Source organism: Triticum urartu, chromosome 3, assembly GCF_003073215.2.
Source record: "Triticum urartu cultivar G1812 chromosome 3, Tu2.1, whole genome shotgun sequence".
NCBI classification, from domain to species: Eukaryota; Viridiplantae; Streptophyta; class Magnoliopsida; order Poales; family Poaceae; genus Triticum; species Triticum urartu.
In genome coordinates this window covers 483379369-483451457 of record NC_053024.1, presented here as the reverse complement: position 1 = coordinate 483451457, position 72089 = coordinate 483379369, and the positions used below count along the sequence as shown (strand labels likewise).

General features: G+C 44.0%; 1 protein-coding gene across 1 annotated transcript; it reads left to right on the top strand.

The window, feature by feature from the left end:
* Positions 1-51933: 51933 nt before the first annotated feature.
* LOC125544483 lies at positions 51934-57874 on the top strand. The gene is made up of 5 exons (XM_048708196.1): positions 51934-52199; positions 52272-52397; positions 53320-54842; positions 55034-55059; positions 56742-57874. The coding sequence occupies exons 3-5, from the start codon at positions 53351-53353 to the stop codon at positions 57471-57473; spliced, it is 2250 nt and encodes a 749-aa protein (XP_048564153.1). The 5' UTR covers positions 51934-52199; positions 52272-52397; positions 53320-53350; the 3' UTR covers positions 57474-57874.
* The last annotated feature ends 14215 nt before the right edge of the window (positions 57875-72089 follow it).

Sequence of the window (72089 nt, the reverse complement as noted above, 5' to 3'; positions counted from 1 at the left end):
GCACTAAGCCCCAGGCCACATCATAAGTGACATGGCTTGCTCGTGCGCGCATCTGTCCCATTCTCTTCATTACCTTGACATAGTTAATTATACTATTGCAGTCCGGCCCGCGACCTTATCCAGCGATCCTCATCTGGAGGTTCGTTGGCTCCGTCGGAGATGGCGAGCATGTCGCCACCGCCTGCTTATTCCCCCGGGGCCAGGGATGACACCGAAGTGTTATCCCGGAGGACTGCTCTGAACCGAGGAGGAACCCAGGACGTTGTCCAGGAGGCGCCACAAGGCGATATCTCCATTGCCGGACACATGGAGGAGCCGATCCCCATGGAGACTGGCGAAGAGGGCCGCATCCAGTTCGGCCCTCAACCGAATATGATTCCGGAGGCCCATGTGGCTTCGGAGCCGGGCGAGCAGCCCCCTTTGAAGGAGGGGGGGTGTTGCTTCCACCAACACTGGAGCTCCACTTATCGAAGACGCGGCCGACGAGTCGTCGAAGGAGGAGGACGTGGCGGCGGGCTCGACGCCAACCAGGGGAAGAGGGCGAGTCCTGCGGCGGGCTGACTCCGGCGAGCCGGTTCGACCTGGCAGGGCTACGCGGCCTCAATTGACCCTGGAGGGGTCTGGGCGCCACACAAGGGCCACGGCAGCCAAGAGGCTGACGAAGGCCGCTGAGAAGAAGAAGACAACAGCCCTTCCTCATCTAGGCGCGCACAAACCCCATCGTCTTCACCTCCTCCGGCAGATGTCGACTCGGATGTTGACGCAGAGGTCACTTTTGATCTCGGGCCTCTCAGCCCGAAGAGGAAGAGGAAAGTGGCGGAGGAAGACAAGATAGATGATGAGTAAGTACTCCGTCCCTTACTGCCATTTCCATTCCCCGGAATCAAATCACTTATCTTGATCTGTTTTTGCTTTTGCAGGGATGCAGAGACGTTGGCCCAGAGGGCAAAGAGGGCGAAGGCCTCGGCGAGCAGTCAGCCCCCGGCTGGGGCTTCAACGACGCCACTGGTGATGTCGAGTAGCCCGGACAGCAGCCCCCGTCACAGCCCCCAGCGTAAGTTCGTCACCCTCCTCTTACTCGACATGTGGTAGGCGTTCGGTGCTATGGTGTTGACCTTGCCGGGTTTGCAGGAGGGGAGCGGCAGCAGGAGGAGCCGTAGAGGGCTACCCCCAACACACCACCCCCATCGACTACACCGCCGTGAGGGGTGTCCCCGGCAAGGGCATCAAGCACGGAGCCCACACCCATGGAGGAAGAGGGGAACTTGGGCGCTAGTGACTCTGCCACAGCGCCGGATGCTGGCGGGGATGGGACTTCTGCTTCACAGCCTGGCACTGGTGAGTCGCCTGTCCTCCGTCTCTGTTTTTCCCTTATCCTTTTTCTTGGCTTCCATGCTCCCATTACTACCCAGGCCCTCCTTCAACAGGTATGGAGGACGTGGATACCGTTGCTGGGAACATTGCTGAGGAGGCCGCCAAGGACGCTGCCGAGGTCGCCGCTGATGAGGCCGCCAAGGATGCTGCCGAGGACACCGTGGCGGGGGCCGCCAAGGCAACCAGCGAGTATTCTGCCGAGGGCGCCAACGGTGGGCCTGCTGGGGAAGCCGGCAAGGCCACCGCCGAGGAAGAGGCGGTTGATGATCAGCCTCCCTCCTCCTCAACCTCGGGCCCCGGCAGGTATCTGAAGGTGGGCAACGATCTTTTCGTCCACCTCCCAGGGGCGTCAAGTTCCCGGGCGCCTGCCGAAGGGGAAGTTTTTGACGGCGAGGTGCTTGCCGCCACCGGGCTTGAGGTTGTCGATGAGCCGGGCGTTGGCGGTGATGGTTCTCCAGAAGAGCAGCTTTTCCGCGCTATGGGGGCCAACTTCCGAAAACTCCAGGAGCTCTACCGTGTCCGTCTAGACAAGGTTAAGTCTAGGACGGCAACGGTGGACCAGGCGGAGGTGGATTTCAAGGCGCGCGTTGCTGAGACGCAGACCTGGTTCCACCAGACTCGCGAGGAGCAGAGGGCCTTTCAGGAGGAATTGGCCAAGCGCAATGTCAAGCTCACCATGAAGATGGCTGACATCGAGAAGGCCCAAGAACAGGCGGTGAACTTGGCTGCCGCGGCCGAGGCCGTCCGGAACCAGCATCAAGCCGCACTGGATTCCCAGGAAGAGGACCTCACCGCGCGTGAGGCGAAGCTTGCCGTAGCACTCCGTGGCAAGGATGAGGAGCTCGAGGCCCTTGTCGCGCGGCGGACTCGCGAGCTGGAGCAGAGGCACAAGGAGGCACTCGATGCCCAGGCTCTGGCCCATGTCGGCAAAGTAAGGGAGTTGGAGGTGGTGCAGGACGAGCTGAAGGAGCAGGCCCTCAAGCTATCCAACGAGAAGAGCACGCTCAACAGCGCCTTGGTGGAGGCGCAAGGAGCGGTCATCAACAGGGCTGGGGAGCTCTCCGAAGCGCAAAACTCCGTCAGAGATCTCAAGCTGAAGCTGGAGGATCTCGAGAAGACGTTGTCGGAGAGCAGGGCTCGGGAGGAGACCTTGACTAGGATCCTGGAGGAGGAGAAGCAGCTGCGGGCGAACGAGGCCGCCTCCCACCAGGATTATGTGGTGGGCGAGAACAGATGGATCAGCCGTATGGAGGAGGTCGCCGGCAGGGTCACCTCGCAGTTGGCCACCATGGGGATGCCAAACATGAGGTACGCCCCTGAGCGAAGCGGGACCGTCAACACCAAGATGACCCTGTTCTTCGAAGGCGTCCTCAGAGCCTTGGCTTATCTTCACTCCAACCGAGTGGCCACGTTGGCCGGGGAAGCCCGGCGAATTTGCCGGGGGGTCATGACCAAGGTCCTCACCAAGATGGCGTACTGGAATCCCGACCTCGACTTTGGTGCCGTGATGGATAGCTTGTCGGAGGGTGTTGACCTCACGGTGCTCAAGGAGCGCATCAAGCCCGTCATCAGCATCATCGACGAAATCAAGAGGGTGGAAGGCCAGCGCCGGGATTAGGCATCCCGTTCTTCACTGCCGCTGCAGGTTCACGACCAAGACAAATTTCATCTTTAGTTAGAACCGCAGCAATGATGTGATGTAATATAACTTTGCAGTACTTTTAATTTCATGCACGTTATTTCCCCGTTCAATTCCTCTTTGTATGCGCGCCCTACGCCGATTGGGTAGGCTCGTCGGCGCGGAAGCCCCTAGCGGCATTTTGGGGACGGATCCCCATGGGCCTGCTGGGTATGCGTGCTGCCAGACGGGCCACCTTTCTGTTCCGAATGCGGTCGCTTGAACTGTCGAGCTTGACTCGAGTCAGAATCGAGAGTGTTGTTGGTCGCGGAAGGCTACTCTGCCATTCTCGACGCAGCCGCCTGAGCTGTTGAGCAGACTCAAAACAGGGCAAGGGCGTTGCCGATAGTGGGAGAGCCCCCTGGCGTGCAGGTTTCTCATACAAAGGCGTGACATCTCTGGGGGGAATAACCTCATATAAAAAGGATAGAACAAATAAGGGTTCAGTGCAACTTAGCTTCTGTTTGTAGTCGCTCGAGCGCTGATCTTCCGGTCTCCTTTCTTCTCCAAGAGCCACAAAGACGAAGGAGTGCTTGGCTGATTGCTAGAGCCGATTCTCACAACTGTGCCCCCTACCTGGCGCGCTAGAGATGTCGGTGCGGAACGACATCTATGGGATCACAAGGATCCCTACTACGGTTAGCGGGGCGCGGGGTCGTGAGAAGAGCGGATCAAGTAGGTAGCACACGGTTCGTTTATCCAGGTTCGGGCCGCGAGGATGCGTAAAACCCTACTCCTGCTTTGGTGGATTGTATATCTGTGTTCTTGAGCTAGCTATGGGGCGTGAGGAGCTCCAAAAAGCCGAATCCTTCTCCTGGTCGCCTCGGGCCTCCTTTTCTAGGAAAAGGGGTTGCCACAGTGGCACACAGGAGGTGGAAAGGGAACAGTGATGCGAGGTTATCCCTCGCATTACATGACAAGGCGCATTTAATGCGTCTTGCTTAGGTGTCCTTGCTTTATCGGGGACGGGGGAGAGATCTGCCTCGTCCGTCGTCACCGCTCCTTCTTGTGTCGACACGTGCCCTGGCCAGCGACGCCTGCGACGCCACGTAGGTAGGCAGGCAACTGAGGTGGCGCAGTGGTGGGTCTTCACGAAGATCTGTATGCCGCCACGCAGGTGCCTGCCCAGCTGGTTGGGTCGGCCGCTGCATGCATGCGGTGGTGGAGGTTTAGTCGGTGTGGGCCTGATGGCGGCCCTGCGGGCGTCCTCGGCAAGGGCCTTGCCGGGGCCCCGGCAAGGGTCTTGCCAAGGCGCCTGCTGTCATCCCCGGCAAGGCGCTTGCCGGGGGCCTTGTGGTCTTCCTCGGCTGGGATCCCGCCAAGGGTTGTCGTCTCCTTAGTGCGTATCTGATCTTGAATGTCTTCATGAAGATCTGCATGCCGCCACGGGGGTGTCTCCCGAATCCTTGCCCTTTGGGGGCAATGGACTCAAGGGTGACTCGCTCCGTAGGCGCGGGACGAGTCGCCGCGGCAAGGGTCTTGCCGGGGCTGCTAGAACTGTCTCCCGGCAAGGATCTTGCCGGGGGAGTCCGCTTCGTCCCCTTTGCTCTTCGTGGTCTTGGCCTTGGCGTCGTAGTTCTCTCGAGCTTCGTTCTTACCCTGGCTCACCTCCCTTGCCTTGGTTGGTGTGGTGGTGCCCGCGGCTCGGACTGCCCGTGCACAGTTATAGGGGTACAAAAAGTGTACCCCTCTTTTTGTACACCGGCATAATGTATCCTTTCTAGACTAACCCCTCCGGTTTATATAGACACCAGGGGGATCTAGGGTTTACATAGAGTCGGTTACATAAGAAGGAATCTTCATATTTGGTCGCCAAGCTTGCCTTCCACGCCAAGGAGAGTACAATCCGTACACTGGTACAGTCTTCGGTCTTCATATCTTCACAGCCTATCAGTCCGGCCCATGGATAACAGGCCGGACGCCCGAGGACCCCTTAGTCCAGGACTCCCTCAGTCTCATCCCACGGGTTCCTCCATGCCTTCCTCCTCGTCTGCTCCTTGTGGACGTCTTTCCTTGTTCTTGGGCAAGGCTCGGCCTGCTATCATGAAGGCAATCACTTTCAACTGTCAGAAAAACCATGATGTTCAGAAGATCCTCATCATCTCCAAGAATCAGCTCAAGCAGCGCCTTCGCGACCGTGGGAGTCCCGTGAGTGATGATGATCCGATTCCCGCGGCTCCATCCTCTTCCACCTTCGGTTTCCCGTCTCATGACGAGTTCCCCAAGTTCTTTGATGATAATGATGACATCCGCCAGGAGTGACAGAGTTCTTGTAGTTCTTTGCCCCTTTTTTACTTGTTGCTGTCAAAGGGGGAGAAGTAGTATATTAGTGTGATCATGCCATATGTTGGCTATTTGTGTTAGCTATTATTCAAACTTTTTATGTATGCTACATATGGTACTTGATCGTTTGAGACTATGTAGTTATCTTATGGCTATGAAATATTGTTATGGTTGTTTCACATGTGTTAATCATCTCATGCTCACAATGAGGGGGAGATAAAGCAAATAGGAACATATATTGTATTATTTTTTGTTTTTCTCTCATGATTTACAATGCTAAATTTATTCATTGCATCTATGATACTACATGTATGATTTTCATTAACAAACAAAAAGGGGGAGATTGAAAGTGCAATCATGCCCTTACATCATGTTTTGATGTTGATGACAATATACATGTAGGGGACTAACAATGTTCGTCAAGTGAATCTTAGGTGTTAGTCCCCGGTTCATCTAAAGTGTGTGGATCGTGAGCAGACAAAGTGGATTGTACTCAAGGAAGACATGTCAAAATGAATACATATTTTTTTTCTTTAGTATAGGCTCCCGCACTATTAAGAGGGGATCGATAGGGTTAGTAAAAGACTTTCTCTTTCCACAAATCTCCTTCCCAAAATTCATTAAGATCTATCACTATACTCTTTGGCTCATTCTGCCTATGGCCATGCCGGATGTCCGGGCTGCCAGCCAGATGGCCGGCCCGCACGCCGGATATCTGGACCTTGCTATCCAGAGAACAACATATGGAGGTGTTCTCTTCCGGATGTCCGGGCTGCCTGCCGAATGTCCGGGTCACCTGCCGGATATCCAGCCCGCATGCCGGATATATGGTTCCTGCTATCCAAAATACAATATATAGTGGTGTTTCCTTCCGGATGTCCGGCCCTCCATGCCGGATGTCCAGGCTCTCCATACACCCCGGATTTCTGGGCCTCCATGCCGGATGCCCGGCCCAAGCTATCCAGAGAGCGTCTTCAGTTGCGTGGGCCAGCCGGATGTCCGACCACCTTGCCAGATGTTTGGGCCTTCCAGTATCGCCGGATGTCTAGGCTGCGCCCCGGACATCCAGGCCCTCTGTTTTGTTCTCTGCTTTATGCCTCTGTCTACACATACTGCACTAGGCCGGATGTCTGGGCCCTGTCCCGGATGTCCGGCCTACCCTGTCACTTACACTACAACGGCCATATTTTCTCTCACACTATATATAGCCCTCTTCCCCTGCGGGAGAGGGTTGACCATTCACTTTGAACAAACCCTAGAACACATTTCACTCTCTCTCTCACTCTTCCACACCAAATCTTAGATCCCTAAGGGATTTGATAGCATTTGAGAGAAGTTGTCCGACCAAGTGATAGATCCACTCTTTCCCCTTCTTTGCACCAAAGGAATTCGTGATTTGAGCAAGTCTAGAGCTTTTCCCCATCGTTCTTGTTACTCTTGGAGGTTGGAGACTCCTAGGCGGTAGGAGTCTTTAGGAGAAGAATTGACCATTGTGATTACCCTCGGAAAAGTTTGTGAGGGTTTGGAGACTGATGACCCACAAGTATAGGGGATCTATCGTAGTCCTTTCGATAAGTAAGAGTGTCGAAGCCAACGAGAAGCGGGAGGAAATGATAAGCGGTTTTCCACAAGGTATTCTCTGCAAGCACTGAAATTATAGGTAATAGATAGTTTTGTGATAAGATAATTTGTAACGAGCAACAAGTAACAAAAGTAAATCAAGTGCAGCAAGGTGGCCCAATCCTTTTTGTAGCAAAGGACAAGCCTGGATAAACTCTTATATAGAAGAAAGCGCTCCCGAGGACACATGGGAATTATTGTCAAGCTAGTTTCCATCACGTTCATATGATTCGCGTTCGGTACTTTGATAATTTGATATGTGGGTGAACCGGTGCTTGGGTGCTGTCCTTACTTGGACAAGCATCCCACTTATGATTAACTCCTATTGCAAGCATCCGCAACTACAAAAGAAGCATTAAGGTAACCTAACCATAGCATGAAACATATGGATCCAAATCATCCCCTTACGAAGCAACGCATAAACTAGGGTTCAAGCTTCTGTCACTCTAGCAACCCATCATCTACTTATTACTTCACAATGCCTTTCTCTAGGCCCAAATAATGGTGAAGTGTCATGTAGTCGACGTTCACATAACACCACTAGAGGAGAGACAACATACATCTCATCAAAATATCGAACGAATACCAATTTCACATGACTACTAATAGCAAGACTTCTCTCATGTCATCAGGAACAAACGTAACTACTCACAAAGCATATTCATGTTCATAATCAGAGGGGTATTAATATGCATATAGGATCTGAACATATGATCTTCCACCAAATAAACCGACTAGCATCAACTACAAGGAGTAATCAACACTACTAGCAACCTACAGGTACCAATCCCAGACTTAGAGACAAGAATTGGATACAAGAGATGAACTAGGGTTTGAGAAGAGATGCTGCTGGTGAAGATGTTGATGGAGATTGGCCCCCTCCCGATGAGAGGAGCGTTGGTGATGATGATGGCGATGATTTCCCCCTCCCGGAGGGAAGTGTCCCCGGCAGAACAGCTCCGCCGGAGCCCTAGATTGGTTCTGCCAAGGTTCCGCCTCGTGGCGGTGGAGTCTCATCCCGAAAGCTTGCTTATGATTTTTTTTTCTCGGACAAAAGACTTCATATAGCAGAAGATGGGCATTGGAGGGCCACCAGGGGGCCCACGAGGCAGGGGGCGCGCCCAGGGGGGTAGGGTGCGCCCCCCACCCTCGTGGCTGGTGAGTGGCCCCCCTCTGGTACTTCTTGCGCTCAGTATTTTTTATATATTCTGAAAATAACTTCCGTGAAGTTTCAGGACTTTTGGAGCTGTGCAGAATAGGTCTCTAATATTTGCTCCTTTTCCAGCCCAGAATCCGAGCTACCGGCATTCTCCCTCTTTATGTAAACCTTGTAAAATAAGAGAGAATAGGCATAAGTATTGTGACATAATGTGTAGTAACAGCCCATAATGTAATAAATATCGATATAAAAGCATGATGCAAAATGGACGTATCAACTCCCCCAAGCTTAGACCTCGCTTGTCCTCAAGCGAAAGCCGAAATCGAAAAATATGTCCACATGTTTAGAGATAGAGGTGTCGATAAAAATAAAATACGGACATGAGGGCATCATGATCATTCTTAGAATAGCAGCTTATATAATTATTTTCATATGATCTCTTATGCTAGAGTAACAATTCAATCACAATTTCAAGTGTGAATCATCAACTTCATTGAAAAACTAACAAACTATAATCTCAGTCATTGAAGCAATTGCAATTTATCATAACATAGGAAAGAGTCAATATAAGAGCTTTTTAGCAAGTCCACATACTCAACTATCATATAGTCTTTCACAATTGCTAACACTCACGCAATACTTATGGGTATGGAGTTTTAATCGGACACAGAGAAAGATAGGGGCTTATAGTTTTGCCTCCCAACATTTTACCTCAAGGGTAATGTCAACAATAATAGCTCATGAAAACTCACATCCAATTAGCCATATATACCAGAATCTTTCCAACATATTGTGCTTGCCAAAAGATAAAATGTAAAAAGGAAAGGTGAAGATCACCATGACTCTTATGTAAGGTGGGAGATAAAAGTAAAAGATAGGCCCTTCGCAGAGGGAAGCAGAGGTTGTCATGCGCTTTTATGGTTGGATGCACAAAATCTTAATGCAAAAGAACGTCACTTTATATTGCCACTTGTGATATGGACCTTTATTATGCAGTCTGTCGCTTTTATTTCTTCCACATCACAAGATCGTACAAAGCTTATTTTCTCCCACACTAATAAGTCATACATATTTAGAGAGCAATTTTTATTGCTTGCACCGATGACAACTTACTTGAAGGATCTTACTCAATCCATAGGTAGATATGGTGGACTCTCATGGCAAAAATGGGTTTAAGGGTATTTGGAAGCACAATTAGTATCTCTACTTGGTGCAAAGAATTTGGCTAGCATGAGGGGAAAGGCAAGCTCAATCATGTTGGATGATCCATGACAATATAATTTATCACAGATGTAAGAAAACATAACGCATTACGTTGTCTTCCTTGTCCAACGTCAACTCTTTAGCATGTCATATTTTAATGAGTGCTCACAATCATAAAAGATGTCCAAGATAGTGTATTTATATGTGAAGACCTCTCTTTCTTTATTACTTCCTATTAATTGCAATGACGACCAAAACTATGTTTGTCAACTCTCAACAACTTTTAATCATCATACTCTTTATATGTGAGCTCATTACTCTCCATAAGATCCATATGATCTCTTTTATTTCTTTTATTCTTTCTCTTTTCTTTTATTCACTCAAGATCATGGCAAAATAATCAAGCCCTTGACTCAACACTAATCTTTATTATATAGCTCACGGACTCGATTACATAGAGGAATCATAAAGCAAAACTCAAAACTAGATCATACCAAAAACTTTATTCTACTAGATCAAGATGTTACTAAAAGGATCGAACTAAGAAAAACGATAAAGATAGGAGTGTGATGGTGATACGATACCGGGGCACTCCCCCAAGCTTGGCAGTTGCCAAGGGGAGTGCCCATACCCGATGCTCAGTTCTTATTTGTTGGTGAAGAAGGTGATGGTTTTGTTGATGGCATAGGCTTCTTCCTTAATTTGCGCTTGAGGACAGAATTTTGGTCCCTTAGGTCATCGATCTCCTGCTCCAGGCTCAGTATCTTTTTGCATAGTTACTGCTTGTTTTCCTGCAAGAGGCGAAAAGGGATAAAATCGATTTTAGGTTTCTTTACTCTATCCGGGAGGCTTGACTTTTTGAACTCCACATGCATGTCCCCAGGTTGAGGTAATGGGACTTCATCTTCTTCTGAGCTCGTCTCCTCCCTTCCCTTGGGTTCATAGTCCTCTTCTTCTTCCGTAGTCCAACCACAATGCTCCACATCCCCATAGACCTTAGGATCTGCAAGGTAATCAGCCACATAGCTTTCTCCTTCCGAATCCTGGGACGACATATCTTGATAACCCACAAGTATAGGGGATCGCAATAGTTTCCGATAAGTAAGAGTGTCGAATCCAACGAGGAGCTAAAGGTAGAACAAATATTCCCTCAAGTTCTATCGACCATCGATACAACTCTACGCACGCTTGACGTTCGCTTTACCTAGAACAAGTATGAAACTAGAAGTACTTTGTAGGTGTTGTTGGATAGGTTTGCAAGATACTAAAGAGTACGTAAAGAAACAATAAAGTAAATATAGCGAGTGTGGAAAAGAGGTGGTAGGAGTTGTGTAACATCCCAAAATTCTAAATTTTGGAATGTTATAAACAAATAGATAGATTTGATTGATTGTCTGAAAGTGAGTGAATTAGAAACTTTTTGAAAAAGTTAAATGAGAGGGAATAAAAGGACTTTCCCAAACTTTCATATTTGCTTTCTGATCTCCATGAATTCAAATTCTTTTCAAATACAAAACCCTGAGCGAAGATGATATGACTTCTTCCATTTAAAATAAATGAAAGGGTATTTGAAAATAATTGAATTTCATTTGGGAAATTTTCAATTCATAAACTTCATGCACTCAATGATTTTCACGAGAGAAGATAAAATGACTTCTTCAAATTATGAAATATGAGTTGGGAGTTTCAAAGGATCAATTTCAAGTCCTTTTGGAATTAATTTTCAATTTGGATTTATTTGAGTTTTATTCAAATTATTTTTCTCCAAAAATAAAATATATGGAAATTAGGGTAACATGATTCCCTACATTAGAAAATTGGAGGAAAAAATTTGAAATCATTTTGGTATTTTTAAAATGATTTTTGTTGAATTTTAATAACAGAGCAGAAGTACTCTTTGAATTATTAGAATTTGTGTGTATTTTATTTAATGCTAGAAAAATGTCCATGTCGTAGAAAATCTTTTTCTAAAAATTTTGATATATTATATGCCTATATAATATTTTTCTTTTATTTTTCTTTTATGATTATGTTTATCTGGAAAATGTTAAAAAAAATACTTCTAGACCGACCGAACCGGGCCGGCCCATCCAGCCAGGCCACGGCCCAGCCGGCCACGCCGCTGCCAGCACGCCGCCGCGCCGCCATGGGAGGTCGTGCCCGCCCCGGCCTCCTCCTACCCCTTCCCCAAGCCGCGCCTCCCCTCCCCACCTATAAAGGGCGCCGCCCCGGACCCCGCCTCCCTCTCCTCCCCGCCTCTCGCCGCCGCATCTCGCCGCCGCCGCGCTGCATCACCGCCGCAGCCGCCCCTCGCCTGCGCCGTCTCGCCTCGCTGCCGCCTCTGCTGCCTCGCCGCGCGCCGCCTCGCCTCTGCTGCTCGCCGTCGGAGCCCCGTGCCGCCTCGCCGGAGCTCGCCGGTCCGATCTGCCGCTGCCGCCGACCACTGCCGGTTTTCGGCGAAAAAACCGATCGAACAGGTAAGAACCGCCCGGTCCGATTTTTTTTAGGTTTTCGTTTTAGTAGTCGGTTTTTCTTTTAAAACCCTGATTAGTATATTTAGAGAACGCTCGCTGGTTTAGCCTCTGGAGCGAACGAGTTCATAGTTTAGGGTTCAGGAGTGAACGTTCGTAAATTAGTATTTTTCTTTTTCTGTTATTTTCGGCCAGGGACCTATATGTGAGGATTTTCTCTACAGTTTAGTCCCTGAACTTCAAACAATCATTACTTTTCGCTCGTTTATCGGAATCAGGCGATTCAAGCGCCTGGAGTTTCGTCTCGAAACCCTCTTTCTGAGTAATCAACTTAAACAAGTTTTTGCTACTGTAAAATTTGCCCTAGATCCAGATTACTAGAACGAAGTTGTTTTCTTTCGCCGTTTGATTTCTTTTGCTTCGTTCGATTTGATTCTTTTTGCCAACCGGAGTTCTTAAGTTGAACCTTCTGGTTAGATCTTCTATTTGAGTTTTACCTGTGCATTAGATGAGTACTTATTGTATGCTTGTTGTTTGTCTGCGATAGAATACCCGGAGTGCGTCGCTTGTTACTTCGAATCTCTAGGTTACGCGGATCATCAGCAAGGCAAGTTCACACTTTGATCATACCCTTTTCTACAACCCAGTTTTATTGCATTAGATCAATCCTCACACATTGCATGAATAGGATCTAATTAAATTGTGGGATGGGAAGTAGATGAGGTAGTACCTATTACCTGTTTATTATCAAACCTTTGGGAGTTACTTCTACGTTTGCTTATTATGCCATGCTATGCTAGTAGACGTGGATTGGGTGAGTGAAATCCATGACAAATGTGAGATTGTTAATTAATGGTTTATCTAAGGTGGCAACCTAACACACATCTGGGTGGATTGAGGCACCTGGGATTTCCAGGACTTGCCTGTTTTTCTTTGGACCGCCACCCAGACTCAAAGGGATCATGAGATTATTCATACTAGAAACTTCCGTGTGCAGCCACAAGCCATTATGGGCTCTGGCATAGTTGACTAAGTTGTGCGAACTCTTACAGTGGTAGACTAGCAGATGTAGGGGTTGTAGGTGGTACGGTCTACCCGATCGTAAGGTGCTAGCGCTTCTGAAAGACTATGTCTCGGTCATCCGTCTTCTCAGACACCCTGTAGTGCGAGAAACCAAACGGAGGCGATCGAGTCTTGTGGGGAAAAGTGCGCAAACCTCTGCAGAGTGTATAAACTAATCATGATTAGCCGTGTCCCCGGTTATGGACATCTTGAGTATCTAGTTCTTGGATTATCCTGTTGATCTCATCACGTTACTTTGAATGAATATTGTTGGGTTTAATGATGTTACTTAATTGGGATTGAGAATGCTGTCAACCATTCTCAATGTTCAACAACCACCATGATAGTTAATTAAAAAGTATTCCTTTGCAGTAGGGAAAAATTGGCTTTTCGCAAAAACATTATAACCATAGAGCTTTTCCACCGGCCATATATGCATATAGTGATAGCCATTATTCATCATTCTCTATGGTGTGAATTTGCCAATACATTCAATGTACTGACCCGTTTCGGGCTGCAACGTCTCATGTTGCAGGTTTCTTACGACGAGTAAGTGATACGTTAGGGTTACGATTTCTACACTCAACTTTGCCGTTGGTGTTGATGGGAATCCACAACCCTGTTGCTTCCGCTATATGGATTGAGGTAATAGTATTTACGTTACTTTATACATGTGATTTACCTCTGTTATAAATCCTTCGAGTACTGTGTGTGTCAGCATACCGATCCAGGGATGACACTTAAGCACAGAGACTTGATCCATTCGGGTCAGGTCGCTACAAGTTGCGAAATTGCCCCTAAGCAATTGACTACTTTACTAGACTGATAGCAAGTATTATGTGGGAGAGGCCACTGCTAGCATGTCATCCCTGACTTGGAATTCTATGCACTTATGATTGGAACTATTAGCAAGCATCCGCAACTACTAATGTTCATTAAGGTAAAACCCAACCATGGCATTAAGATATATTGGTCCCCCTTCAATCTCGTATGCATCAATTTCTATGCTAGGTTGAAGCTTCTGTCACTCTTGCCCTCCAATACATAGTCCTATCAACATACAACTAACCCTAGGGTGTGATCCACGCGCGTAATCATATGATGGGCACCAAAGGACAGCAACATAACCACAAGCAAAATAAATCAATCATAGCAATTCATCAACCACCAATAGGACAACAAAAATCTACTCAGACATCATAGGATGGCAACACATCATTGGATAATAATATGAAGCGTAAAGCACCATGTTCAAGTTGAGGGTACAGCGGGTTGCGGGAGAGTGGATCGCTGTAGATAGAGGGGCAAAGGTGATGGAGATGTTGGTGAAGATGGGGGAGGTGTTGGTGTAGATCGCGGTGATGATGATGGCCCCCGGTGGCACTCCGGTGCCACCGGAAGCGAGGGGGAGAGAGCCCCCCTCCTTCTTCTTCTTCCTTGACCTCCTCCCTAGATGGGAGAAGGGTTTCCCCTCTGGTCCATGGCCACCATGGCACGGGAGGGGCGAGAGCCCCTCCGAGATTGGATCTGTCTCTCTATCTCTCTCTGTTTCTGCGTTCTCAGATTCTTCCCTTTCACCGTTTCTTATATTCCCGGAGATCCGTAACTCCGATTGGGCTGAAATTTTAACACGATCTCTATTCGGAAATTAGCTTTCTTGCGGAGAAAGAAGGGCACCAACCGCCTTACGGGTGGCCCACGAGGGTTAGGGGCGTGCCTGGGGGGCAGGCGTGCCCTCCTGCCTCATGGCCACCTCGGGCACCGTCTCGTGTGGATTTTTCTTCCAAAAAATCATATATATTCCAAAAAAATCTCCGTCAGTTTTTATTCCATTTGGACTCCGTTTGATATGGATATTCTGCGAAACAAAAAACATGCAACAAACAGGAACTAGCACTGGGCACTGGATCAATATGTTAGTCCCAAAAATAGTATAAAAAGTTGCCAAAAGTATATGAAAGTTGTGGAATATTGGCATGGAACAATCAAAAATTATAGATACGACGGAGACGTATCAGCATCCCCAAGCTTAATTCATGCTCTTCCTCGAGTAGGTAAATGATAAAAAAGATAATTTTTGATGTGGAATGCTACCTAGCATAATCTTGATCATATGTCTAATCATGGCATGAATATTAAGACACGAGTGATTCAAAGCAATAGTCTATCATTTGACATAAAAACAATAATACTTCAAGCCTACTAATAAAGCAATCATGTATTTTCAAAATAACATGGCCAAAGAAAGTTATCCCTACAAAATCATATAGTCTGGCTATGCTCCATCTTCACCACACAAAATATTCAAATCATGCACAACCCCGATGACAAGCCAAGCAATTGTTTCATACTTTTGACGTTCTCAAACCTTTTCAACTTTCACGCAATACATGAGCGTGAGCCATGGTCATAGGACTATAGGTGGAATAGAATGGTGGTTGTGGAGAAGACAAAAAGTAGAAGATAGTCTCACATCAACTAGGCGTATCAACGGGCTATGGAGATGCCCATCAATAGATATCAATGTGAGTGAGTAGGGATTGCCATGCAACGGATGCACTAGAGCTATAAGTATATGAAAGCTCTAACTGAAACTAAGTGGGTGTGCATCCAACTTGCTTGCTCATGAAGACCTAGGGCATTTGAGGAAGCCCATCGTTGGAATATACAAGCCAAGTTCTATAATGAAAATTCCCACTAGTATATGAAAGTGATAACTCAAGAGACTCTCTATATGAAGAACATGGTGCTACTTTGAAGCACAAGTGTGGAAAAAGGATAGTAACATTGCCCCTTCTCTCTTTTTCTCTCATTTTTTGTTGTTGTTTTTTTTCTTTTCTTTTCTTTTCTTTTTTTGTAGGCTTCTTTGGCCTCTCTCTCCTTTTTTTTGGCTTCTTTGGCCACTTTTATTTTGATAACCTCACATGGGACAATGCTCTAATAATGATGATCATCACACTTTTATTTACTTACAAGTCAATATTACAACTCGATATCTAGAACAAAGATACGACTCTATATGAATGCCTCTAGCGGTGTACCGGGATGTGCAATGATCTAGTGTAGCAATGACATCAAAAAACGGACAAGCCATGAAAACATCATGCTAGCTATCTTACGATCATGAAAAGCAATATGACAATGAATGCTCAAGTCATGTATATGATGATGATGAAAGTTGCATGGCAATATATCTCGGAATGGCTATGGAAATGGCATGATAGGTAGGTATGGTGGCTGTTTTGAGGAAGGTATATGGTGGGTTTATGGTACCGGCGAAAGTTGCGCGGTACTAGAGAGGCTAGCAATGGTGGAAGGGTGAGAGTGCGTATAATCCATGGACTCAACATTAGTCATAAAGAACTCATATACTTATTGCAAAAATCTATTAGTCATCGAAACAAAGTACTATGTGCATGCTCCTAGGGGGATAGATTGGTAGGAAAAGACCATCGCTCGTCCCCGACCGCCACTCATAAGGAAGACAATCAATAAATACCTCATGCTCCAACTTCGTTACATAACGGTTCACCATACGTGCATGCTACGGGAATCACAAACCTCAACACAAGTATTTCTACAATCCACAACTACCCACTAGCATGACTCTAATATCACCATCTTTATATCGCAAAACTATTGCAAGGAATCAAACATATCATATTCAGTGATCTACAAGTTTTATGTAGGATTTTATGACTAACCATGTGAATGACCAGTTCCTGTCATCTCTCTAAATAGATATAAGTGAAGCAAGAGAGCTTAATTCTTTCTACAAAAGATATGCCCATTCTCTAACAAATATAAGTGAAGCAAAAGAGCATTCTACAAATGGCGGTTGTCTATGTAAAGAGAAACAGGCAATCCAAACTTCAAATGATATAAGTGAAGCACATGAAGCATTCTATAAAGCCATACTCAAAAGATATAAGTGAAGTACATAGAGCATTCTATAAATCAACCGAGGACTATCTCATACCAGCATGGTGCATAAAAGAAAAAAATGAAAACTAAATGCAAAATATGCTCCAAGATTGCACATATCGCATGAACGAAACAAATCCGAAAACATACCGATACTTGTTGAAGAAAGAGGGGATGCCTTCCGGGGCATCCCCAAGCTTAGACGCTTGAGTCTCCTTGAATATTTACTTGGGGTGCCTCGGGCATCCCCAAGCTTGAGCTCTTGCCTCTCTTCCTTCTTCTCACATCGAGACCTTCTCGATCATCGAACACTTCATCCACACAAAACTTCAACAGAAACCTCGGTAAGATCCGTTAGTATAATAAAGCAAATCACTACTCTAAGTACTGTTGCAAACCAATTCATATTTTGTTTTTGCATTATTTCTACTGTAATATAACTTTTTCATGGCTTAATCCACTGATATAATTTGGTAGTTTCATCAAAACAAGCAAACTATGCATCAAAAACAGAATCTGTCTAAAATAGAACAGTCTGTAATAATCTGAACATTCACCATACTTATGATACTTGAAAAAATCTACCAAAATTAGAAAAAATAAAAAATTTGTATCGGAAGACAGTACAAAAAGATTCAGAACCATTTGATGTTCCAGCTAAAAATGTAAAATCGCGCACTACAGCCAAAGTTTCTGTCCTGCACCGTACAAACCATCAAGCAAATGTAAACATCCTAAAGGCAAATCTTGGCACATTATTTTTATTTCTAAACTTTATAAAAGCACACAACAGAAATAAATGACTCTCTAAAACTTCCGGGTTGTCTCCCTGGCAGCGCTTTCTTTAAAGCCATTAAGCTAGGCATATAGTGCTCAAGTAATGGATCCACCCGGATCCCAAGGTATATCAAAGCCAATTTTAATTAACAATGATTTGTAATTTAGTGGTGAGCACAAGGTAACATATATCATATAATGACGAAGTCTAACTCTCTTCCTATGCATTGGCATGTCATAAAAGAACAATTCATGCACACATAGTAAAGGCCAATGCATAGTATAAACAGTTTCTTGCAATTTTATCGTATTGGAAACATAGAGAGGTGGAGATATAGTTCCTCTCTCATAATAATTGCAAGTAGGAGCAGCAAGCACATGCATATTATATTCATCAAAATCATCATGTGTAGTAGTAAAACTCAACCCATCAATGTAATCCTTAATAAGGGCAAACTTCTCCGATATAGTGTAGTTGGGAGAATTCAAAAAGATAATAGGACTATCATGCGTGGGTGCAATAGCAACAATTTCATGTTTAACATAAGGAACTATAGCAAGTTCATCTCCATAAGCATAATTCATATTGGCATCTTGGCCACAAGCATCATCAAAAAGGGATATTTCAAGAGAATCAACGGGATCATAACAATCATCATAGCAATCATCCTTCGGTAAGCACGAAGGTCAATTAAACAATGTATGAGTTGAAGAGTTACTCTCATTAGAAGGTGGGCACGGGTAGCTAATCCGCTCTTCCTCCTTTTGTTCTTCGCTCTCCTCATCATCTTTTTCATCCAATGAGCTCACAGTTTCATCAATTTCTTCTTCCATAGACTCCTGCAAAATATTAGTCTCTTCTTGGACAGCGGAGTAGTACTCAATATATGGTTCAACATAGGCATTAGAAGCATAATTATCATAGCAATATTTAAGTATGGCAAAATTTTCATATTTCTAAAGAGTAGCATCATACTTTTCAATCAAAGAAGCAATTTCGTAAGCACCCTTAAAAGCAACAAATTCTTCAATTTGTTGAACATCATAGTAACTATAAACACCCTTAGCATAAGAGGATACGGTTCCATTATCACTAAACAAACATTGGTAGGGAAGGTGTTTCTTAGGGTCTTCAGAACAACAAGTATAATCATATATTTCACATAAATTCCAAGCATAGCATTGCAAACGATGAATTTTATCCAGTAAAGTTTTCCCTTTTTCAGATATTCGGTGTCGCACAAAACAAGCATGCTCATATAAAGTTTTGCCCTCAACTAAGCTAGTTGGGGTTTCAGGACGAGCACATAGGGATCGAAGATGATCCAAGTAATAAGCTTCAGCAGTGTGATAGATTTTGAGTTGTTCTTCAACCATTGGTTTAGTGGGTACAACTAATTTTTTTGGTATTTTGTGTTTCCTACCCATAACTAAAGATAGAAAACAACTAAGAACAACAAATAAAAATTACTTAGTGATAAAGCAAACAAGCACACATGAGAATATTCACCCCACGCTATTGCTCCCCGGCAACGGCGCCAGAAAAAGGTCTTGATAACCCACAAGTATAGGGGATCGCAACAGTTTTTGATAAGTAAGAGTGTCGAACCCAACGAGGAGCTAAAGGTAGAACAAATATTCCCTCAAGTTCTATCGACCACCGAACAACTCTACGCACGCTTGACGTTCGCTTTACCTAGAACAAGTATGAAACTAGAAGTACTTTGTAGGTGTTGTCGGATAGGTTTGCAAGATACTAAAGAGCACGTAAATAAAAAGTATGGGCTGTTTAGATAAAGAAACAATAAAGTAAATATATCGAGTGTGGAAAAGAGGTGGTAGGAGTTGCAAAATTGCCCCTAAGCAATTGAGTACTTTACTAGACTGATAGCAAGTATTATGTGGGAGAGGCCACTGCTAGCATGTCATCCCTGACTTGGAATTCTATGCACTTATGATTGGAACTATTAGCAAGCATCCGCAACTACTAATGTTCATTAAGGTAAAACCCAACCATAGCATTAAGATATATTGGTCCCCCTTCAATCCCGTATGCATCAATTTCTATGCTAGGTTGAAGTTTCTGTCACTCTTGCCCTCCAATACATAGTCCTATCAACATACAACTAACCCTAGGATGTGATCCACGCGCGCAATCATATGATGGGCACCAAAGGACAGCAACATAACCACAAGCAAATTAAATCAATCATAGCAATTCATCAACCACCGATAGGACAACAAAAATCTACTCAGACATCATATGATGGCAACACATCATTGGATAATAATATGAAGCATAAAGCACCATGTTCAAGTAGAGGGTACAACGGGTTGCGGGAGAGTGGACCGCTGTAGATAGAGGGGGGAAGGTGATGGAGATGTTGGTGAAGATGGCGGAGGTGTTGGTGTAGATCGCGGTGATGATGATGGCCCCCTGTGGCACTCCGGTGCCACCGGAAGCGAGGGGGAGAGCCCCCCTCCTTCTTATTCTTCCTTGACCTCCTCCCTAGATGGGAGAAGGGTTTCCCCTCTAGTCCATGGCCTCCATGGAACGGGAGGGGCGAGAGCCCCTCCGAGATTGGATCTGTCTCTCTGTCTCTCTGTCTCTCTCTGTTTTTGCGTTCTCAGATTCTTCCCTTTCACCGTTTCTTATATTCCCGGAGATCCGTAACTCCGATTGGGATGAAATTTTAACACGATCTCTATCCGGAAATTAGTTTTCTTGCGGTGAAAGAAGGGCACTAACCGCCTTACGGGTGGCCCACGAGGGACAGGGGCGCGCCTGGGGGCAGGCGCGCCCTCCTGCCTCGTGGCCACCTCGGGCACCGTCTCGTGTGGATTTTTCTTCCCAAAAATCATATATATTCCAAAAAAATCTCCGCCTGTTTTTATTCCGTTTGGACTCCGTTTGATATGGATATTATGCGAAACAAAAAACATGCAACAAACAGGAACTGGCACTGGGCACTGGATCAATATGTTAGTCCCAAAATAGTATAAAAAGTTGCCAAAAGTATATGAAAGTTGTAGAATATTGGCATGGAACAATCAAAAATTATAGATACGACGGAGACGTATCAACATGTTGCTCTAATCTGCAGCAGGACAGCTCAAAACAAAGACAGGAGATATTTGCGTGATACGGAGGTCAAAACCTTCAGGAGATTAAATAATGAATTTTTACCGACCAAAATACGTAACGTGCAAGAAAACAGAGCCCGGAGAGCCCATGAGGTGCCCACGAGGCAGGGGGTGCGCCCAGGGGGTAGGGCGCGCCCTCCACCCTCGTGGAGCCCTCGTGTCCTTCCCGGACTGCTTCTTATTTTTGTATTTTTCTAAATATTCCAAAACGGAGAAAAAATGTCATTAGGACTGTTCTGGAGTCGGTTTACTTACCGTACCACATACCTATTCCTTTTCGGAGTCTGAAACGTTCCAGAAAGTATCCCTTATGTATTCCTCCGGGGTTACGATTTCAATAACATTGGTTTCAACCTTTATAGGATTATCTGAGATATAATGTTTGATTCTTTGACCGTTCACCACCTTCGGATTTGTGCCTTCGAAGTTGTTGATTTTTATGGCACCAGAACGATAGACCTCCTCGATAACGTAAGGACCTTCCCATTTAGAGAGGATTTTTCCTGCAAAAAATCTTAAACGAGAGTTGTATAGCAATACATAATCACCTACATTAAACTCACGCTTTTGTATCCTTTTGTCATGCCATCTTTTAACTTTTTCTTTAAACAATTTGGCATTCTCATAGGCCTGGGTTCTCCATTCATCAAGTGAGCTAATGTCAAATAACCTTTTCTCATCGGCAAGTTTGAAATCATAATTGAGCTCTTTAATAGCCCAATAAGCCTTATGTTCTAGTTCGAGAGGTAAGTGACATGCTTTTCCATAAACCATTTTATACGGAGACATACCCGTAGGATTTTTATATGCAGTTCTATAGGCCCATAATGCATCATCAAGTTTCTTGGACCAATTCTTTTTAGATCTATTAACAGTCTTTTGCAAAATTAATTTGAGTTCTCTATTACTCAATTCTACTTGACCACTAGACTGTGGGTGATAAGGAGATGCATTCTATGATTAACATCATACTTAGCAAGCATTTTACGGAAAGCACCATGAATAAAATGTGAACCACCATCAGTCATTAAATACCTAGGGACTCCAAACCTCGGAAAAATAACTTCTTTAAGCATCTTAATAGAGGTGTTATGATCAGCACTAGTAGTTGGAATAGCTTCTACCCACTTAGTAAGTAATCAACCGCAACTAAAATATGTGTATATCCATTAGAGGCAGGAAACGGTCCCATATAATCAAAACCCCAAACATCAAATGGTTCAATAACAAGTGAATAATTCATAGGCATTTCTTGACGTCTACTAATATTACTAATTCTTTGACATTCATCACAAGATAAGACAAACTTACGGGCATCCTTGAAGAGAGTAGGCCAATAAAAATCGGATTGCAATACCTTATGTGCAGTTCTATCTCCAGCATGGTGTCCTCCATAAGCTTCGGAGTGACACTTGCATAGGATCTGTTCCTGTTCATGCTCAGGTACACAACATCTAATAATACCATCTACTCCTTCTTTATAAAGATGTGGGTCATCCCAAAATTAATGTCTCAAATCATAGAACTTTTTCTTTTGCTGGTATGTGAAACTAGGTGGTATAAATTTAGCAGCAATATAATTAGCATAATCAGCATACCATGGAGCAGTACGAGAAGCGTTTATGACATTTAATTGTTCATCAGGAAAGCTATCATCAATAGGTAGTGGGTCATCAAGAACATTTTCTAACCTAGACAAGTTATCTGCAACGGGGTTCTCAGCTCCCTTTCTATCAATAATATGCAAATCAAATTCTTGTAGCAAGAGAACCCATCTAATAAGTCTAGGTTTAGCATCTTTCTTTTCCATAAGATATTTAATAGCAGCATGATTAGTGTGAATAGTTACTTTAGAATCAACAATATAAGGTTTGAACTTATCACAAGCAAATACAACTGCTAAAAATTTGTTTTCAGTAGTGGCATAATTTCTCTGGGCATTGTCTAGAGCTTTGCTAGCATATTGAATAACATTTAATTTCCTATCAACTCTTTGCCCTAGAACAGCACCTACAGCATAATCACTAGCATCACACATAATTTCAAAAGGTAAATTCCAATCAAGTGGCTGAACAATAGGTGCAGAGATTAATGCTTTCTTAAGTTTTCAAATGCTTCTACACAATCATCATCAAAGATGAATGGTATATCTTTTTGTAATAAATTAGTCAGAGGCCGAGAAATTTTTGAGAAGTCCTTAATGAACCTCCTATAAAAGCCGGCATGACCAAGGAAACTTCTTATACCTTTGATGTCCTTGGGACACGGCATATTTTCAATAGCATCAACTTTAGCTTTATCAACTTCAATGCCCCTTTCAGAAATTTTATGCCCCAAGACAATACCTTCATTAACCATAAAGTGGCACTTCTCCCAATTCAAGACAAGGTTACTTTCTTCACATCTCTGCAAAACTCGATCAAGGTTGCTTAAGCAATTATCAAAAGAGGATTCATAAACTGAGAAATCGTCCATGAAAAGCTCACAAATCTTTTCACAAAAGTCAGAGAATATAGCCATCATACATCTTTGAAAGGTAGCAGGTGCATTATATAAACCAAAAGGCATACGTCTATAAGAAAAAGTACCGAAAGGGCAAGTAAAAGTGGTCTTTGATTGATCATCAGCTGACACATGTATTTGAGAGAAATTAGAATAACCATCTAGAAAGCAAAAATGTGTATGTTTGGACAATCTTTCTAGCATTTGATCAATAAAAGGTAAGGGGTAATGATCTTTTTTAGTAGCCTTATTTAATTTGCGGAAATAAATTACCATCCTATAACCTGTAATAATTCTTTGCGGAATCAATTCATCTTTATCATTAGGAACGATAGTAATACCTCCCTTCTTAGGAACACAATGGACAGGACTTACACACTGACTATCAGCAACGGGATAAATTATACCTGCCTCAAGGAGCTTTAGTATTTCTTTTCTTGTCACTTCTTTCATCTTAGGATTAAGCCGTCGTTGGTGATCAATAACTAGTTTGGCATCTTTCTCCAAATTTATTTTGTGTTGACATAGAGTGGGACTAATGCCCTTAAGATCATCAAGAGTATATCCAATAGCAGCACGGTGCTTCTTCAGAGTTTTCAATAATTGTTCTTTCTTCCTCCTTCTCTGAAAGGTTAGCACTAATAATGACAGGATATATCTTCTTTTCATCAAGATAATTATATTTAAGAGTATCAGGCAATGGTTTAAGCTCAAACATGGGATCACCCTTAGGTGGAGGAGGATCCCCTAAGATTTCAACAGGCAAGTTGTGTTTCAGAATAGGTCCCTGTTTAAAGAACACTTCATCTATTTTCCTTCTTTCATTCATAAACATATCATTTTCATGGTCTAGCAAATATTGTTCTAAAGGATCACTAGGAGGTACGGCAATAGAAGCAAGACCAATAATTTCATCTTTACTAGGCAATTCCGCTTCATGGTGTTGTCTACGAAATTTAGAAAAGTTGAACTCATGAGACATATCACCTAAACCAATAGTAACAACATCCTTTTCGCAGTCTATCCTAGCATTAACAGTGTTTAAGAAGGGTCTACCAAATATAATGGGACAAAAGCTATCTTGTGGGGAACCAAGAATAAGAAAATCAGTAGGATATTTAGTTTTCCCACACAAGACTTCAACATCTCTAACAATCTCAATTGGTAAAATAGTATCTCTATTGGCAAGTTTAATTGTGACATCAATATCTTCTAACTCAGCAGGTGCAATATCATGCATAATTTCTTTGTATAAGTCAATAGGTATTGCACTAGCACTAGCACCCATATCACACAAGCCATGATAACAATGATCTCCTATTTTAACAGAAATAACAGGCATGCCTACCACAGGTCTATGTTTATCTTTAGCACAAGGTTTAGCAATTCTAGCAGTTTCATCACAGAAATAAATAACATGCCCATCAATATTACCAGCCAAGAGATCCTTAACAATAGCAATATTAGGTTCAACTTTAACTTGCTCAGGAGGTGTATAGGTTCTAATATTGCTTTTACGAACCACAGTTGAATCTTTATCATGATCTTTTATCCTAACAGGAAAAGGTGGTTTCTCAATATAAACAGTAGGAACAATAGGATCATTATAAGTGATAGTCTTTTCTTCAACTTTAATAGGTGCAGCTACTTTTACTTCTATGGGAGGATGATATTTAAACCACTTCTCCTTAGGGAGATCAACATGAGCAGCAAAAGATTCACAAAAAGAAGCTACTATCTCAGAGTCAAGTCCATATTTAGTGCTAAATTTACGGAAAACATCGGTATCCATAAAAGACTTAACACAATCAAACTTAGGTGTCATACCTGACTCCTTACCTTCGTCGAGATCCCAATCTTCAGAGTTGCGTTTAATTCTTCCCGATAAATCCCATTTGAATTCAATAGTCTTCATCATAAAATAGCCAGGACAAGAAGTATTGAGCATGGTGCGATTGTTGTCAGAAAGCCGAGCATATTTTTTTTGGATTATCATTTCTCTTGAGAGATCATGATTGGGACATGAATATAACATTGATTTAAGCCTCCCCCAAGCTTGAGCGATGATTTCTCCTTCGCGAGGCCAAAAATTATATATATAATTACGATCACGATGAACAAGATGCATAGGATAAAACTTCTGATGAAATTCCAATTTTAATCGTTTGTAGTTCCATGATCCCATATCATCATATAGCCTATACCATGTCAATGCATCTCCCTTCAAAGATAAAGGGAAGACCTTCTTCTTGATAACATCATCGGGCATACCTACAAGCTTAAATAATCCACAAACTTCATCCACATATATTAGGTGCTCATCAGGATGTAATGTTCCATCTCCTGCAAAAGGATTAGCTAGCAGTTTTTCTATCATACCCGAAGGAATTTCAAAGTAGACATTTTCATTTTCAGTAGGTTCAGTAGGTTGAGGAGCAACTCTTTGCTCTACTGGCCGGGGTGAAGATACCCCGAACAAGCCCCTCAGGGGATTACTTTCCATAGTAACAAGTGACAGTAAATTTCAGCACACTATATAAATTTGTCCTTACCAAATTCCACCTACCAAAGGCGCTTCACTCCCCGTCAACGGCGCCAGAAAAGAGTCTTGATGACCCACAAATATAGGGGATCTATCGTAGTCCTTTCGATAAGTAAGAGTGTCGAACCCAACGAGGAGTAGAAGGATATGATAAGCGGTTTTTAGCAAGGTATTCTCTGCAAGCACTTAAATTATAGGTAATATATAGTTTTGTGATAAGATAATTTGTAACGAGCAACAAGTAACAAAAGTAAATAAAGTGCAGCAAGGTGGCCCAATCCTTTTTGTAGCAAAGGACAAGCCTGGACAAACTCTTATATAGAAGAAAGCGCTCCCGAGGACACATGGGAATTATCGTCAAGCTAGTTTTCATCACGTTCATATGATTCACGTTCGGTACTTTGATAATTTGATATGTGGGTGGACCGGTGCTTGGGTGCTGTCCTTACTTGGGAAAGCATCCCACTTATGATTAACTCCTATTGCAAGCATCCACAACTACAAAAGAACTATTAAGGTAAACCTAACCATAGCATGAAACATATGGATCCAAATCAGCCCCTTACGAAGCAACGCATAAACTAGGGTTGAGGCTTCTGTCACTCTAGCAACCCATCATCTACTTATTACTTCCCAATGCCTTCCTCTAGGCCCAAATAATGGTGAAGTGTCATGTAGTCGATGTTCACATAACACCACTAGAGGAGAGACAACATACATCTCATCAAAATATCGAACGAATACCAAATTCACATGACTACTAATAGCAAGACTTCTCCCATGTCATCAGGAACAAACGTAACTACTCACAAAGCATATTCATGTTCATAATTAGAGGGGTATTAATATGCATATAGGATCTGAACATATGATCTTCCACCAAATAAACCGACTAGCATCAACTACAAGGAGTAATCAACACTACTAGCAACCTACAGGTACCAATCCCAGACTTAGAGACAAGAATTGGATACAAGAGATGAACTAGGGTTTGAGAGGAGATGGTGCTGGTGAAGATGTTGATGGAGATTGGCCCCCTCCCGATGAGAGGAGCGTTGGTGATGACGATGGCAATGATTTCCCCCTCCCGGAGGGAAGTGTCCCCGGCAGAACAGCTCCGCCGGAGCCCTAGATTGGTTCCGCCAAGGTTCCGCCTCGTGGCGGCGAAGTCTCGTCCCGAAAGCTTGCTTATGATTTTTTCTCGGACGAAATACTTCATATAGCAGAAGATGGGCATCGGAGGGCCACCAGGGGGCCCACGAGGCAGGGGGCACGCCCAGGGGATAGGGCGCGCCCCCCACCCTCGTGGCTGGTGAGTGGCCCCCCTCTGGTACTTCTTGCGCTCAGTATTTTTTATATATTTTGAAAATAACTTTTCAGGACTTTTGGAGCTGTGCAGAATAGGTCTCTAATATTTGCTCCTTTTCCAGCCCAGAATCCGAGCTACCGGCATTCTCCCTCTTTATGTAAACCTTGTAAAATAAGAGAGAATAGGCATAAGTATTGTGACATAATGTGTAGTAACAGCCCATAATGCAATAAATATCGATATAAAAGCATGATGCAAAATGGACGTATCAGAGACCACCCCAAGGTCTACCACTAGTGGTTGAGAAACGCCTTCGTGGTGTTGTCTCAAAGGGAGAATAGGGTGAGCCTTTGTGGCGTTGGTGTGCCTTCGTGATAACATCCACCTCTCTAATGGTGATGTAGCTTCCCTCCAAGGAAGTGAACATCGGCATACATCCTCGTCTCCCGGAGTTGCGGTTATTCCTAACTCTAAGTCTCTACTTGTGGTTACTTGTCTCTTAGCACTTACTTATATCATATTGTGTTTGCTTACTCACATGTTTATGTTACTTGTTTATCTTGCTTAGCTCTTCGCATCATACTTGCAATTGTTGGGCTCACTTTCATATTTCGCATTATTGCCTAAAATTGTTTAGTAATAATTAAAATTTGTAATTGTACCTATTCACCCCCCTCTAGGTCCATCTTGATCCTTTCAAAAGGAAAGAGGGGAAGAGAGAAAGAAAGGGGAGCAATTCGGCCTCCCCTTCCTTCTCTCCTCCCTCCTCCTTCCTTCCCCCTCCGGATGAATATGGAAAGGGGGGAGGCGGAATTGGGAGGTGCCCAAGTAGGATTCCTCCTACTTGGGGCACCCCCTGGCTGCCTCTCCTCCCCTCCAACCTATATATATGAAGGGGGGCACTGCTAGAACACACACCAACAATTGCTAGCCGTGTGTGGCACCCCCTCTACAGTTTACGCCTTCGGTCATATTCACGTAGTGCTTAGGCGAAGCCCTGCGTGGATCACTTCACCATCACCGTCACCATGCCGTCGTGCTGACGAAACTCGCCCTCGACACTTTGCTGGATCAAGAGTTCAAGGGACGTCATCGAGCTGAACGTGTGCAGAACTCAGAGGTGTCGTACGTTCGGTGCTTGATCGGTCGGAACGAAAAGAAGTTCGACTACATCAACCGCGTTGTCAAACGCTTCCGCTTTCAGTCTACGAGGGTACGTGGACACACTCTCCCCCTCTCGTTGCTATGCATCTTCTAGATAGATCTTGCGTGAGCGTAGGATTTTTTTAAAATTGCATGCTATGTTCCCAACATATTTATTAAATATTATGAAGCATTTGGGGGTAGTTATAAACGCTAAAGTTTTTTATGTCACCGGAAAAAGGAAATTGGCTTGGGGTTTATATCAATCATGGCTTCATTGGTGTGGGGTTCCAAAGGTGCCCTTAGAGAAACGCTAATAATATAGCGAGTAACTCGCGAGAGTGGCATTTCGGCACCTAGGAGCATATGCTCATGGTTCTTAAAATGTGTTTTAAACGTATTTTAAAATGTTGCAAAATTTCGGAAAAATGTTTTCAGCGTATATCTCGACATTCTACATACTCACAAAGTTGTTTCGTGAAAAAGGGATAAATTTTGTGTCGCGTGTGAAAAAAGATAAAATTTGGTGTTAAAAAGGGATTTTCACTAGACATTATTTTGTCTTTTTTACACAAACCACAAAAGTTGACGGTTTTCTGTGAAACTTGGTGTGCCCATATAGAATATCTAGATGTACACGTCAAAATTTTGTTTGGGATTTTTTGACATTTTGAAATGTTTATCCAATAGTAGGAGCATATGCTCCCATGTGCCAAAGTGCATTTCCGATAACTCGCTTATAAAACTATCATGCTATTAAAAACTAATATTTTTAATCATTCATATAATAGGGTTGGCTATAAGGTTGCTATTATCTTAATTTTTTCATGCTTTCTTTCTTTCTTTTTACTCTTGTTTTTTTACCTAGAAGCATGTGTGTAGAGGTTGATTTTTGCACGAGAGTCCACTATTTTGTTCTTCATGTAGATAAAAAAATCATATGAAGTGTACTATAAGCCCTTGATTATACCCGCTTTTAACACACTAACTAAATACCCGTGCGTTGCAGTGATGAAACTTCATTCTAGTGGTTCAACGTAAAAAAAATATTGATTGGGTTGAGATTAACATATGCTATGGGAAGGATCAATATAGATTTTTTTTGATTGGGTTGAGATTTTTTTAACACGGTACAATCACACATGCCCCACATACACTCACCCCTATGAACACACACACGCACACCCTATCCTTATGAGCACCTTTGAGATACTGACCCGACATCACATCTTGAGATTGATGAAGTCACCACAGGCGTCTCATAGTCGACGAAAACATCTCCTCCCACTGAACAAACATCGTCGGAAAGCCTGAAATAAATGCAGGAAAAATGAGAGCATCAATACCAGTCTAGGACTTGAACCCTGGTGGGCTGATTACACCACAAGAAACCTAACCATGTGTACGCTCAATTCGCTATTGGGTTGAGATTGAGATAATGTTGTGGGAAGGGTCAGCATAGCATTTTTTATTGGGTTGAGATTGTGATATGTTGTGGGAAGAGAATTCATAAGCAAATATAAGGAAGACATTATGTGATTGTATATATACAACCACAAAAGGATTTCTTACTATTAGCAATTTATTTGGTTTTCTTTTGATTGCTTTGCAGCTTTACGAGGGATTTATTTTCCAAGAACCAAAGAGATGGAGTCGGTTGAGAAAAAAATCAATAGGAATTGTGGAAGCGAAACCAACAAAAATTAATAGGAATTGTGGAAGAAAAACCAACAAACTTCAGTTCCGTTTAGAGCAAGTACAATAGAAGGTTTATAGCCTACTTACATGGCAATTTTACCCAGATGAAGAAGAGAGTCATGAAAAAGTGAAGGGAGTAGGCTATTATGCAAGAGTCTGGCCATATCCGTGCTCCTAACAGATATAATAAATATTAAGAAAGAGATAGAGAGAAGGTGAAAAAAATACTACTCCCTTCTATTCATATTACTTGTCTTAGATTTGTCTAGATACGGATTGAGCATGGTTAATAGTAACTGAAAAGGATTTCTCCCCGCTTTATATACAAAGCAACAACCATTAACAAGATGATACAAACACACGCCACCAGTGGCGGAGCTTGAGAGTAATTCAAGAGGGGGCCATTAGTGAAAAGGAACCAAGTTAATAGGGAAGGAGGGGCTAATTTGTAGTTTAAACACTAATTAGGCTCATAATGTAGCCTGTTCTTCAATGGATGCAAAAAATAAGGAGGGGCCATGGCCCCTGTTGGTCTACACTAAGCTCCGCCACTGCACGCCACCCCAACACACGCACACACCCAAGGTTAGATACATATGCGCTGGTCGCGGCAACACCACCCCCTACCACTACAAGAGCTATCAGGGCCTCAACCATAAACATGCCACCGCGGAGAGATGAAGCCGCATACGATGAACCATGACCTCCAAGGTGGTGCCTTCAGGAAGGTTATGACACCAGAGCACTGCCATCGCCCGATTCGAGGATCAGGGATTCCCCTAGAGCAACACGAGGGCAATGAGGACCGCGACGACGCCTTCAAGAAAGGGACGAACATCGCAACTACATGTTTAATAGTACAGTAAACTGCTGGCTATACGATATTGCCTTGTCATATATAGTCATCACTCATACAACAATCTTAGTTATAAAGTTACCTCTAATAGTACTCCCTCCGATCCATATTACTTGTCTTGAATTTGTCTAGATACAGATGTATCTAACACTAAAATATGATAGGTAGTTAATGAGGAAAGGTGTGTTTGTGGTAACTTAACATGGTACCATCACATAGTGCTTCTCAAGAAAAAATGAGTCTAGAAGCTAACAAATAAAACAACCTATGGCACTACCTTTATGATACTTCCCACTATGAAGTTAGTAACATAGACAAGTGTCATATGCATGACACTAATGTAAAGTTAGGGGTTGTTTGGTTCTAGGCCCATGAGTGCCACACTTTGCCATACAATGTTGCTAAACTTGTCTAACGTTAGTTTTTCAAAATGAGAGCCACAAGTTGGCAAGCCTAAGGGAATCTTGCCATCCTTTTGAGTGTACGTGGTGTGGGACCCTAGTGTGGCATGCCTAAGATATGGCTTGAACCAAACACACACCTAAGTTGGTCAAACTTGCCTAACCTTATAGTCTGTTTGGTAACCTTTAGGAAGAGGAAAGGGAGTTCATCGAGGGAGTGGGCGTGGGAAGTAGAATTTTACTCCCATTCTCTTGTTTGGTATATGATGGGAATTAGTTTAGGATGAAAGTCTGCCCACGAATTAACAGGGTTCCCTATGGAAAGAAATTGATGGGAATTGGCACCCTCAACTCCCATTCCCCTTCCCACTTAAAATCCCATTCCCTCCAAACAATCAGTGTACTTTTATTCTTCTTACCCTTCTACTCCCATTCCCCATCTTTAATTCCCACGAAACAAACATGCTGTTAGGTGTGGCAACCTTTGGCAACCTTAGTCTCAAACCAAACAACTCCTTACTCCCCACTATGACTAGTCTAAGGGGGTCTTTAGTTCGTAGGATTCTGAAAACGTGGGAATAGGAAAATATATGATTGGAGTGGCATACGGCAGTGTTGATGCTGCATAAAAAATAAAGGAATTGTAAAAAGAAGTTGAACTGGATGTTAGATTTTCTATGAAAAATAGTACAAAAGATTTTTCATAGAAAAAATCCTACAACATCTAATACTATGAATCAAAGGACCAACATAGGAAAATCTCTAAGAATTTTAATCCTCAAAAATCCTATATAGAATGGTCAATGAGGGCGGCGACGACGGGCAATGAGAACCGCGACGACGCCTTGAAGAAGGGGACGAACATCGCCACCGCATGGTTAATAGTATAGTAAAGTGCTGGCTATATGATGTTACCTTCATATATAGTCATCGCTCATACAACAATCTCAATTATAAAGTTTCCTATAATGATACTCCCTCCGATCCATATTACTTGTCTTGGATTTGTCTATATACGGATGTATCTAACATTAAAATGTGGTAGGTAGTTAATGAGAAAAGATGTGTTCATGGTAACTTAATATGTTACCATCACATAGCACTTTTTAGGACAAAATAAGTCTAGAAGCTAATAAATACAACAACTTATGACAATGAATATGATACTTCCCACCTTGAAGATAGTAACATAGACTAGTGTCATATGCATGACACTATTATAAGTTATTCTCCACTATGACTAGCCTAAGTGCGTCTTTGATTCACAAGATAATGAAAACGGAATAGGAAAAGTATATGATTGGAGTGACATGCAGGAGTGTTGATGCCGCAGAAAAATATAAAAGAAAAAGAAGTAGACGTAGATGTTAGATTACCTAAGAAAAATAGTACAAAATATTTTTCATAGGGAAAAAATCCTAAAACAACTAATAGTATGAATTTCAATCCTTGAAAATCCTATAAAATTTCTTGAGTAAAATGCACTGGCGGTACTTGAACTTGCGAAGAAAGCACGCCTTGGTCACTATACTTCAAAATACGACCAATACGGTCACTCAATATGTCTACACGTGATTGTACGGTCACTGTTCACCGTACGCCACTCGTCACCGCTCCATTTGACCACTTGTTGACCAATCCGACGCGGCAGCTGGCGTTCGCGGGGGGGTTATTTATTTAAATTAGGCCGGCGCACCTAATTTCCATCCACCACCCTAAAATATTTGTGCCGCCGATGCCAAATCCCTAATTCCCCACTCCCTGCCACCGAGGCCGACGCCCTCCCCCTGCTGCTTTCCGCCACCCTCTTCCTTGCTGCTTGCCGCCGCCGTCTTTCGGTAGCTTGCAGCCACCGCCGCCCTCTTCACCACTCCGCCATGTCGACAATCTTGGTCAGGTCATCTCTCGGCGGTCGTTCAGTGGTGGTGCCGCTCATAAGATGCCCTTCTTGCTGCGCTCGTGTAAAGTTCTATCTCTCGAACACAGAGAAGCACGAGGCTGGGTCTTCTACAGGTGTCCTGTTGGTGTAAGTGGTGTGCATCTATTGGCGTTTGTTAATTTTGGTCGATTTTTGTGGAACTTGTGAAAGGACATGCGGTGCCCCCATGTGTGGTTTTGGTAATTGATGACAATCTCTATGGACTAACGGTTGCCTTGAGTTATATTTGAAGCATTTGTCCATAGGATTGTCTTGAAGTCCATGTGTTGGTTTCAAGGAGTTTATGAGATGGCCAAAGTGCTTTTCAAGGAATTATCCAAAGATTGGTCATGTGTGAGTTGAGATGGCCAAAGTGGTTTTCAAGGAATTATCCAAAGATTGGTCATGTGTGAGTTGAGCTTATTGCAAGCATGTCTTGAAGAAGAAGATTGTGTGATCATTCATGTTTACCTTCAAGACATCATCCGGATGAAGAGAGTTGGAAAGATTCAATGTTGATCAAGACTAAGTCAAGAGTGAATCAAGTTGATCAACTCACAAAGCGTAGAAGAAGTACCGAGAGGGATCAAGTGATCCCATGGTATGGTAAGCATTGTCCATTACGCTTTGTGTACTAACCCATGGTCTACGTGAGAGTTCTTTGTGGGGTTAGGTATGTTTCCATGGTCTTGCGTCAAGAGGAAGATCTCATACAACCCATGGAGGATGACATCAAGTGGTGATCGCCATCAAGTTTGCAGTGTGCAAGTTCAAGTGGAGCAACTCGAAGAGTGGCTCACCCATAATGGAGTATGGGGGAGCAATCAAGCTTGAAGCTTGCCGTCCATTGTGGTGTCAATGGAATTTTGAAGATGTGCCAAAGAGTGGCTCACCCATAGTGGAGTATGGGGGAGCAATCAACTAGTCTTCATCGAGCCAACACAATCAAGAAAGGTGGTCCAACTTGAGGAAGTCAAGATCATCATCATCTAGCTCAAGTGGACTATGTGCAAGGCAAAGGTTTGCCCTTGATAGATTTTCTATTTTACCGGTCTCATAGTGGTAGTTGGGAGACCGGGTTGTAGGATCGATTGCCATACTATCAAGGGGGGCTCTCTAGGGAGTAGCTTGATCGTATCATTAGTCGAGAGCTCAAACCATTGCATCCTTGCATCATCTTTCTTGGTTCTTGTTTGGTTACATTTGTGAGTCTTAGAGCTTATGGTCATCTTGATGACAAGCTTGATTTCATCGAAAACGGAGTTCGCATGCATCTTCTATGATGTTTTCGGTGTTGGAGGTTTTACCAGTCTTATCCGAGGAAGGGTTCTCACCATTTTATTATGGTCCTTTTCTCATTTGCTTCTTATTGATATTTCTCTCAAGATTGTGTTAGCCCTTGTCATTACCTTTCCAACAAACTTGGTTTTGTTGAATTCGGAACTCGTATGCGAAAGTTGTGGCTGTTTTGATATTGTCTGTTTTACACAGAGAGGTTGTACCGCCCCATGGAGAGGTTGTACCGCTTGACCGGTACAACCGGTGTTTGGAGCGGTTGTACCGCTCCAGAATTGGTCCGGAGGTTGTACCGGTCATGTACCGCTCTACCACCGGACTGGTCTCTGTTGTGGTGCGGTTGTTGGGCGGTTGTGGGCCGGTTGTACCGCTTATTGCCTGTTACCGGTTGTACCGGTGCTCATAGAGGTTGTACCGCTCCTATGTTATTCTGTACATAACGGGCAGATTCGTGGGGACCTATTTAAGGGGGTCTTCTTCCCCAATGGTTCCCTATCTCTTGAGCTCGTTTTTGCCCCCATTGTTGACCTTCTTTGAGCTTGCTAACTCTCAATCCCTCCATGGATTCTTACTAGTTTTTGAGGGGAAAGAGAGAGGAGATCTAGATCCACATTTCCACCAATCACTTTCTCCTCTATGTGAGGGGAACCCCTTGGATCTAGATCTTGGAGTTCTTGGTGTTCTCCTTCTTGTTCTTCCTCTCATTTTCCTCCCTAGCATTAGTTGCTCCGGTGGGATTTGAGAGAGAAGGACTTGGGCACTCCGTGTGCCCTTGCCATTGCATTTGGTGCATCACTTTAAGTTCTCCACGGTGATACGTGGAAGTGAAGTTTGAGAAGCTTATTACTCTTGGGTGTTTGGGCACCCTAGAGCTTGTTCCTCTTGGGTGCCTTGGCGCCCTAGACGGTTGGTGTTGTTCGGAGCTCAATCATTATGGTGTAAAGCTCTGGGCAAGCGTCGGGGTCTCCAATTAGGTTGTGGAGATCGCCCCGAGCAATTTGACGGGTACCGGTGACCGCCCCCAAGGGTTGCCAAAGTGTACGGGTTCGGTGACCGCCCCCAAGGGTTGCCATTTGTACGGGTTCGGTGACCGCCCTCAAGGGTCCCTTAGTGGAATCACGGCATCTTGCATTGTGCGAGGGCGTGAGGAGATTACGGTGGCCCTAGTGGCTTCTTGGGGAGCATTGTGCCTCCACACCGCTCCAAACGGAGATTAGCATCTGCAAGGGTGTGAACTTCGGGATACATCGTCGTCTCTGCGTGCCTTGGTTATCTCTTACCCGAGCCCCTTTACTCATGCACCTTACTTTGTGATAGCCATATTGTTTCTTGTCATATATCTTGCTATCAAATAGTTGCTTATCTTGCTTAGCATAAGTTGTTGGTGCACATAGGTGAGCCTAGTTGTTTTAGGTTTTGTGCTTGACAAATTAACCGCTAGGTTTATTCCGCATTTGTTCAAGCCTAAATCGTAATTATTTTAAAACGCCTATTCACCCCCCCCCCCTCTAGGCGACATCCACGATCTTTCAACTTGGTATCAGAACCTCATCTCTCTTTATAGGGCTTAACCGCCTAGAGAGTAAGGATGTCGACTAGGGGTTTAGGATTCTCTGACACTCTTAGTTTCGATGGCACAAATTTTGATGTTTGGATAATTCGCATGCTTAATCTCTTTAGGGTCATGGACCCAAATTTAGAGCGAATTGTAGATATGGGTTTTTCTCCTCCAAAGGATCCACACAGATTATCTTTAGAGGATGAGAAAAACTCTTATCTCAATGCTCAAGCTTCTAATGTGCTTTTTGATGCTTTGATCAATGTAGTTATATTTCAACTCATGCCGTTCCGGGATGCTCATGAGTTGTGGACAAAGCTTCAATATAAATATGGTGTGTCCAAGATTTGTGGGGATGATTGTTCTCCCTCCACCTCTGTCCGTGTTGCCTTCTCAACTTCTTCTACTTCACCTACATGTGGGTTGCCACAAGGTAATGACATGGTGAGTAGTGGTGTATATTGCAATGATGATAGTGGGCTTATTGTTAATAATACTTCATCACTTTCTTATTGCAATGCTTCATCTTTGGACTTTAGCACTCCGAGCACTCCAAATGTTTCACATGCTTGTGTTGATAGTTCTTGCACATCATGTAGAAATTGCTTGACTAAATCTTATGATGATATGTTTACTATGTCTTGTTGCCATAATAAAAATGCATATATTTCCTCGAATTGTTGTGCTAACAATGTAGAGGAAACCCAACACTCCATGGAACAAGATGTGGTCTTGAATGATGCTTCAAGGGATCCTACATCACCATCTATTACATTTTGCCTTATGGCCAAGGCTTCAAAGGTATCTCCCACTTTGAATCCCAATATATCTTGTGATGATATTGATGATGGCAAGAGTGATGATGATGTTGATTATGATGAAGAGAATGATGATGTTGCCTCCTTAAAAATTAAGGGGGAAATGATTTTTAAAGCTCTTCTTAAGAATAAAATTGCTCGTTCCAACTTCATGGAAATCATGTCTATTGCAATTGAGGGCAAGAAATATATTGATGAGTTGGAATCTCGTCTTGAGGAGCATGAGGTCACCATTGATAAAATGGAAGGTCATGAGCGTGATTACGCTAATGAGATTGCGGACCTCTCTCAAGCTCTTGAACTTGAACAAACCACCAAGGAATCTCTTGAGAAGACTTTTGCTCTAGAATTATCTAGAGTGAAGGAATCTCGTGATAGAGCTCTTGAGGTGGCCAATGTTTTTGAAACTAAAAATGCTAAGCTTGAAGTTGCTCATGCTAGACTCCTTGAGAGGGGGGGCAGCGCCCCCCTTTCCTTCTCCCTCCCCCCTTCCTTTCCCCTCCTAGTAGGAGTAGGAAAGAGGGGAGTCCTACTCCTACTAGGAGGAGGACTCCTCCTCCTTGGTGCGCCCTAGGGCCGGCCGGCCTCCCCCCTTGCTCCTTTATATACGGGAGCAGGGGGGCACCTCTAGACACACAAGTTGATCTTCGTGATCGTTCTCTTAGCCGTGTGCGGTGCCCCCCTCTACCATAATCCTCGATAATATTGTGGCGGTGCTTAGGCGAAGCCCTGCGACGGTAGAACATCAAGATCGTCACCATGCCGTCGTGCTGACGGAACTCTTCCCCGACACTTTGCTGGATCGGAGTCCTGGGATCGTCATCGAGCTGAACATGTGCTAGAACTCGGAGGTGTCGTAGTTTCGGTGCTTGATCGGTCGGGCCATGAAGATGTACGACTACATCAACCGCGTTGTTATAATGCTTCCGCTTCCGGTCTACGAGGGTACGTAGACAACACTCTCCCCTCTTGTTGTTGTGCATCACCATGATCTTGCGTGTGCGTAGGAATTTTTTTGAAATTACTACGTTCCCCAACATCTTTTGCATTGTAAGTGATGCTTTTGCAATATGTAAGCAAGTGACAATCTTTTACTGCAAATGGAAGTTAATTTGGCTTGTTGAAGTTGTTGATGCTGTCATATGAAGATATCATTTTTATGCAAGTTAATTATGTGTACATTAGGACATGATGCAGGTAAAATGGAAGTTAATGTTCTGCAAGTTATCATCTTGCTGTCATATGAAGAGATCATTTTTTTGTTATCATATTTGGCTTCTGTGTACATTGGAAAGCTATTTGATGTTGCTATCATCTTGCTGTCATATTTGGCTTCTGTGTACATTTGACCATTGTTATGATTGTAGCAGACACAATTAAGTTACACAAGTGCATTGAGGGAGAAAAGCATATGCATAACCAACACTCCATATCTGGGAAGTACCATCAAAATTATGGTTTGTACCAACAAAACATATCTGGGAAGTACCAACAATTCAAATACACAAGTGCATTCAGTTACAAAATGATCAACAATTGATCCATACTCATGTGTACACATCAGTATGGATGAATTATAACATTTCTCAGTAGTCAGATACTACTACATCGTGCCTTGGAGATTAAGAAGTACAACATGCTACACAGCGGGTACATCATCTGAAGATGTCAAACATTGAAGTGCTTCTAGTCTTACTAGGAAGCACAAGATCATCATCTGAATCAGGATGTGGACCTGCAAGCCTCTTGCCAAGAGCAATACCTATTAGCCTCATTTCCTCCTTCCTAGCCTCAGCAGCAGCTACCATGTCTGCTCTTTTTCTTGCTACTGCAACTTCTTTCTTTGCTCTTTTCTTGGCTGTAACTTCCTCCTTTTGAGCATTCTTCTGAGCTTACTGCCTTGCTTTATTCTCAGCAGCCACAACTTTCTTGGTCTCCATACTGATCTGCCTTGTCTCTTCCTTATCTTGCTTTGCTATTGCAGCTTCTTCTTTTCTCTTCTCTCTCTTCTGAGCTTACGACTGCCTCTTCCTCTCTGCTTCCAGTGCTTTCTTCTCCTCTTGCTGATGTATCTTCCTGGCAGCTTCCTCTGCTTTATTTTGTTTTCCTCCCTTCTTGCTGCAAGAAGTGCTTCCTTCTTATCTTCCAGTTCTTTGTCTCCCTACCTCTTGAGGAGTGCAATCTTTTGGCCAAGTCACCTTGCTGGATTGTGCTTAAGCTCCCATTGTTGCTTGTGTTACCTTGGGTTTGATTGAGCATGGCCCTGGCAGCACATATGAAAGTTGATTTTGGTATAGGCCCTATTGCAACCACTCTTGGCAGAGGTCTCTGGATGGAAAATGTACATATTGCAGTTCAGAATAACATGTTTTATCAATGAACTTAAGATCAATTATAGGAAACAAGCACATTAACTTACATTTTGAACCGTATGATCAACCATGAGATCTTCTATGACATAATTTTCTAGAGAGTTCTACTCCTGTTGAAGTGCAAGTAATTTTGAATCATATCTTTGCAATATTTCTGATTATCCAACAGTGCAAGAAAACCTACAGTACAAATGATGGAAGACATACCTGAGTAATGACTTGCTCATCATCTCCTACATTTGGAGCACCATCTGCATTACTAGCTTCCACATTTGGATCAACTTCTGCATTAGGAGCTTTATCATCTCCATGTGGTGGTGGTGGAGCTTGCACATTTGGAGGGGGCAGACCAGCCTTGAGGTACTTGCAGCCTTTGATGTTGTGGTCTGGCTCTCCACAATAGTTGCAATGCATGATCACACCATGCCTTGACATTTTTTTGCCACCATTGCTGCAAGAAACTTCATGTAGGGCCTTCCTTCTGCTCTTGCATGGCCTGCCTACCTGCTTGGTGTACAATGGTGACTTAATTGGGGGTCCATTCATCCTCTCTCATTCTGTCTTATCTCTGCAGGGGTAGATGATGATGTTGTTGTTGTATGCTTTCTTGAACATCCCAACAGAATAACATTGGTTAACCAGTAGGAGGGGATCCACTCTCTCATGTCTAGCACATGCTATAGCATGTACACATGGTGTGCCACCCTTCTGCCACCTCTTGTAGCTACACTCATTACTATGCCAATCAACAATGTAGTCAGTCCCTCTATCACCAATCTGAAAGACTCCATCACCAGCCCCATCAACATAGCAGGTGTTTGCCCATTCAGTTAGCTTATCAACCTTTTTCTTTATATTAGGGCATATGTCTCCTTTCATCTTATCTCCTTCTATCTACTTGGTGTAGTGCCTCTGCATCAATTGCCCTTTAATCCTTTCAAGCATTGACAATATTGGTAGCTCCCTAGCATCTAATATGTACCTATCCATGTAAATCACACATCACTAAATATTTGAATAGAGTAACAACTAGCATATTAAAACATCAATGCAATTGGTTCTTACTTGTTAAATACTTCACAATTGTTGTTGAGCAAGATATCACACTTGCGTAGATCACTTTGAAAAGCCCTAACCCAAGTGTTAGGTTCAAGCTCATGCAACCATTTGTAGGCATACAAGTTAATTTCCTTCATCTCATTTGTAGGCATACCATTTGTACTCATACTTCACAGTAGTGTTGCTTCTTGCTATCTTCCAAAGTTGGTTCTTTAGTACATCACCTTTGAATTGCTGCTGGAAGTTTTGCCACATGTGCCTCACACAGAACCTATGTTCTAACTATGGAAACAGCTCATCTACAGCATTTATTAGGCCCTGCAAAATAAGTAACAACTACTTCATATGGTGCTGAACTGAATGAAAGAAGGTATCATAAGAGCAAGTTATGAAGATCAACATCATTTACCTTTTGTTTATCAGACATAATAGTCCATGGGGTGGTGTTCATGATGCCTAGATCATTCTTAAGCCTCTCAAGGAACCAACACCAGTTGGGCTTTGAAGGAAATATGCCCTAGAGGCAATAATAAAGTTATTATTTATTTCCTTATAATCATGATAAATGTTTATTATTCATTCTAGAATTGTATTAACCGGAAACATGATACATGTGTGAATACATAGACAAACAAAGTGTCACTAGTATGCCTCTACTTGACTAGCTCGTTAATCAAAGATGGTTATGTTTCCTAACCATGAACAATGAGTTGTTATTTGATTAACGGGATCACATCATTAGTTGAATGATCTGATTGACATGACCCATTCAATTAGCTTAGCACCCGATCGTTTAGTATGTTGCTATTGCTTTCTTCATGACTTATACATGTTCCTATAACTATGAGATTATGCAACTCCCGTTTGCCGGAGGAACACTTTGGGTGCTACCAAACGTCACAACGTAACTGGGTGATTATAAAGGAGCATTACAGGTGTCTCCAAAGGTAGATGTTGGGTTGGCGTATTTCGAGATTAGGATTTGTCACTCCGATTGTCGGAGAGGTATCTCTGGGCCCTCTCGGTAATACACATCACATAAGCCTTGCAAGCATTACAACTAATATGTTAGTTGTGAGATGATGTATTACGGAACGAGTAAAGAGACTTGCCGGTAACGAGATTGAACTAGGTATTGGATACCGACGATCGAATCTCGAGCAAGTAACATACCAATGACAAAGGGAACAACGTATGTTGTTATGCGGTCTGACCGATAAAGATCTTCGTACAATATGTAGGAGCCAATATGGGCATCCAGGTCCCGCTATTGGTTATTGACCGGAGACGTGTCTCGGTCATGTCTACATTGTTCTCGAACCCGTAGGGTCCGCACGCTTAAGGTTACGATGACAGTTATATTATGAGTTTATGCATTTTGATGTACCGAAGGTTGTTCGGAGTCCCGGATGAGATCACGGACATGACGAGGAGTCTCGAAATGGTCGAGACGTAAAGATTGATATATTGGAAGCCTATATTTGGATATCGGAAGTGTTCCGGGTGAAATCGGGATTTTACCGGAATACCGGGAGGGTTACCGGAACCCCCCGGGAGCTATATGGGCCATAGTGGGCCTTAGTGGAAAAGAGAAGGGGCTGCCCTAGATGGGCGAAGTTTAGCGGAGTTTAGGCAAAGCCCTGCTACTGTAGATCATCAAGATCGTCACCACGCCGTCGTGCTGACGGAACTCTTCCCCGACACTTTGCTGGATCGGAGTCCGGGGATCGTCATCGAGCTGAACGTGTGCTCGAACTCGGAGGTGCCGTAGTTTCGGTGCTTGATCGGTTGGATCGTGAAGACGTACGACTACTTCCTCTACGTTGTGTGATCGCTTCCGCAGTCGGTCTGCGTTGGTACGTAGACAACACTCTCCCCTCTCGTTGGTATGCATCACATGATCTTGAGTGTGCGTAGGAAATTTTTTGAAATTACTACGAAACCCAACAGTGGCATCCGAGCCTAGGTTATTATGTTGATGTTATATGCACGAGTAGAACACAAGTGAGTTATGGACGATACAAGTCATACTGCCTACCAGCATGTCATACTTTGGTTCGGCGGTATTGTTGGACGAGACGACCCAGACCAACCTTACGCGTACGCTTACGCGAGACCGGTTCCCTCGACGTGCTTTGCACATAGATGGCTTGCGGGCGACTGTCTCTCCAACTTTAGTTGAACCAAGTATGGCTACGCCCGGTCCTTGCGAAGGTTAAAACAGAGTCTATTTGACAAACTATCGTTGTGGTTTTGATGCGTAGGTGAGATTGGTTCTTACTTAAGCCCGTAGCAGCCACGTAAAACATGCAACAACAAAGTAGAGGACGTCTAACTTGTTTTTGCAGGGCATGTTGTGATGTGATATGGTCAAGGCATGATGCTGAATTTTATTATATGAGATGATCATGTTTTGTAACCGAGTTATCGGCAACTGGCAGGAGCCATATGGTTGTCGTTTTATTGTATGCAATGCAATCGCGATGTAATATTACTAAACGGTAGTGATAGTCGTGGAAGCATAAGATTGGCGAGACGACAACGATGCTACGATGGAGATCAAGGTGTCGCGCCGGTGACGATGGTGATCATGACGGTGCTTCGGAGATGGAGATCACAAGCACAAGATGATGATGGCCATATCATATCACTTATATTGATTGCATGTGATGTTTATCTTTTTATGCATCTTATCTTGCTTTGATTGACGGTAGCTTTATAAGATGATCTCTCACTAAATTATCAAGAAGTGTTCTCCCTGAGTATGCACCGTTGCGAAAGTTCTTCGTGCTGAGACACCACGTGATGATCGGGTGTGATAGGCTCTACGTTCAAATACAACGGGTGCAAAACAGTTGCACACGCGGAATACTCAGGTTATACTTGACGAGCCAAGCATATACAGATATGGCCTCGGAACACGGAGACCGAAAGGTCGAGCGTGAATCATATAGTAGATATGATCAACATAATGATGTTCACCGATGAAACTACTCCATCTCACGTGATGATCGGACATGGTTTAGTTGATTTGGATCACATGATCACTTAGAAGATTAGAGGGATGTCTATCTAAGTGGGAGTTCTTAAGTAATATGATTAAATTGAACTTAAAATTTATCATGAACTTAGTACCTGATAGTATCTTGCTTGCTTATGTTGATTGTAGATAGATGGCTCGTGATGTTGTTCCGTTGAATTTTAATGCGTTCCTTGAGAAAGCAAAGTTGAAAGATGATGGTAGCAATTACACGGACTGGGTCCGTAACTTGAGGATTATCCTCATTGCTGCACAGAAGAATTACGTCCTGGAAGCACCGCTGGGTGCCAGGCCTGCTGCTGGAGCAACACCAGATGTTATGAACGTCTGGCAGAGCAAAGCTGATGACTACTCGATAGTTCAGTGTGCCATGCTTTACGGCTTAGAATCGGGACTTCAACGACGTTTTGAACGTCATGGAGCATATGAGATGTTTCAGGAGTTGAAGTTAATATTTCAAGCAAATGCCCAGATTGAGAGATATGAAGTCTCCAATAAGTTCTATAGCTGCAAGATGGAGGAGAACAGTTCTGTCAGTGAGCATATACTCAAAATGTCTGGGTATAATAATCACTTGATTCAATTGGGAGTTAATCTTCCGGATGATTGCGTCATTGACAGAATTCTCCAATCACTGCCACCAAGCTACAAGAGCTTTGTGATGAACTATAATATGCAAGGGATGAACAAGACTATTCCCGAGCTCTTCGCAATGCTGAAAGCTGCGGAGGTAGAAATCAAAAAGGAGCATCAAGTGTTGATGGTTAACAAAACCACTAGTTTCAAGAAAAAGGGCAAAGGGAAGAAGAAGGGGAACTTCAAGAAGAACGGCAAGCAAGTTGCTGCTCAAGAGAAGAAACCCAAGTCTGGACCTAAGCCTGAAACTGAGTGCTTCTACTGCAAGCAGACTGGTCACTGGAAGCGGAACTGCCCCAAGTATTTGGCGGATAAGAAGGATGGCAAGGTGAACAAAGGTATATGTGATATACATGTTATTGATGTGTACCTTACTAATGCTCGCAGTAGCACCTGGGTATTTGATACTGGTTCTGTTGCTAATATTTGCAACTCGAAACAGGGGGCTACGGATTAAGCGAAGATCGGCTAAGGACGAGGTGACGATGCGCGTGGGAAACGGTTCCAAAGTCGATGTGATCGCGGTCGGCACGCTACCTCTACATCTACCTTCGGGATTAATATTAGACCTAAATAATTGTTATTTGGTGCCAGCGTTGAGCATGAACATTATATCTGGATCTTGTTTAATGCGAGACGGTTATTCATTTAAATCAGAGAATAATGGTTGTTCTATTTATATGAGTAATATCTTTTATGGTCATGCACCCTTGAAGAGTGGTCTATTTTTATTGAATCTCGATAGTAGTAATACACATATTCATAATGTTGAAGCCAAAAGATGCAGAGTTGATAATGAAAGTGCAACTTATTTGTGGCACTGTCGTTTAGGTCATATCGGTGTAAAGCGCATGAAGAAACTCCATACTGATGGACTTTTGGAACCACTTGATTATGAATCACTTGGTACTTGCGAACCGTGCCTCATGGGCAAGATGACTAAAACACCGTTCTCCGGTACTATGGAGAGAGCAACAGATTTGTTGGAAATCATACATACCGATGTATGTGGTCCGATGAATATTGAGGCTCGTGGCGGATATCGTTATTTTCTCACCTTCACAGATGATTTGAGCAGATATGGATATATCTACTTAATGAAACATAAGTCTGAGACATTTGAAAAGTTCAAAGAATTTCAGAGTGAAGTTGAAAATCATCATAACAAGAAAATAAAGTTTCTACGATCTGATCGTGGAGGAGAATATTTGAGTTACGAGTTTGGTGTACATTTGAAAAACTGTGGAATAGTTTCGCAACTCACGCCACCCGGAACACCACAGCGTAATGGTGTGTCCGAACGTCGTAATCGTACTTTACTCGATATGGTGCGATCTATGATGTCTCTTACTGATTTACCGCTATCGTTTTGGGGTTACACTCTAGAGACGGCCGCATTCACGTTAAATAGGGCACCATCAAAATCCGTTGAGACGACGCCTTATGAACTGTGGTTTGGCAAGAAACCAAACTTGTCGTTTCTTAAAGTTTGGGGCTGCGATGCTTATGTGAAAAAGCTTCAACCTGATAAAGCTCGAACCCAAATCGAAGAAATGTGTCTTCATAGGATATCCAAAGGAAACTATTGGATACACCTTCTATCACAGATCCGAAGGCAAGACTTTTGTTGCTAAATTCGGAAACTTTCTTGAGAAGGAGTTTCTCTCGAAAGAAGTGAGTGGGAGGAAAGTAGAACTTGACGAGGTAACTGTACCTGCTCCCTTATTGGAAAGTAGTACATCACAGAAAACTGTTTCTGCGACACCTACACCAATAAGTGAGGAAGTTAATGATAATGATCATGAAACTTCAGAACAAGATACTACTGAACCTCGTAGATCAACCAGAGTAAGACCCACACCAGAGTGGTACGGTAATCCTGTTCTGGAAGTCATGCTACTAGATCATGATGAACCTACGAACTATGAAGAAGCGATAGTGAGCCCAGATTCCGCAAAGTGGCTTGAAGCCATGAAATCTGAGATGGGATCCATGTATGAGAACAAAGTATGGACTTTGGTTGACTTGCCCGATGATCGGCAAGCAATTGAGAATAAATGGATCTTTAAGAAGAAGACTGACGCTGATGGTAATGTTACTGTCTACAAAGCTCGACTTGTCGCAAAAGGTTTTCGACAAGTTCAAGGGATTGACTACGATGAGACCTTCTCACCCGTAGCGATGCTTAAGTCCGTCCGAATCATGTTAGCGATTGCCGCATTTTATGATTATGAAATTTGGCAGATGGATGTCAAAACTGCATTCCTGAATGGATTTCTGGAAGAAGAGTTGTATATGATGCAACCAGAAGGTTTTGTCGATCCAAAGGGAGCTAACAAAGTGTGCAAGCTCCAGCGATCCATTTATGGACTGGTGCAAGCCTCTCGGAGTTGGAATAAACGTTTTGATAGTGTGATCAAAGCATTTGGTTTTATACAGACTTTCGGAGAAGCCTGTATTTACAAGAAAGTGAGTGGGAGCTCTGCAGCATTTCTAATATTATATGTGGATGACATATTGCTGATTGGAAATAATATAGAATTTCTGGATAGCATAAAGGGATACTTGAATAAAAGTTTTTCAATGAAAGACCTCGGTGAAGTTGCTTACATATTAGGCATTAAGATCTATAGAGATAGATCAAGACGCTTAATTGGACTTTCACAAAGCACATACCTTGACAAAATTTTGAAGAAGTTCAAAATGGATCAAGCAAAGAAAGGATTCTTGCCTGTGTTACAAGGTGTGAAGTTGAGTAAGACTCAATGCCCAACCACTGCAGAAGATAGAGAGAATATGAAAGATGTTCCCTATGCATCAGCCATAGGATCTATCATGTATGCAATGCTGTGTACCAGACATGATGTGTGCCTTGCTATAAGTTTAGCAGGGAGGTACCAAAGTAATCCAGGAATGGATCACTGGACAGCGGTCAAGAACATCCTGAAATACCTGAAAAGGACTAAGGATATGTTTATCGTATATGGAGGTGACAAAGAGCTCACCGTAAAAGGTTACGTTGATGCAAGCTTTGACACTGATCCGGACGATTCTAAATCGCAAACCGGATACGTGTTTACATTAAACGGTGGAGCTGTCAGTTGGTGCAGTTCTAAACAAAGCGTCGTAGCGGGATCTACATGTGAAGCGGAGTACATAGCTGCTTCGGAAGCAGCGAACGAAGGAGTCTGGATGAAGGAGTTCATATCCGATCTAGGTGTCATACCTAATGCATCGGGTCCAATGAAAATCTTTTGTGACAATACTGGTGCAATTGCCTTGGCAAAGGAATCCAGATTTCACAAAAGGACCAAACACATCAAGAGACGCTTCAACTCCATCCGGGATCTAGTCCAGGTGGGAGACATAGAGATTTGCAAGATACATACGGATCTGAATGTTGCAGACCCGTTGACTAAGCCTCTTCCACGAGCAAAACATGATCAGCACCAAAGCTCCATGGGTGTTAGAATCATTACAGTGTAATCTAGATTATTGACTCTAGTGCAAGTGGGAGACTGAAGGAAATATGCCCTAGAGGCAATAATAAAGTTATTATTTATTTCCTTATAATCATGATAAATGTTTATTATTCATGCTAGAATTGTATTAACCGGAAACATGATACATGTGTGAATACATAGACAAACAAAGTGTCACTAGTATGCCTCTACTTGACTATCTCGTTAATCAAAGATGGTTATGTTTCCTAACCATGAACAATGAGTTGTTATTTGATTAACGGGATCACATCATTAAGTTGAATGATCTGATTGACATGACCCATTCCATTAGCTTAGCACCCGATCGTTTAGTATGTTGCTAATGCTTTTCTTCATGGCTTATACATGTTCCTATGACTATGAGATTATGCAACTCCCGTTTACCGGAGGAACACTTTGGGTGCTACCAAACGTCACAACGTAACTGGGTGATTATAAAGGAGCATTACAGGTGTCTCCAAAGGTAGATGTTGGGTTGGCGTATTTCGAGATTAGGATTTGTCACTCCGATTGTCGGAGAGGTATCTCTGGGCCCTCTCGGTAATGCACATCACATAAGCCTTGCAAGCATTGCAACTAATGAGTTAGTTGCGAGATGATGTATTACAGAACGAGTAAAGAGACTTGCCGGTAACGAGATTGAACTAGGTATTGGATACCGACGATCGAATCTCGGGCTAGGAACATACCGATGACAAAGGGGACAACGTATGTTGTTATGCGGTCTGACCCGATAAAGATCTTCGTACAATATGTAGGAGCCAATATGGGCATCCAGGTCCCGCTATTGGTTATTGACCGGAGACGTGTCTCGGTCATGTCTACATTGTTCTCGAACCCGTAGGGTCCGCACGCTTAAGGTTACGATGACAGTTATATTATGAGTTTATGCATTTTGATGTACCGAAGGTTGTTCGGAGTCCCGGATGAGATCACGGACATGACGAGGAGTCTCGAAATGGTCGAGACGTAAAGATTGATATATTGGAAGCCTATATTTGGATATCGGAAGTGTTCCGGGTGAAATCGGGATTTTACCGGAATACCGGGAGGGTTACCGGAACCCCCCGGGAGCTATATGGGCCATAGTGGGCCTTAGTGGAAAAGAGAAGGGGCTGCCCTAGATGGGCTGCGCCCCCCCCTTCCCCTAGTCCTATTAGGACTAGGAGAGGTGGCCGGCCCCCTCCTCCTCTTTTCCCCTCCAAGGAATCCTAGTTGGACTAGGATTGGAGGGGGAATCCTACTCCCAGAGGGAGTAGGACTCTCCTGCGCCTCCCTCTATGGCCGGCCAGCCTTCCCCCCTCTACTCCTTTATATACGGAGGCAGGGGACACCTCTAGACACACAAGTTGATCCACGTGATCTATTCCTTAGCCGTGTGCGGTGCCCCCTGCCACCATATTCCTCGATAATACTGTAGCGGAGTTTAGGCGAAGCCCTGCTACTGTAGATCATCAAGATCGTCACCACGCCGTCGTGCTGACGGAACTCTTCCCCGACACTTTGCTGGATCGGAGTCCGGGGATCGTCATCGAGCTGAACGTGTGCTCGAACTCGGAGGTGCCGTAGTTTCGGTGCTTGATCGGTTGGATCGTGAAGACGTACGACTACTTCCTCTACGTTGTGTGATCGCTTCCGCAGTCGGTCTGCGTTGGTACGTAGACAACACTCTCCCCTCTCGTTGCTATGCATCACATGATCTTGAGTGTGCGTAGGAATTTTTTTGAAATTACTACGAAACCCAACAGGCTTGTCCTCCACTTCAACCACAATAATAGCAATAGGGAAAATACAATCATTTGAGTCAATTCCCACAGCAGTTAGTAGCTGTCCTCTATACCTTGTCTTAGTATGACATCCATCAATGAATATCATTGGCCTACACCCCTGAAGAAAACCTCTTTTGCAAGCATCCAGGCACATATATGCTTTGCTGAACCTTGCTTGATCATCAAGTTGGACAAAAAATGAGCTGCCTGGGTTACTTCTCCTAAGTTCATTTCCATAGCCCCACATCAAATTGTACTGGGCCTCTTCATCACGATATATAATCTTCATTGCTAGCCTTCTAGCTCTTTGCAACTTGATCCTAGATGGTGTCATATGCCATTCCTTCTGAACTACTCTTGAAAAGTTCCTCAGATTCATATCTTGGTCTGCCCTAAAGCTCTCAAGGTACTTCTGTGCTAAGAAAGGAGCAGTGAAAGCCTTGATCTTCCACTTCTTGGTACATGTGTGTTCATGTACATATTTCTTGACCATGAAACACTTTGTCCTACTATCATAAGAGGCCCAAAGGTACCAAGTACAATCCTCATCACAAGTTGCCTTCACCCTTTTCTTATCATTTACAAGGAGCTTCACATCAACTCTGTTCTTGCAACTGTATTCCCTGATTGCTTTCCTGAGTAACTCAACAGTCTGGAAGACTTGCCCAACATGAAATTTGGGGCAGTGTAGGTCCTGAGCTCTAAATGCCTTGAACTTTATGTAAATTTCTTCATCATCTGAATCAGGGGCCCATAAGTCATCTCCTTCTAACTCATACAACTCATCTTCAGGATCATGTGCTACTGGCTCATGTGCTTCTTTCTCATTTCCTTTAACAAGCACTTTCTTTTTTTGTTCCTTCTGCTTCTCTTTCAACTTTCTGTCTTCAGGCTCATCCATATCCACATTATCAGCATACAGATCATCTTCACCATCACTAATATCATAATCACTATCCACTATGGCCCCAGGATCAAAGTTGGAGTCATCTGAATCACTCTCATTTGTTTCCATTTCATAACTTGCTCGTCCAGATGAGTTGCACTGTCTGTTTTTCCTTTTGCAGTATCTTCCTCTACCACATTCACCTTGACCTTCAACATCATCATCATCATCACCATTTGTTGTTGGCTGGATCACATCTGGCTCCTCCACACTTACATCTTCACTGACATAAGATGCTTTCCTTTTTGCAAACACATAGTTGCTTACACCATCATCTTCTGCATGCTCTCGAGGATACACTACCTGTATAGGAATTGGGTGTGGCATATTTGCATCTTCAGGCTCAACATCAATATCTGCAATTTGTGGCTCATTTGGTTTACTCTTGCAAGGACTAAGCACTTGAGGTAGTTGCCTTATTGGGAAATTGACCACATCATCTTCTGTCAAGTTTGCATTCAAACTTTCCTCATGGTCAAGATACAAACTAAATGAGTAATGCCCAAGTGACACAAATGTGAGCATCTGATATGTGTCACTATCTCCTCTGATTTCTCTCAACCCATTACTCTTGATTGACATAATGGGAATGCAGTAATATACCTTCAGCCTGCCTGCCATTTCCCATCCTATCTCTTCAACTAGGTTTTCAACCATGATTGGAGACCAAGTATCTGCATCTACTTCATCGTACCACAATTGATGACCATTGACATATGAACGATTGCTACCTTGCCCAAGGAAATAACCACCATGGTTAAACTGAACTGAAAACTTCTTGCTGCGCTTATCTGCATACATCAAAACAGAGCACAACTGAGTTTCAGAATTTCTGTTCTACATAATCTGCAAGAAATAGATGCAAGCAACCACCTTTGAGTATCTAATTCACCTACACAACCAACATCTTCAACATGCAGCAACATATAGCACCTTTCAGCCCCAAATAACCTACAAACAACCACCTTCTCCAAACCCAAAACCCTATACGCTGAAACCCCCAAATCGTGGTAAAAAAACCCTAGGCAAATCTTCAAAATACAGATGGGCGTATCTGACTAACAAACACAGACCCTATAGCTTACAGCGCAAGAACCATGGCGGGGCGAGGTGAGGGCTTACCGTAGTTGGGCGGCGGAGCACCATCGGGGCGACGAACATGCGACATCCCGACAAAACGGCTCCAGCAATGAGATGCATCGCGCCTGCGCGGCGGCTCTCGCCCTTCTGCGGCGACTCCAATGGTGGTGGTGCGGTGCCGCCGACGATCGCCCTTCCCTCCTCCCCTTTTACCTCCTCCCCTTTCGTTATGATCGTAGCCGAATAGACAAGGAGATAGGAGGAATTACAGAGCCAGCCAAGGATTTCCTTGTAAAAATGCTGCGGAACCCCTCGCGAACGCCAGCTGTCGCCTCGGATTGGTCAACAAGTGGTCAAATGGAGCGGCGACGAGTGGCGTAAAACAATGACCGTACAATCACATGTAGACGTATTAAGTGACCGTATTAATCGTATTTTGAAATACAGTGACCAAAGCATGCTTTCTTAGTAAGTTCAAATACCACCAGTGCATTTTACTCAAATTTCTTTGAATCAAGGAGTCCTGATGATTTGGCTGGGTGGCTGGGAGCCTCGGACTGGTGGCACCGTGGCAGCACCCGACAGGCTGGGAGATATATACATACATTGAATAGTAGATTGGGCAGGGTACGTGGCACCCATAAATATCGCCGGCATGGAGCCTCAGAAAAAGCGCAAAGCGCGCCGAGATATTTTGTTGACTGGCTGGATCCAAAAAAGAAATCATGCACCTGCCAGTGTTTACATGGCCGAGAAGCTGCTACGTCACCCCGGCTGCTCCACCGTCCTCCCCGCTCCACTCCTCTCCCCGCCATCCTACGCCTTTAATGGCGACAAGACGCGGCCGTATGTGTACCAACCAACCACAGTTTCTCCTCCCTAATCCTGCGCGAGGCGGAGAGGGAGAGGAATCATTCCCCGCCGGAAAGCCTCGTCGCGCGCCCACACGTTTTTATTCCGCGATTGTGACGGCGGCGCGCGGAGCGGGAAAGGAGTGGCGGGGCTGAGCGCTCGGCCGTGCTAGCCCTTGGCTGTGGCGCAAGTGGATTCACGGACAGGTGCCGCCGCCCGCCGCCGCTAGTTGCTAATTTGTGGTCTTTTAAGCCTTTCTGAGTAGTTCTGGACCATAGGAGCCCCGAGCGAACGGCTTAGGTTCTTGGCCGGACTGTTCTTGCCGGAGCTTGGCGGTTTCTGAAGTCGCGGCTGAGGCGCTCTGATCTGATTCTGTCGGAGAAAGGAGGCGAGCGGTCGCCCAGGTAATTCAGAATTTCCCTGTTCTCTCTTGAATGGCTACTTGTTCTTATTTGCTGTAGATTTCTTGTTTCATGTTACCAGTCTCAGCTTCGGGGTTCCTTGAAAGTTATACTAACAATTAACAAGCACCTCCATGGTTCCCCTTCCCTTGTGCCCTCCATAATTCTGCGAAGTGTGCATCTCACTGAGTTCTACCATGCCTTGTATTTTCGTGACGTCTATCCTGTGTTGTTTGCCACATTGTTGGATAGACCCCGCAAAAAATATTCTCTACTAGTAGTATTGTACTGTATTTATTTAGTCATAGATTCGTTCACTTTACGCCGTTTCATGACAAGAGTCTGAGCAAGTTTCATGACATGACAGTCCAACTTCATAGAATGGGATTAAAACTTAAAAGAACCATCAGAATGACTTCATAGAATGGTCAAAGTTTACCATTTTAGTAGTCTTGTCCTTACTATTTGGTACTGTGACAATCTATAACATGTTGTAGAACAAGTTTCATGACCTGACAGTCCAACTTCATAGAATGGGATAAAAAGAACTATCAGAATGACTTTGGTAAGACCGTCAAAGTTTACTATTTTACTAATCTTGTCCTTGCTATTTGGTACCAATCTGTAACATGCTGTAGAACATGTCAAGTACAATCGAAGTTACTGTTATCTTAATAAAGTGGTGGTACTTTTCATAATTTGTGCTAAATGGGTGATTTGAAGTTTGAACTATCAACCCTATATTTCGCCTTTGTGCAAAATGTGCAAATTCACATTTACGTGTGTCAATTTGTGTAAATTTTAACAGCTATTGTTGTCCTCCAGCTCTTTCTTTCTTTTCTTCTATATACTGGTTTCATTTGGCATAGACAGGTATATCACACTACAAAATGACTTACTACCATTCTTTTCCTGTTTGCTGCAGAAGTTTCAGGCAATTTTCTTAAACTAAACTCATGTCAGGTGGTGCTTCCAAAAGATTTGGTGAGAATGAAGACTTTGAACTTCTGCTGAGCAAAAGTGATATCAGAGAATCATCTTACCGCAAGCACTCCCTGTGGATGGCACACTGGACAAGAGATGGCCACAGTGCAGAACCTCAAAATAGCAAGAGCTGTAGTCCGTTTGAGGAAATCGATGATGTCGGATATTCAAAAGATTGTGGGAATTTACCTTTTGAGCTCATGAAAGCTAGGATGGCTGAAAGGTTGATGGTTGGAGTTAGCCATGGAGGTGCATCTTCCGGGAATACACAGCAATTCAGTTCTAATATGTGGGGTGTAGCACATGATGTTTGCCAAGAAGTTCAATGCAAGAATACTGATCAGTTTAATAGACCTTTCGAAAGATCTATGGTACAGAAAAATCTGAATGTATATGCTGCTAAGACAGTGATATCAGAAAGATTTTCTGTACATAAGCCTTCAGATTTATCTGTGGATTCTCATAAACTTTTGAGCTCTGACAATCTGAGTTCAGAATGGAGTCATTTTCCTATGTTTGCAATCAATAGGAAAATTGACAGTATACTCAACCCAAGACGGTCTGCTTTTTCTGCGTCATCTGATAAAATTTTTGTCCCACAATATAATTTGAAGGCGAATATATCTGCGTCTAATACAATGGCATTTTCATCAAAGGAATATCAGTTCCACACACACCAAGTATCTGATGAAAATATGACGCACTGTAAATCTGCAGCAGTCATCCAACCTCATCAAGATGATTGTCTCGGTCTCAATTCCGACCATGCAGGAAGAAATCTGAAAGCACATTTGTCAGTTGAAGAATCGTGCTCTTGCAGTAAGGATGAAACTAACTCCCTCGGTAGCCCATCAAAAGGGTCACCTTATCAGTCTAGCAAGAATAATGACATATTTTCAGCAAGCAGAAAAGACGATGAAATTGTTGAACCTTTGTTGGAACATAAGTTAGGAACATCTGAAAGATGCCAAAAACAACAGGATTTGGAGGAAGTAGTATTTTATGAGCCAGCATTAGATAGAGAATACCAGATGAAATCAGTTTATGCTTCTTCCATTGGCAAGGGCATTGATATGGACATTAATGGCCAAGGTGTGACATTTCCTAATTTGTTACAGGGTGAACAACAATATCGCAAAGTGGATTCTGCTGTGAATTTCACAGAGATCTCCAAGTTACTGGATAAAATTGAAAAGGCACCAGTAATGAAGAGCAAAGGTGAAGCACTAGCTTGTAGAAAACCACCAAGGCAAAAATTGACAAATAGCAAGCAAAAAGGGTCCTGCTTATTTGAAATGTTGACAGTACCATCCAAATCACATCTCACATGCTCCAAAGATCCAACATATTCGGTGAATTCTCGCAGTAACACAAGCAGATGTTCATTGGAAACACAGAAACAGTTCTCGACAAAAACAGATACATTGTACAGCGATACTCATGATGCATCAAAATCCATAGCAGGTGAGACGGTTATGAAATAATCTAGTATAACTTGACTTACCTTCTGAACTTCTGGTGCACCTGGATGACAGAACTTACGTATTTGTCAGGTTGTTTGTGTCAAAACATGCCATCTGATAATCTACATACATTCTTGCACTACCTCTGCTCACTGTAATGTTAATGACTTGTTTGTTCTGGTTTCTTTGCAGGGTTCGCTTCAACGTCAACACAAAAGGTACAATTCCACTTTGCTTTATGTTAATTTACTATATGCAACCAAAAGATAGTCTGGTTTTCCAAGAAACATGAAGGCATTTATGCAGTCATGAAAGATTATTTAGTAGTATATGACTTTATTCTTGTATTAGGAAAGAAAAAAAAAGATCAAGGAAATCATGAAAAATCAGAAACATGTAAAAAAGGGAAAATACAAACATATCAATCAGACGGGAAAGAACTTAGAAAATCCATGTTTGCTTAATTTTTGTGTGTGTGCGTGCGTGCGTGTGTGTGTGGGGGGGGGGGGGGGGGGGGGGGGGGGAGGGGTGGTGGTGGTGGGAGTTCAGGAAAATGAATTAAAATAAAAAAAGATGAAAACAGAATGTCTTATTTTATTTCAGAGGTCGGAAAAATATCAGGAAATGGGAGTGACATGCAAATAAATTTGGAAAACTTCAGGATTAGAAGAACTGGTTTCAGAATTCAAAGTTGAAAGGTGAAAAATGTATCTTCTTTTCTAAAAAAATCGCACTTTGCATGCTACTGTAAATCAACATGCTGCCAAAGATTCCTACCTTTCAAGAACATAACTCTGATTGCTTGAGTAGGGTCCGGGGAAGGGTCTGGCCACTTTGGGCCTTTTGTATGCAGCCTTTCCCTGCATTTCTGTAAGAGGCCTACGAACCTACACAAGCATTTCTAAAAAAGGGCACCCCGGTGCACGTAGCTCCCGCTTGTGTAGGGTTCGGGGAAGGGTCCGACCACTTTGGGTCTTTTTGGGCGCAGCCTTTCCCTACATTTCTGTAACAGGCTATTTGCAGGACTCGAACCCGTGACATCATGGTCACAAGGCAACAGCTTTACACCTTTATTGCTGCGCCAATGCTCCCCTTCCTACACATGCAGCGACAATTAATATGGATCGGAGGGAGTACTTACTTTCGGCTTGTCCGGATGGATTTATCCATCTCGGAGAGACGGAACCAAACCTAAGATCCACGCTACACAGTCTCAAAGGTTCTGAGTGTTGCTCACTCGGATACGCCAAACGCTAGCGGTTGGCCTCTGTAGCATCCTGGTATATCCGGACGCCTCGCTTGGAGGGTCCAAACGCACTGGTGCCACTCTCTCAACTCACTGAGGGACCGAATGACACACTCGGCAGCTCTGATCAGGGATCACTGAGAGGTTCTCAGGTTTTGTGGAAGATTTGGACCAAGTGCGTTTGAGTATTTAAGCAAAAAAACATTCTCCACACTTGGTTCAAGTTAAGATCTCGAAACCAACTCATGGTTCTGGCACGTGGATAGCTAACTTCCACGCACCCCTGTCCTAATCATGTTGTCATAAATCATCAAAATTCACTACGGGGGCCTATGATGCACTTTCAGTCCGACCGGTCATGATGGAGCTAGTGCTCCTTTGATGCACGTACTAACACCCACAACGTCTGCTCATTGAAGATCATAAAATTAGTTGTCTTTGGTGGAATCCTTTTCCTACTCCAGAATCTCGTTTGCCACATTATAACTTCATTGAAATATGACCATTTGTTAAATTTAGTATATTCATGTACATTTAACTTTCTGTTGCTCATAGTCTAACCAGCTTCAGGAACCCTAGAACTAAAGCATTTTATTTATATTGGAAAAGGTGCAACTTATTATGAATGTTTTCTAACTAACAATTGTTCCACAGGACTCTGGTTACCCAGACTCGGAAAAAACTGAACGGGTAGTCTCCTCCTCAACTAAAAGAGTATCAAGCTGCTGTGAAGGAAATGAAACAATCAACATGAGCTCGGAGCATCAAAACTCTTATTCCAAAGCAACTTGTGCTAGTAAGAAAGAATGGAGCATACCCAAAACGTCAAGCATGAATTTGGATCTAGTTCTTTTTCAAATGAGCAGAATGAGAAATCCGATTTCCAAGGCTCCAACTGAGTCACCAGTATGCTCAGATCCAAATGACAAGTGGCTGAAACGCCTGAAATGTGATAGTTCAGATCCACATGTTCCTTGTTCCAAGAAACCAAAGACTGGAGACATAGCAACTCCTGGAGGGGCATGTACCGTGTTTGGTCAAGTGCTTGATTATAAGAGGGACAGTGCTTGCATGATCAAACAGGTTGAGGACCAAGTGGTGCATGAAACATTGATGGACCAACAAAACCAAGATGCGTCTCCTATGTCAACAAAAAGTCTTAATCACTGGATAGGGAGGTGGTGCCAAGGTGGCACCCCTAGTTTTCATGGAGCTTCGAGTCCAGGAAAGCAATCGCGAAAGTCTAACACACCACCTGATTGTCTTGAAGGTCAGTTTCCAAGCATCGCAGCGATGGCTATGATGGGGCGTGTAATGAACAAGCTCCGCCCTTGTGAACTTGAGAAGAGGGGTCCTTCTGTAGTCTGGAAGACAGAGGGCTTATGAGTGCCTGTCCGGCTTTATTCAAGACCGGCCATCGGCTGTGGGTTAAAATTTGCATGCAGGAGAGAAACTGCACTGCTACGCTGATGGCAATGTGTATGATTGTTTCCTCACAGAAGAAGAGAAAAACATGGTAGTGTGAATATCATTCCAAGGAGAGAAAAATATGTGTGGTTTCTACCAATCACAGTGTGATAGATTGATGTGTTGATTCTGTAAGGTTCCTGGGATGGATATCTTTTTCCATCGTCTGAAGGGTGCCATATTTGTGTACCGTAACCAAACAGATATTCATAACTGTAGAGGTTGCATTCAGTTTATGTTTGCTCTACTTGAATTCGAGTTACGTTTTTGTTGCTTCCAGAAAAAAGGGAAAAGAAAAAGAGTTACATTGTCGCTGTGCTTTTCTTCGGAGCTGCTGGAAGGATAAAAGTTTAGACTCTAATGTTTTCTGGACCCAATCCTGATAAATATTTGAAGCGCAAACTCTAAATCTTATGAAGCAGAAGCCGTCTGGCGTAGCAATGGTGCTGGATCCAGCCCGCCGGGGCTCACCGGTGGTCCGGCTGTGGGTGAATATCCTGTGCTCCTGGAGTAGCGCAAGCTCGGATATAGATCGAATGATTGCTGGACTTGTGTGTAATGACGAGACTCGTTGTGGGCTTTCTGCAAATTCGTGCGAGCTCTCCCTGTGGGATCTAGGGAACTTAGGTGCTCCAGGAGCATAAGATATTTTCCTGCCTGGCCGTTGGGGAGGTTGATGGCTCCTGCGTGATGGCGGCGACACCATCACATTGGCTGGTGCCGATGTGCTGCCCGATCACGTGGGGTTGGACTGCTCCGAGCGAAAGGATTGGCAACACGGTGCTCGTGGGCGTTCGTTTCCTCCAATGTGTGTGTGAGGGGGAAAGGAGGTTGTGGAGTGTCTTCCTCACCCTCCACCCCCGGTCATGTTCTACAGGCGAAAGTCTAAGACTCCAGTGTAGGTCGGGCGAAGGTGTTGTTTCCATGTCACCCCCCCCCCCCCCCCCCCCCCCCCCCCCCCCCCCCCCCCACGTGGGGCGTCGCTTTGAAGGTCATCGACCCCTTCAACGTTCTCTTGGTGTTGGACGCACATGACATTGTTGTTGGTAAGTGGAACTGGCGTTGGCATGTTGGCGCGGTCCTTCAATCAGATGGAATTTGTCAGAGGTCCGTATTTCCGTCTGAACGAAACATGCCCTTCGTCTCTAATATGGTCAGCCCCATCTTGGGCACATTGTGCTTCGGGTGGGCGTGGACGAAATCACCTGCTACCAAGGTCTAGCAGGGGAAGGTAATTTAGAGGAGACATGGTCCAGGCCGCAGCGGCAGAGATGTCGGTGCTCGTGGAGCTGATTGACCTTGCTGGTGGCCCGGAGATCTCGATGACGTGGACGAACCATTCCCCCTCCATGGCCTTGAGAAGCACGACGATCATGGCGACGAGCATGCGCACATTGAAGCTAAGGGCCTAGTTGCCTTGGGGACGGTCCATGCTAGGGGGAGGCAGCAACGAGCGAGAGGTTGTCCTTTCAGACAGTGTGATGAAACATAGCCAGTTCAGTCGCGGCATGGTGGCTAGCTGTTGGTGAGCTGCCAAACATGAGAAGATGAGGGAGGTGGGGCTAGACCCCTCAACAAACTGCTACTTCTTCTGTGGTAGTGAACTAGTGATAGTGGTGGTTGCCGCCAATTTCTCTCACGCCATGAGAGCTTGCCCCCTCCATGAGCAAACTCGCCCCTTTATGTGTGAATCCTGGCTTTGCCCCTAAATGCATGTGATGCGTGTTTGTGCATGTTCTGTGCATCTGTTGCGCCGAGGGCACACACATTGTTTAAAATTAGAACAGAGAGCAAGGCTGTACAAATGGAAGAGATGATTTTCCAAGAGGTCTATGTTTCTTTAGTTGTCGAGGGGTCTATATTGTGGTGGTTGAAGTGACATGCTATCTAGACAACGCGGGTTGGAGATCAAATAGGAACTAGGATGTGCATTTTAAAAGACTTAAGACCTAGGTTTCTTTGATTACCTTAACATGTGGAGAACAAAAAATTAGGACCTCCGGTGACTTAAGATAAAGCTGACATCGTCTCATTTTATGTGCCTTTATTTTATCCGCATGAGACCTAGGTTTCTTTGATTAAAAGAATTTTCCTGAATGTTGACTCATTAGAATAAGAACGTTGCTATAGACCCTGTTAATCAAGCCATTGGTGCGAGGAAGCAAACTACAGGACATCGTCCGATTTCGCATCGTTCATAAATCAGCCACGCACCCATTGTGTGCAAAGTAATTTTGTTAGAATAATCCTTAAGAATTATTTCTATGTGAATTGTTTGATTGCATGATTGAGTCCTATAAGTTTTCTTCGGGAAATGATAATTGGCGAAAGTCAGATTTTTTGGGATCCAGTGAACGCCCTCAAATCCGTCGGATCACGATCAAATGAATGGCATTTTCTCTATGCAACGTGGCAAGTTTTTTGTCTTTTTATGCTACATGGCAATTTTCGCCTCCACAAACCCTACAAAGTTATCATGGCAACTTAGTTGATTAGGCATGACAAGCTTGACAAACGCTGAGGAAGAAAACACTCAGATATTGCGGTCCTTTTTTTTTCTTTAGGTTTCTTTATATACCCTAAATTTTCTATCTATTCATATATTTTGGGAAGAGTCATTTGTTGTAACTATATCCCCTATTTGATTGATAGGACTCTCAAGGCGCATAAATAAGAAAAATATAGGAAGCCAGTGTCATGCCCACTTAGAGCCCACTCTAAGTGTACATGATTAATTATAGTGTGACAATTCTTTTGACTGCGTCCAGAAAAGCAAGAACTTTTTTCCATCTAAGAGTATATACAACTGGACCCATCAAGCTCCTCTCAAATGTTCGGATGGACAACCCAGTCACTACCCAGTCCGGAAAAAAGTCACTCAATTGGATCCCGCATAGCCAACCCAAATGTTCGCACTGATCGGCACTCCTTCAAACGCAGCCCATATGTGGGGCGAGTATACAGACGCCCGGCCCGTCCTATCTCAAATCCGCTCCAAATTGATCGCCTCTCTTCCACCTCAGTCCTCCCTTTCCCGCGTTTGAGCCATCTCCCTCCTCCACCCTTGCTCCATGTTCGCGCCGTCGTTCTTTGTCCACTGCCTGATTCCGTGATCCTAGATGTTGACACTGAGTACCCCATCCCCCATCACTGCCATGGAAGATGCCTCGGCGAAGTCTATGAGCGCCCCGGCTGTCCCAACTTGGAGAAGCAAGAGAAATATGCAAAAAAGAGAGCATGGAAATGCGACGACAATGCAAGGAATCGAGCTCAAGAGAGAGAAGTTGATGCTTGCGAGGGAAACTGAGGAGTCAAGAATCATGTTGTAGGACGCTAGCCTCTTGGATGAGGAAGATAAGAAGTGGTTCATCAACATGAAGAAGAGGATCAACGAGCGCAACAGTGAAGATGTTTGATTCATTCGTGTATCGCCTATTTGTAAGTGCATCTAGTGTCATCCCTAGTTGGTTTTAGAGTATTGACGACAAACCTAGTTGAGGGACTAATGTGTTTGTGAGAATTGCAGGAAAACACAGGTAGAAGTCCCTTATTGATTCGGTTTTACTACCAGAGATGACCCCTAAAAATGTATGAAGACATTGAAGACAATGGTGGTTTATGAAGATATTCATATTGAAGACAATGACATGAGAAGACTCCCTATGAAGCTTATGGAACTCGAAGACTTAGATCCTTCGTAGTTTCATTTCATTTATGTTGTGTCGTAGGAACCACCGTACTGTTAAGTGGGGTCCAAGAGAACCAGACAGAATGACTGAAGTGATGCCTAACTCAAATCCTATGTCTTCGAGCGAAGACTATGAGAGCAAATCTTGTCCAGAGTCAGACAAGTCAGCTTTACTTGTAGCCCAAGTAAAGTTGCCGTGTGAGTTCAAAATTCGACCGTTGGTACACGTGTCAGTTCCTTAGTGACCCAGGGTCATTTCGGACAAATCAGGTCGGGTTGCCAAGTGGCTATAAATAGTCCACCCCCACAACCATAAACGGTTGGCTGCTCAGATTTCAATGCACGGCTTTTGTCGTTTGAGAGCAACCCACCTCGAAGCCTTTGAAAGAAAAATTCCTAGTGAGGAGAAAAGCCCTAACCACCCAGAGCCAGAGTAAATTGGGCATCACTTAAGTCTCCTTGTCTGTGTGATCTGAAGACTTATTACACTTGAGGACTGTGCATCCTCCAGACGGTTAGGCGTCGCGTTCTGAGCATCCAAGAGACATTGTGGATTGCCAGTGAACGAAGTCTGTGAAGGTTTGGGAGTCTACCTTGAAGACTTACCAGAGTGATTGGGCGAGGTCTGTGTGACCTTAGCTCAAAGAGAAAACGGTGAGGACTGGGTGTCTTGGACTAAGTGTCCTTGACTGGGTGTCCGGGACTGTGTGTCATTTGGTTTAAATACCTAGCCGCTCCAACCAGACGTACAGTTGTCACAGCAACTGGAACTGGTCCAACATATCATTGTCTTCAACGAGTCACTGGTTTCATCTTCACTTCCTTTGACTTACTGTTATTCATTATGAAGCCATTGCATGCTTGCTTTATCTTTTGTCTTCACAACGTGAATGTATGATCTGTTTGGCTTCATAACGGCTGGCCTAGTGTAATCTAACTTCCGCTGCATAGTAATAGGCATAATCTTCACTGTATGTCTTCATAACTCCCACGTTTTGAAGACTTTCATAAAAATCGCCTATTCACCCCCCTCTAGTCGATATAACGCACTTTCACATTGGTATCAGAGCAAGGTGCTCCCTTGTTCCTGTGTGATTTGGTTTAACCACCTGGAGTTTTAGCTATGTCGACTGCAGGGATAATCAAAGTCTCCGCTGTGTGCCCCGTCTTCGATAGAACTGAATATCCCTACTGGAAGAATAAGATGCGCATGCATCTTGAAGCCATTGACGTCGACCTATGGTATGTCGTCGAAAACGGCGTTCCCAAGGCTGGAGAAGGTGTCACTGCTGCTGATGTCAAGAAGTTCACTCAACTGGACTCTACTGCCAAGAATATCATCTGTGGTCATCTGACCAAAGGACAGTATGGCCGTGTGAGTGCCTTGAAGACATCCAAGCTAGTCTGGGACTGGCTCTCCAAGGTTAATGAAGGCATCTCAACCCAGAGAGATCAGAGAATCAGTGTTCTTCGCAACCTCTTCAACCGCTTCAAGCGAAATGACAATGAGAATGTTCAGCACACCTTTGATCGGCTCACTGACATCACAAATGAGCTTCAAGCCCTCGGCGCCACTGAGATCACCAAACATGAAATCGTCAAGACGTTGCTGAGATCACTTGATAGTTCATTTGACATTCTGGCCCTGATGATTCAAGAACATCCTGATTTCAAGACACTCGATCCGTCTGACATACTTGAGAGGCTCAACACACATGAGTTTCAGCTTTCTGAGAAAAGAGATATATACGGTCCAAACTATGGGCGAACTCGCGCCTTGAAGGCAAAAGCTGTCTCCTCATCTGAAGAAGAATCTGACTGCAGTTCCGATGATCCTGAAGACATTGGAAGAGAACTTGCAATGCTAGTGAAGAAGTTCCAAAAATTCACCAAGAAGAAAGGCTTCAGAAAATCTTCACGATCAAGCTCAAGGAATGATGAAGCTTCTGCTCATGACTACAAGAAGAAAACATGTCACAAGTGCAAGAAAACTGGACACTTCATCTCTGAGTGTCCACAGTGGGACAATGAGAACAAAAGGAAGAAGAAGAGCAAGGAATATGATTCTGACGACAAGAAGAAGAAGAAATACTCAAAGTCTTCTTCCAAGTCTTCATCAAAGTCTTCATCACACAAGAAGAGCTCATCTGGCAAGGCACGTGCGTTTGTTGGAAAGGAGATGGATTCAGAGGAGGAGTCCGCATCTGAAGAGGCAGAGGTGGAGTCTGAGGAGGAGTCTGATTCTGGCATTGCGAGTCTGGCTACAGCATACGTCGCCAAGTCCATCTTCAACACTGAAGACAATGACTGCATCACCGACACCGACGCAAATGACAAGAACGATTCCACTCCTACCTACTACTTCATGGCACGCGGTGCCAAGGTAAACACACGCACTACTCGCTATGAAACATCTAGTGACGATGACTCTGAATGTGATTCAAAACCTAGCTACAAAACACTTGCTAAAATTGCAACTGAACAACAGAAAGCTATGGAACATATTCAAAAACTGTTAGACAGAAGCGATGATCTGTTGGGTGCTGAAATGACTCGTTCTGAATCCTTAATTGAAGACATAAAAAATCTTCACGTTAAGTATCAGGAACTTGAAGATCGTCTTGAGACTCTCTCAACTACTTATGAAAAGCTTTCCTATGATTATCTTCAAAAGAAGCAAGATCTTGAGAAGTTGAGAGCGGATCATGAAGATCTTCAAAAGGAAAATGAGTCACTTCGAGCCGAACAGATCAGTTCCGCTCAGGAAGGATTTGAACCACCATGCCTTAAATGCATTGAGCGTGATAATGCTACTTCTGTTGCTGAATGTTCCACTGCTACTGCTATTCCAATATCTTCAACTGTTGATGTGGTAACTAACCCCTCTGCTGAGGATACCACTGCTATTGCTGATGAGAATGCTAGGTTGAAGACATTGCTTGAAACAGGGATGTACAAAAGTCTGAAAGGGCATCAGACACTATGTGATGTCCTTAAGAAGAAGATTTTGGACCGAAACCCTAGGAAAGAGGGTGTTGGGTTCGTGAGGAAAATTAATGCAGATGGCTCTTACTGGAAATCTGAGCAGTACCCCAAAACCACATGGGTTGCTGCAAAGGAATCCTCAGCAGATCCATCTAATCTATTTGGCTTCACTTGTGCTAACCCCATTATCATTGATGAATCCTTTGATGCAAACTACAAACTGTTTAAGAGTCAGAATGGTGAAGTATTTGCCAGGTACATTGGTACTAACTGCAGGAATGGACCGCCTATGAAGAAGATCTGGGTTCCGAAAAAGTGTCTGGAAAATCTTCCTGTGAATGTCTTCATGACACCTCACTTAAAGAAGACAAACCTCAGACCAAAGGCTTCATACGGTCCAATGGCTTCATACAAACAGAGGACTCACCTGAGTTACACTAACGCAAATGTTTTGCAGGGAAACCATACTCAGGCATATGAATATGAGAGCGGTTCATCGAACCGTCATGTTCATATGACCAAAAATTATTCTGCTTATTCCTATGAGTATTATTGTCCCCCTGCTAGACTGTTTGCTAGGGCTCCAAAGCCAAAATTCTCAGATGCTGCACTTAGATTTATTGCTTCTAAGCCACCCTTGAAGATGTGGGTGGTTAAGAAAGCTTAACTCTCTTTTGCAGGGAAAGGTCTCCAGCAGAAAAACAAAATCTTCTGATGCTATTGCTGGGGACCTTAAAAATCTTGTAGGGCGCAAGATAAAATGCCCGAATGGCATCATTATGTACTTTGCTCCTGAATCGCATGCTACTCTCCCTATTAGTCCTAATCTGGATCTAAGTTTTCATAACCCACTGGTTCGTCAAATGTTTATGCTTCACAACTCTCTTCGTGAAGCCTATCCCCCTAACTGCACTGTAGGGTATGACACCAGCGACTTCAAAGTCCTCAGAATGGATTATTGACAGTGGGTGTACAAATCACATGACTGGCAGAAGAAGCCTTCTTATGGACTCAACTTTACGTCCATCCGACAAGAGTCACATCACATTTGCTGACACTGGTAAAAGTAAGGTATTGGGTCTAGGTAGAGTTGCAATCTCAAAGGATCAACACATGGATAAAGTCATGCTTGTTGAATCCCTTGGCTTCAACTTAATGTCTGTCTCAATGCTTTGCGATTTGAATATGATTGTAATGTTTGGAAAATATCGTTGCCTGGTGCTAATGGAATCTGACAAATCTCTAGTGTTTGAAGGGTATCGGAAAGGTGATTTGTACGTGATAGATTTCTCAGCAGGACCACAACTTGCAGTATGTCTTCTTGCAAAAGCTTCAGAATGCTGGCTTTGGCATCGAAGGCTTGGGCATGCTGGCATGAGGAACCTCCACACCCTTGCGAAGAAAAAGCACGTCATAGGCATCGAGGGCGTCAAGTTCAAGAAAGATCATTTATGCGGTGCCTGTGAAGCAGGGAAAATGACAAGGGAAAAACATCCTTCGAAGACAATCATGACTACTACACAACCCTTCGAACTGCTTCACATGGATTTTTTCGGTCCCACTCACTACTCAACTTTTACTACTTCTGCTTGCCTCTATGGCTTCGTCATTGTTGATGATTACTCTAGATATACTTGGGTACACATAATCCTTTACAAGACTGAAGTGCAGGATGTCTTCAGACGCTTCGCCAATCGAGCCATGAACAATTTTGGCGCCAAGATAAAGCACATCAGAAGTGACAATGGCACTGAATTCAAGAACACTGGCCTTGATACATATCTGGATACCTTGGGCATCACACATGAATTCTCAGCTCCATACACGCCACAGCAGAATGGCGTCGTCGAACGCAAGAACAGAACACTCATTGAGATGGCCAGAACAATGCTAGATGAATACAAGACTCCAAAAAAATTCTGGACTGAAGCCATTGATACTGCATGTCATACAATCAATCGTGTTTATCTTCACAAGCTTCTGAACAAGACATCTTATGAACTCCTAACTGACAAGAAGCCAAATGTCAGTTACTTCAGAGTATTTGGCGCAAAATGCCGGATCAAGGACCCACACCACACCTCAAAGTTTGCACCAAAAGCACATGAGGGCTTCATGCTTGGATATGGGAAGGATTCACACTCCTACAGAGTCTTCAATCTCTTCCATTACAAAGTGGTCGAAACAGTGGATGTGCGGTTTGATGAAACAAATGGTTCACAAAGAGAGCAACTGCCAAAAGTGCTAGATGAAGTTCCAGCTAGTGAATCAATCAAGCTTATGGGAACTGGAGAGATTATGCCTACTGAAGCTCATCCTGAAGAAGAACTTATCATCTCAGCACCTGATCCACATGAAGATAATGCTCAGCCTGAAGATATACCTCCAAATGACAACGCAAATAAGCAAGAGCAAAGTCTTCGCCCTATACATCCTCGTGTTGCAAATGAAGTACAGATTGACAGAATACTTGACAGCATCAATGCACCTAGTCCACTCACTCGTTCAAGGGCAACTCAGCTAACAAACTTCTATGGGCATTTCGCATTCGTCTCAATATCAGAACCCAAGAAAGTTGAAGAAGCCTTCATGGAACCGGAATGGATTCAAGCTATGCAAGAAGAGCTTCAACAGTTTGAGCTGAATAATGTATGGGAACTGGTTAAGCGTCCTGATCCACGGAAGCACAACATAATAGGCACCAAATGGATATACCGCAACAAACAAGATGAGCATGGTCAAGTTGTCAGAAACAAAGCTCGTCTCGTTGCTCAAGGATATACTCAAGTGGAGGGCATTGACTTCGATGAAACATTTGCTCCTGTGGCTAGGCTTGAAGCCATACGCATACTGCTGGCCTATGCAAATCATCATAACATACTTCTATATCAAATGGATGTGAAAAGTGCCTTTCTCAATGGCAAGATTGAAGAAGAAGTGTATGTTGCACAACCACCTGGCTTTGAAAATCCAAAACATCCTGATATGGTATACAAGCTCAACAAGGTACTGTATGGCCTCAAACAAGCCCCTAGGGCCTGGTATGATACACTCAAGTACTTTTTGAAGAGCAAAGGCTTCATACCTGGTTCCCTGGATCCCACTCTTTTCACAAAGACATACGATGGTGAACTGTTTGTGTGCCAAATATATGTGGATGACATTATCTTCGGCTGCACCAATCAGAAGTACAGTGAAGAGTTTGGATACATGATGCAAGAGCAATATCAGATATCCATGATGGGGGAGCTGAAGTTCTTCCTCGGTCTTCAGATACGGCAACAACGCAACGGCATCTTCATATCTCAAGAGAAATATCTTAAAGAGTGCCTGAAGAAGTTCGGTATGCAAGATTGCAAAGGCTTCACAACACCAATGCCAGCCAAACATCATCTAGGTCCTGACGACAATGGTAAAGAGTTCGATCAAAAGGTATACCGCTCCATGATTGGGTCTTTGCTTTATTTATGTGCATCTAGGCCAGATATCATGCTTAGTGTTTGCATGTGCGCTCGATTTCAAGCGGCACCAAAGGAGTCGCATCACTTAGCTATGAAGCGAATTCTTCGATATTTGGCTCACACCCCAACTCTAGGATTATGGTATCCAAAGGGCTCAGAGTTTGATTTGGTTGGATTTTCGGATGCTGATTATGCTGGTGACAAAGTTGATCGCAAGTCTACATCAGGCACATGTCACTTTCTGGGACGATCACTTGTATGTTGGTCTTCAAAGAAGCAGAACTGTGTATCTCTCTCCACTGCTGAATCTGAATACATTGCTGCTGGATCTTGCTGCGCTCAGCTTCTGTGGATGAAGCAAACACTCAAGGATTATGGCATCCATCTGAAGCAAGTGCCACTTTACTGCGACAACGAAAGCGCCATCAAGATTGCCAACAACCCAGTTCAGCACTCGAAGACAAAGCACATTGAAATTCGTCATCACTTTCTCAGAGATCATGTTGTGAAGGAAGACATTGATATCATACACGTCAACACTGAAGAGCAATTGGCGGATATCTTCACCAAGCCCTTGGATGAGAAGAGGTTTTGCAAGTTACGGTGTGAGCTAAATATCTTGGAATCCTCAAATGTCCTGTGATCAGGCACACATCCTAACACTTATGCATATTGATGACTTAGATGTACAACACACAAAGTAACGTATATCTTCAATCAATGAAGACGTACATTCTAAGTGTGAATACATTAATGTGGAATTTGACTTCGGAGCGCCACGATAATTGTGCGCCGTGTCTGGATCTAATACTTCCTATACGGTGGGTAACGCCACCACCAAACGTTCCATTTTGAAGTGTTTCACTCATGGCGTTACCTTGCATTATCTTCACATTTGGTTTGGCTTCGAACTCAACATGTCTTCATGATTATCTTCACTACGTTGATTATATGGATATATATACATACTAGTGTTCTGTCCTCTACAGCATTCACTTATAGCTATGTCTTCTTGGTTGAATTTTTTGAACTAAGTGAATGTGATCGGACCCTAACCTCTCTATGCTTTCTATCTCAAACTCTATCTCTCCAAGTCATATGCATTCTGTTGAAACTGTCGAATGTCTTCACTGTGTCATTGCCAGCCGAAGACATAGAGACAACCATAAAAGTCCGTTTTTTAATGCTCATTCCTCCACATAAGATCCGGAGAAGCAGGAACGATCGCCCGACAATTTAGGTGTGCGTGGGACATGGAACAAACCCCAATATCCTCTAACTGGCCACACGTGCCTCAAATGCGAACCACCAGGGGCACCTGAGTAATAGCGCAGTGCCGCCTATATCCCTATAAATACACGATTCACTGCGGTCATTATCTCTTCTTCCACCCTCGCACGAACCCTAGCGCCACCGCTAGCTCTCGACGACGCCGGCGACGAAGCACTTCACTGCCGCAACCTCTCCGACGCCGTTTTCACGCCGACAGCGGACATCGCTCTCTCCGCCGTCGCCGTAGGTGTCTTCCGTCGCCAAGTTAGGGCACGGAGGATCGAACTGCTTGGCCTCAACTCCCACTTCGTCTAGCAGTTCCAGTGGGGTAAATAAAACTTCCTTTTACAGCTTCTTTTGATCTCTTGGTTCTGTCACTTTCAACCATAAGAAGTTTCTCTTCACACCAGTTAGATCTCTCGCTGCAACTCATAACATGCCTAGTATATTCACTTGTGCTTCATAAAGTAGTTAGATTCCTCACTTGTACTGATCTATGGGTTCGTACAAATCTGGAACCAACTTCTTATCTATAAGTGAATGTCTTCGCACGATGAGGTCAATGTCTTCTAAACCGATTTATCTTCAAAATCTTCTGAGAATGCATATGACCTCTTCCCCTTCCCTCGCACCTTAATGCTGTCACAGGTACATGTCCGTGGGAGAATCCTTTGGTTCTCATAGTCTGCATTCATTTGCAGAGTACTTGCAGCATCACATCAACTCTCCTGAAGCCAGTTCTTGTTGGTCAAGCAAAAGGAAGCCTTTGAAGCCTTTGAACATCTTGAAGCCTTCCAAGTTAAGATTCATGGCTTCAGAAACAGCAACAAGGAAGGGAGGCAGACAGAGACGTGGTGAAACGTCCAAAGATCTGCCTGATGAATTGGCTGAGATGTACAAAACTGATCCTGAAGAAAGCTATGGTCAGCGCAAGACACGAATCCAATGGATTCGAAGATATTGGGCAGAGCAATGGTTTCAATACCGCTTCGTCACTCAGGAGTATGCCGAAAAGTGCGCCATCAAGAGACCGTGGGGAGACGTATTATACAAAAATCTCGTACCCAAGTCCAGAGACGAAGCCATTGCTCAAGGCTTCTACCCATGCATGGTGAGAGGACCACAGCCAGCTGAAGCACATCCATCGTCACTTCTCTGGTGTCGTGACGACAATCTCTTCAAGCGCAACCTTCAGTTTGCCCAACAGTCAGCAAAGATAAACAAGAAGAAATTTGGGCTTGACTTCAACCCTGGCCCCTCATCACCAAGGGCAGATGGCACACGCGACGCGGAACCCAATATCATCGGTCCATTTGCCAATCTTGAGGGCCTGATTACCCACATCTTGGTCCAAGGGACTGCTGTGAATGACCCTCCAGCTGATTTTGAGTCTGATGAAGCTCCTGCTGTGCCGAAGCCAAAGCAGACAAAGAAACCAAAAGCTTCGAAGCCGGCCCCTGCCTCAAAAATCTCAAGGGCGAAGCCATTGAAAACTGCACCTCCTGAAGTCAGAGTGCAGTCTGAAGATGTATCACGAGTCTCCAAGCCCCAAGAAGTCAAGAAGTCTCAGCCACACACAGGCAAAGAGCTCACAGCTGCCGCCATTCTGCGCTGCGAAACCATTGATCTGTCAAGCGATGAAGATCTTGGAGATGACGCTCTTGAGCAGCTCATCAAGAGCAAGGAGGAGGCTGAAATCTTCAACAATCTGCCTCTGTTTGATGTCGCCATCATCCACAACTTCATCGATGAATGGTTTGCTTCACCAGACATCAGCTTCAACGATCTGCAGCTGCCCATAGGCCTCAGCGTCGCCTTCCAAGACGCAATTGCTTCAGAACTTGCAATAGCCCAGCGCATTGTTGAACTAAAGCAGAAAATTGATTTTGAAAAGGCTCAGTTCAAGAAGCACGTGGCCAAGCTTAGCGTGCAAGAAGTGAAAAACTTCAAGATCATGTTGCACGAGATGAAAGAGAACTTCCTGAAGACGCGTGCCGAAGCTCAAGGCTCGCGAGAGCGCATGAAGACTCTGGCTGATCGCTGCATGCAGGCCTACAATGAGGCCGAGAAGCGCAAGGCACTTGGACGTCCAGGCATTGACCCCAGGGTGGCCGCAAAGAAGAAAAAGAAGCCTGCTATGCCTGAACCAGAGACGCCAAGGTCAGAAACTGCTCCGATTGTCTTCCCCACTGCAACGACTGGCTCGAAGCCAAAGAGTCGATCAACCGCCTCAGAACTCAAGAAGACACGGACTGCAGAGGCTGAAGCTAGGAAGAGAAAACAATCTGAAGCCTCTCCTTCTGACCCCATTATCAAGAAGCGCAAGACCAAGAAATCTCGGGCTGCTCCCACAGAGCCCTTGATAGTTGAACCCCTCTCCGTCCGCTATCCTGACGCAGATCGTCAGTTAACAGTGCATGAGCCTGCTTTCATAGAGGCTCCACACGCTGAAGACATTCCAGCAGCCGACCACAACGCTGCTGAAGACATTGGTCTCCAAGACAATGTTCAAGGTGATGCAGCCCTTCCTCAGCTTGAGACAAGCGAACTGATCAGCATTGGTCGTCCATTGACGCCAATCACACAAGATGCATCATGGGCAGATCGCCCACAGGAGGAAGATAATGAACCCCAGCCCACTGCAACTCCACCGGCGTCGCCTAAACTTCGTAGGCTTCGCAGAGGGCCAAGGGCTCAGGCTGCTGACGACATTCCGGCTGCATCAGCCGAAGAGCATGCAGAAATACCACAAGCTCAAACTTCACCGCACCAACAAGAAGCAGTTCTCCAGGAGAACATGCCTGAGTTCGTCCCTCCAACTACACGTGTGGAGGCTGCAAATGTTGAGGCTGCCACAAACAACGCTGAAGAAAATGTGGAGCCCTCCCCAACAACAGCTTCAGAAGACAATGAAGACACTGCTCCTGAACCTTCTGTGCCTGAGTCTGCTGCGGGTCCCCAATTCAACTATCATGTTGCGCACAGGCCCCAGGTCCAGAAGCCGATCCCACGACTGCCAAGGTTCCCAGGTCCTGCATCAGCTCCTGGCTCCTTCAACATCAACGGCTTCAGGGCAGACAACACGTTTTTCAACTGCTCCAAGAACCCTTATTCAAGGGAACGGATTGT

What these genes read in the sequence shown, in the direction of transcription:
- LOC125544483 (XM_048708196.1), top strand. Translation starts at nt 53,351, where the DNA reads ATGTCAGGTGGTGCTTCCAAAAGATTTGGTGAGAATGAAGACTTTGAA. An exon ending in TGCATCAAAATCCATAGCAG is followed by an intron (nt 54,843 to 55,033) that starts GTGAGACGGTTA and finishes GTTTCTTTGCAG; the next exon opens with GGTTCGCTTCAACGTCAACA. An exon ending in CTTCAACGTCAACACAAAAG is followed by an intron (nt 55,060 to 56,741) that starts GTACAATTCCAC and finishes ATTGTTCCACAG; the next exon opens with GACTCTGGTTACCCAGACTC.